General features: G+C 37.7%; 1 protein-coding gene and 1 long non-coding RNA gene across 2 annotated transcripts; both read right to left on the minus strand.

The window, feature by feature from the left end:
- Positions 1 to 13757: 13757 nt before the first annotated feature.
- On the minus strand, positions 13758 to 14827 carry LOC121755437. Its single transcript, XR_006040741.1, has 3 exons — positions 14560 to 14827; positions 14029 to 14060; positions 13758 to 13951 (listed from the first exon to the last, which is right to left on the minus strand). It is a non-coding gene; the product is annotated as an uncharacterized LOC121755437 (long non-coding RNA).
- A 7706-nt stretch (positions 14828 to 22533) lies between these two features.
- On the minus strand, positions 22534 to 25117 carry LOC121755431. Its single transcript, XM_042150734.1, has 3 exons — positions 24909 to 25117; positions 23452 to 23540; positions 22534 to 22937 (listed from the first exon to the last, which is right to left on the minus strand). The coding sequence occupies exons 1-3, from the start codon at positions 24930 to 24932 to the stop codon at positions 22790 to 22792; spliced, it is 261 nt and encodes an 86-aa protein (XP_042006668.1). The 5' UTR covers positions 24933 to 25117; the 3' UTR covers positions 22534 to 22789.
- Between the last annotated feature and the right edge of the window lie 46972 nt (positions 25118 to 72089).

Raw genomic sequence — 72089 nt, forward strand, 5'->3', positions numbered from 1 at the left:
AATCAAATCCTACAATTCAAGATAACGTTGATCTGGGATTATCATTATTTAAATCGTACTAGGATATTACTAGATAGAAAAAATTCCATCATAATCCATAAGATAAAATTAAAATCCTATCAACAAAGATTTATACAAATCTTAATTCTATTTAGAATAGACATCGAGAATATATCAAACATTACTTAGGATATCTTAGATAAATAAATTTATCTAAATCCAATTAAATAAGAATTTTCTTATATATCATTAACATCATAATCTATCTAGGATATAAATCCAAAAGATAAGGATAACTTGGATTAATGCTTATTTTAATCCATCTAAGATTTGTCTTAATAGAATTAAATATATTCAAATCCATAGGATAAAATAAAATAATATAAATATTTTTCCTAATTCATCTAGGATTTATCTTGGAGTAAAACCATATAAATCGATAGAACAAGATAATATTATATTATAATTATTCAAATCTATCCTTGACTTATCTAGGAACAAATCCATATAAATCTATAAGATAAGAATAAAATATAATATTATTATTATCCAAAAATCTATCTAGAACTCATATATGAATAAATCCATATAAATTCATAAGATAAGAATAAAATAATATTATTATTATCTAAATCCAACTAGGATTTGTCTAGAAATAAATCCATAGGATATAAATAAAAATTACATTGTCACTTTCCAAATATAACTAGTATTCGTCTAGGAATTAAATCCATATAAATCCATAAATAAGGAAAAAATCTAATTAATCCACGATTTAATTCATAATTAAATCTCATACAATATATAAAATCCACAAAAGATATATTCAAATCTTATTTCCAAGTTAAATTTGAAAACTTTCCAAAATTGAATCCAAGGATTTGGAAACCCTAATCAAAATTTGGAGAGCGAAGTCACGGAACGAGACAATGCGAAGTGCTCTCCTCCGTCGACCGTCTTTCGAGACCAGGAACTGCCCACGAATGGCTCCCACTCGCACCGCAGCGTCGATGTCGCTTCGCCGGCGTTATGCTGCGGTTGCTGCGACGTCGCCTTCTCAGCAGGTGCAACAACAGCTTACTCCGAGCCCGAGATTGCTGCTTTTTGTTTCCAAAACTCCAACGCTGCCGCGGAGTAAACTCCACAACGCCGTTGCGATCATAATAAATTGCAATTACTTAGCCAATTGATTATTCCACTATGTGAAGCAAATCACGATTGGAGCAAATCACCACAAACAAGTATATATATTGCACTATGTGTAGCAAATCACGATTGGAGCAAATCACCACAAACAAGTATATATATTGCAACTAATGTCAACAAAATTACTCAATACGTCATGTAGGGATCACTAATTTGGATGAAGAGAATTAAATCGTCGAATTCAGCTATAATTCGTTCTTTATGCACAAACTTTGTCTCCATATGAAAAATCATATAAACATCGAACATAAAACGAAAAACAAAATGCAATCATGCATTCAAGCAATTTACATAACATGAAATTAATCCACATAATCAGAGCCAAAAATTGACTCTGCTACTAATTGCTGGTGTTTGGAGCCCCTTGCACAGCGGAAGACTTGTACAAAACAAATATATCAGACATAGGATCTATTTGACAGATTATGGGATCAATCAATTCACATGTTAACACAGAATTGCATGCTAGAACGCAAATAATTCATGCTCAAAGAATATAAATCCTAAAACATGAATTCTACGGTTTAGAGTTACTGATACGGTTTAGAGTTACCGATTTCAATAAAGACACGTCTTGCTGTTAGATCCTAGTAGATAGCATAAAGACACGTCTTGCTGTTAGATCCATTCAGTGCTATACCACACCAACGTCATCTTATTTCAATAAGGCTTAGAAATAATCGGACTGACATTGCAACCTTTCACGATAGGTAGTCTAAGCCTATCTGGGTTGTGAAATTATTCTTTTTCTTTTGCAAAGTATTACATAGAACCGACTGTGTTACCTTAAAGTAGACGACGTCCACAACCAGTCTACTAAGCAAAAGACTTAGACTTTGTTTGCTTCTTATACATTTAAATATTTATAAAACATCTTATAAATGCACAAACAAACACAATGTAATAATATACTGATTCTATTCGTGCGAAACTACTCGAATATTACTGAATCGGGTTAAAAGTGGATTGTAGAGTTTTTCGTATACAAGCAAGATTCTATTCGCGCGAACTTGCTCGAAACATGCTTTTCAGTATACCAAACCTAAGAGAATAAGAGATGGAATGTCATTGATATAATAAGCTAAGGCACTTACACCATACTAACATGCACCCATGGCTAAGCCTTCAAGGAGACCACAATCCTCAGCATACATCTATTTGATCCATGCTTGAACTAACAATTGATGTAAATTTCATACTTGAACTAGCAATTGATAGGAAAAGCAACCTAGAAACTAGGAATTGGATAGGAAACCCTCTTCAAGAGGAACAAATCTCTCAAGCATCTAATTTCATCAAAAACTAAGGAGGAAAATGATAAAAGGTGCTATTTATAGTAAGGCCCAAAATTCAAGGAAATGGCCCACAAAATCTAGCCTCTGCGTGAGCCACCCGCCCGGGTGGATTATGGTGACCAAGAGTCACCCGTCCGGGTGGAATTTGCTGCTTCAAAGTTGCCTTCGGGTGGCCACCCGCCCGGATGGAGTTTTGTGACCGGAAGCCACCCGCCCGGGTGGAATTTGCTGTCACAATGGTGCATTCGGGCAGCCACCGGCCCGGGTGGATTTTGTCTGCCGTAAGCCACCCGCCAGGGTGGCACTTTTTCTGCAACGCAGCTTCCGTAAAATGGCCATATCTCCCTCACCCGGATTCCTATTGGGGCGTGCATGGTACCCACGCGAAGCTCTTTCAACGACAAAGACAATGGTGGCAGTTTCAGAGTTTTCGGACATCATCTCTATAGGACGATTACCAGTCGAGTCCAGCTGTAGTTGAAATCCTTGACGCATGGCTTCCATGATCGTATAATCTAACTGGTCAAGGTGACTCCATAAAATCTATCTACGTGTCGTTGGGCGTGCAAACTGAAGCGGATTTCAAAGCCTTAACCCACAGTACTATTAACTAGTAAAGGGAAGTAAGGGTCGAATCCACAAGGATGAAGGGGTTAACATGTTGGGGTTTGGTGCCCCATGCACAACGGAAGACTTGTACAAAACAAATAAATCAGATAAGGATCTAATTGATCGATTATGCGATTAATAAATTCACATGTTAAACCGATAATTGCATGCTAGAACACAAAGAATTCATGCTTAAAGAAATTAAATCCTAAAACATGAATTCTAAAGTTTAGAGTTACCGATTTTATTCTCTAATGAATCATCGATTGCTTGCGCCTTCTCCACGTAACGATCTTCAATACTAAACCACAGATCTTTTAATTGGTTACCGAACTGTATTCTGATATCAGTGTGAGCTGATCTTATCAAAATACTATGACTCGAATAAAGAAGACAGAGATTCCTCATGGAGGAGGAGAGCTGGAAATTTTCATTTCCTACTGTAGAGAGAGGAGGGGACGAAAATTTCATGAAATAAAAAGTGTCCATTCTGTCTCCTATATTCTCCTATTTATATTAAGTTACACATTGGGCCCAGTCAGGGATATATGGAAGATTTTGGGTATGACCTCCCCCAATTAGCTTTTTACTAATTAAACTGAACTCACAGTTTAATACAAGCTTATATTGGAATATTGATAGGGCTCGTTTCAAGCATGGTTTAATAGTGGTTGTTATACTAATCGGGGTATTAATGTTGGATTAAGTGGACATTTAAGTGTGCAGAAGCTGAAAAGCAATAAAGCGGCCAAGTTTTGGGGCGACTTGATCAATTGGGGATAGAAGCGGAAAAATTGCCAGAATTAGAGCAAACTGAGCATGCGAAAGTAGCCGTAGCAACTGAACCTGGCAGCTGTGCGAGTTGATCAAGAGGAGCCAACAACATGAAGATATGAGAGGATGAGCCAGATGAGAGAGAAAGAAGGAACACCCTTTTTAGCAAGGGCATTAATGCCAAATCAGGAGGATCTCGCCCTAGGGATTGGTGCCCAAGCTGTCTTATAAATAGGGGAGGAAATGAAGAAGAAATGATCATCGATCAACACTCATTCTACATTCTCTCATACTTACACCGCAAGCTAGCATAGAGCAAGGAGGATAGCAGCAACTGGAATCAAAGTTCTACCACCACATCCCTCTCTTCTTCCTTGTCTAGGAAGAAGGGAGCTGAATCTTAGAAGAAACTTTTGTTCGTTTGTGTTTTCTTAAATCCTGAATGGTTGATACATTGTTTACTTTGTTTCAGTTTTAGTATCCGGATAATTTCTGAATCTACCGATGTGTAACACCCGTACTTTTTAAGTACTATATTAATATATGTCATGAAATAATTAATAAATTTTGAGTCCAAATGTTTATATAAAAAGGGCTTTGGGCCATGGAAAATAGAAGAACTCTATGGTAAATAAATAAAGTTTGGGCTTGATTTATTTACAACAAAATAAATCATTTTGGGCCTATAAATTTCAACAAATAAATAAAGTGTGGGAGCAAGCCCAAAATCTTTTCTTATCTTTCAACTTCTCCACTCTCCATCTTCCACAATAAATTCTACAAATCAAAGGTCACCCAATTAATAGAATGATCCTTGTTAAATTATTTCTTCTCCTTCCCTATTCATATCTGCAAATTCCAAGTAAAATGAGAGAGAGAGCCGAGAGAGAAAAGGGAGTAGAAGAGCTGTTGGTTCCCATTCTTTTTTCTGTCACTGCAAGTTACGAAATAGAGGGATTCCAGGGGCTGCCTAATCCTCAATTCAACTCTAAAGTAGGTAATTCATTTCAAGATTCATGTTTCAATCTCCACAATCCTTTCCAATGTTACAACATACACGAATGTCTCTTGACAGAAACAATCTGCCAAACCAAGGAGTTCATTCCTTTCGACCTTACAAACTCCACAACCAAGTTTACATCGCGGGGTATAATTTCTACCCAAATCAACATCATGAACATTTAGCATTTTAGCATCATACACCAATCTCCCACACAAGTATTTCAATCAACAACAATCAACAATGAATCGAACATCACAAATTGAAACCCCTTGCCGCGAATTGAAAATTGAAAATGAAAGAACATAAATTGTATAAGGAACTTATCTTTCGGGGCTGTTCGGGGTTGTTTTGAGGATGTTCGGGTTGGTTCCAGGGCCGTTCGGGGTGAATAGGGTCTCTGCCGAACAACCGTTGACGGAGATTGGAGAGGATCGATGGACTACTCCTCGAACTGGTCAGCGGCGATGGCGGAATGGCAGCAGCGGCGACGACGAGACGTTGCTGCAGGGTAGCGACGGCGAGGCGCCAGTCGCGGCGCTGCTGTTCAGCCACGGTGATTCCACGGCGTACGATGGCGTGGGCTGCTCGGAACAGTGACAGCAGCGGCGCTGTGCAGTCGACTGGTGGTGGTGCGACGGCTTTCCCGAACGGAAGGTGGTGAGAGGGAGAACGGCGGTGGTGTGGGTGAGATTCGGAGAAGACGATGGGTGAAGGGATTTCTCAATTTGGGGATTTCTCAATTTGGAAAAAAAGTGAGGAGGGGGAGTAAGGTGTTTGACCGATTGTGGAGGATGGGAGTATAGTTGGGCTACTCTTTTGGGCCTCAGTATTTTTTTGAATGAAGAAATAAAGAGGGCTAAGTAAAATAATATGTGTTGGGCCACTAATTAATATAAATCGTTGGGCCGATAAATAAATTAATTGTGGAGGAAATACAAAGAGCCAACAGAGGAACTTTAAGCGTGGGGGGGGGGGCGATCGGCGTCACACGCGACGCCTTGGGCGGCCGACGAATAATCGAAAATGTACGAAACCCGAGAAAACGAAATAAAAGACGGTAATTAGAGTGCATGCATTCTAAATGTTGTCGTTATTGAGATTGTTGTGTACTTCATTTATTTTTTTCGAAAAGGTGGTTCGCACGCTCGTTAAAGTCGGATCGAGAAGTTATAAAAGGAAATTTCTAAGCTATTGAGGTGGGCTTTATTACTTAAACTCTTTTATTTGCAATGATGTGTATATGGTGAGATAAGGGTGGTTTAAATGTTATGTCATGCCGTATTTTATGTTTTGAAATTGCCTATCTGATTGTCTACTAGGATAATGTCCTACTAGACTTTGATGGTTAACGAATTCGGGTCTGACTAGGGAGTGAGTCCCTACTCAGACTAGTGCACTGATGGGGATCGTGAGCCGTCCTTTGTGGTCGGCCGGTCCAGTGATCGAGTTTGTGGCCACATTCTCATTTCACATGATGGTTCAGATATGGTACATGATGGAGGATGATGATGATGTTTGTCTGCGCAGACACCTTTTTATTTATGGAAATGATTATAGTGTTTCTCGGCATCTATAAATATATAAAAGGGGAGTTTTCTAGATATTTACATGAATGCCATTAGAAATTATTTTTATTTATATGATAATTATAGTAATTTTTAAATTACATATGGCAGTTTAATAATATAACGGTAAGATGCATGACTTTTCATTTTGTGTCATTTGATGTATTAAATTGAGAAATTTATGATTATCAAATGGAGTAAATGCTATTGATATATCATAGTAAATATTTTGTCAATTTTATTGAGCCCTTTCTTCTTCTACACAATCTTGCAACTTTTTCACTCTATAAAAGATACGCACACGCAGACACAAACAAACACATGATTCATACATATATGCTTTGATCATGTAATGTTGCTTTTAAGCTGATCAGTGTAAATTTTCTTTTAGGGAGTCATGTTTCTAATTAGGGGTTTGAATGTAGTCAATCTCTTTGACATATTGTCTCATAAAGCCGTCGGTAGGCAGAAATAAAGAAAAATGAGCAGGCAGCCTTCTTCCATCCCTTCAAGAGCATCATTTTCAGTGGATCCACCGATGGAGAATTGCTCATTTTGGACACATTGCAGTGTATGACCATTTCATCGTCAAGGGGTCGCACTTCACAGTACAAATCATGGTATTAATTATTCGACTTACTGCTGTTGAGGAAGATGGAGAGATTAGTTCTTATTGGAGAAGTTCTGGGGGAAAGTGAAGCAAATGCAGATCCCAAACTGGACGATTTTTTGCGTTTATCTACGTACATTATATACGAATATATAGGTTCATACTGTAGCTACCACAAATATTTTGAGTAATTGTAAACAAATCCTTTGCTATTTATGCGACTGCTGATAAGAAAATGACAACATAATAAGTTTATTAAAGGAAGAATCAATTTCTGCAGAAGAAACCGTAGAAGATGACTCTTAAATTTAAAATATTGATTTTAAATTGAAAAATCTATTAAATGTGCTATTAAATTGAAAAATCTATTAAAGTTTACTACTTTTATCAAGTGTGCTATTGTATATGTTTATAACAAATTTACAATTTTAGACCCATATAATAATATTGTTACGGACATACTAAAATGGTAAACCATTTCACTCAATGATGGCTTGACATAACTTTATTGATGAAATGTATTTTGGGCATGAGTTCACTGAGTGCATCAAGTACTCAGCCACTGTATATGTTTTCCCTATGTGCAGGTTGAGCGTGGACGGGAGACGGAGGATGTTGAGCATTTGACCGAGACCATATTCAATAAACGTTCCGGTTGCTATTGTGTCTTCATACATAGTAGTAGCTAACTCTCTAATGCTTCCGCTACGTCAAGTTTTAGAACTCTGATGTTATCTTTATTCTGTTGGACTATTTTTCCTACGAACTTTGTTGCTTCGTGATCTCAGATTATAATTTGATAATAAAGTTTCATCTTTTGATCTACATATCGTACCCCTTGATTGTTTTCCTCTTTCTTCCCCGCTTCTTTATTCCCCCATTAGTCGCGACTCACCGTACTTTCTATCCTTAGGAAGTGCGGTCGTGACAGTTTTTAAGTTTTTCTCTTAGTTAACTCTTGTCGCAAGTTGATTTTGTTGTTCGATCTTTGAATCTGAAGTTGGATCATTGGAATTGAGCTAGAGTGGTTGAAGTTTCTTTATGAAATGAAGCTTTCGACGGAAGTTGGTTTGGATCTGATGTTTTCTGAATTGGAGTTTGTTTTGTTTGAGTTTGGATATGTTTGATTTTCGCCGATTGCTTAGATTTTAGAAGATAGCGTTCCGATTTGTGTTTGAAGTTTAGATCTGTCTGATTTTAGTTGGTTTTATGTTGGATCTGAGTTTGGGATGTCAGTTTTCATGGTGCATGAGCAGTTTCAGTTGATCTGTTTTCCTTTCGCTTGAATTGCATGGATCTGGTTCTGATTTGTTTTATTCATTGTTTTATGCTAGATGCTCTATTCAGATCTGTCGTAATTGCTTAGCCAATTTGCTTTTGGTTGATTGAAGAAGAAGAAGAAGGTCGTACTTCGTTAGCAAAACCGTCTCTGTCACATTTTTCATAGTTTCAGTTTTACTGTAGTGCATCGTTATTTTCAGTGGTCCCACCTACTTTTTGCAGAAGTGCTTTTAGTGTGTCAGTCCAGTTGATCAGGTTAATATGCCTTTGTTTTACGCATGTCTAGTTTAGTTGATTCGTTAGAGTTCGTGACTTGATCAGTTCAGATCAGTATAGTAAATTTAACCCACTGTTAAAGCGTGGTAGCAGCCAAAGTTTTCCAAATGTCCCAAACACAACTCAACACGCCTCCGTCTATGTGGGATTCGACCCTTACTTCCATTTACTAATTCATAGTATTGTGGGTAAAGGTATTAAAGGCCCGAGTCTCTCAGTTTGCACACCCAACGACGAGTTAGTAGTTAGTAGCTTACTTGATCTGTTGACCTCTATATCTTAATCCAGCTGCGTGAACCCTATCTGTTATAATTTGCCCATCCAAATATTAGCAGCCACTACATAAATAATATTGCGCTGCCCATCCAAATCCGAAATTACAAGTAATCCTGGTTTCCGTTTTGTTTAAATGAATATTTTCCACACTTAAGATATAAATGTTCATTAATTAATTGTCTGCTATGGACGTAATTATTTAAAACCATATTAATTCCAAGAATGGACTTAGCAAGAAACTCTTGTTTATTATTCATGGAATAGTTAAATTCCAACTGGCCAGTTTCCAAATAATAAAACCTTGTCTCGAGCTCCTCTTGAGGACATTATCAAACCAGACTCACCAGGCGCGCATTCAAGATAATAGCAATCCTAGCACCGCTAGAAATTAATTACCACTACCCAATATATCAGGATTATTGGATTGCGAAAACCCGAACCATTTGATAAGCCAAAGTAATGCATAATCAATAACGTATGCTCAATGATAACGTATGTTGATTAAGAAATAATTGTTTATCAAGATCTAGTCTTAAAGTAGATAGCATGAAGACATTGTTAGGTTTAATATACTGAAAAGCATGTTTCGAGCACTAATAGAATCTTGCTTGTATACGAAAAACTTTACAATCCACTTTTAACTCGATTCAGTATTATTCGAGCAGTTTCGCACTAGTAGAATCACTAATATTATTATAGTGGGTTTGCTTGTGCATTAATAAGATGTTTTACAAACATTTAAATGTATAAGAAACAAACAAAGTCTAAGTCTTTGTTTTAGTAGACCAGTTGTGGGCGTCGTCCACTTTAAGGTAACACGGTCAGTTCTGAACAAACAAAAATAAGAATTTCACAACCTAGATAGGCTTTGGGTACCTATCTTGAAAGGTTGCAATGTCAGTTCGATATTTCTAAGTCTTACTGAAATAAGATGACATTAGTGTGATATAGCACTGAACGGATCTAACAGCAAGACATGTCTTCATGCTATCTACTGGAAGACTAGGTCTTGATAAACAACTATTTCTTAATCAACATAAGTTAGCATTGAGCATACGTTATTGATTATGCATTACTTTGACTTATCAAATGGTTCGAGTTTTTCGCAACCCAATAATCCTAATATATTGGGTAGTAGAAATTAATATCTAGCGGTGCTGGGATTGCTATTATGTTAAATCGCGCGCTTGGTGAGTCTGGTTGATAATGTCCTCAAGAGGAGCTTGAACAATGTTTTATTATTCGGAAACTGGCAAGTTGGAATTTAATTATTCCATGAATAATGAATAAGTGTTTCTTGCTAAGTCCACTCTTGGAATTAAAAGATGTTAATTAATTAAGTCTATAATAGACACTAATTAATTAATTGACATTTCTATCTTAAGCGCGGGAAATGAACGATAAACAAAAGGGAAGCCCAGATTACTTATAATTTCGGATTTGGATGGGCAGTGCAATATTACTTTTGTAGTGGTTGATCGTAATATTCCAATATAAGCTTGTATTAAATTGTGGGTTCAATTTAATTAGTAAAAAACTAATTGGGGAGGCCATATCCAAAACCTTCCATAGATCCCTAACTGGGCTCAATATATAACTTAATATAAATAGGAGAATAAAGGAGACAGAATTATTCATTAATTCTCTACATTATTTTCGTCCCCCTCTCTATCAGAAGAGGATGATTTTTTAGCTCCTCCTCCGTGAGGAATTTTTCTGTCTTCTTTAATCGAGTCCTAGTATTTTGATAAGATCAGCCCGCCCTGATATCGGAATACAGTCCGGGAACCAGTCAGAAGATCCGTGGTTTAGTATTGAAGATCATCACGTAGTGAAGGCGCAAGCAATCGATGATTCTTTGGAGAATCAAATCGGTAACTTTAAAACCGTAGAATTCATGTTTAGGATTTACTTTCTTTAAGCATGAATTATTTGCGTTCTAGCATGCAGTTATATGTTTAATATGTGAATTGATTAATCGCATAATCGGTCAAATAGATCCTTATCTGATTTATATATTTTGTTCAAGTCTTCAGATGTGCAAGGGGCACCAAACCCCAGCAGACATGTCATGCTGTTAGATCCATTCAGTGTTACACCACACCAATGTCATCTTATTTCAGTAAGACTTAGAAATATACGGACTGACACTGCAACCTTTCACGATAGTATAAGCCTATCTGGATTGTGAAGTTCTTCTTTTTCTTTGTTCAGTACTGACCGTGTACCGTGTAACCTTAAAGTGGACGTCACCCACAACCGGTCTACTAAAACAAAGACTTAGACTTTGTTGGCTTCTTATGCATTTAATTGTTTATAAAACATCTTATAAATGCACAAGCAAACACAATGTAATAATAATAGTGATTCTATTCGTGCGAAACTGCTCGAATAATACTGAATCGGGTTAAAAGTGGACTGTAGAGTTTTCCGTATACAAGCAAGATTTTATTCGGGCTCGAAACATGCTTTTCATTATACCAAACCTAACATAACACATGCGTCGTGGACATTTTGGGATGGTTGCTGCAACGATAGGTTAAGTTCTATGTACTTGACTGAACGGATTACAAAAGAAAATTAGCAACTGCAAATCTGTTCTCCTAACTAACTCCATACTTCTTCTTAGGGACAAAAGGTGATTCGCTCACCCCAGGCGCCCCCATAACCCGGCCCGACACCGGTATGGAGGGGTTCAAACACGGTACCTCAGCGGCCCATTAGGTGGGAGGAACTTACACTGGTAACCAGCACACAAGGAGCCACCACCCAGGAACCACCCAGGAACCAACTGAGTTAAGCCCGTGCGGGCAACTCCTTACTTCTTCTTCCTCAAGTAAACAAGTAAGCATCAACAACTTAACACATGAACAACTGAAAATAGAGCATGACGAAAAATGAGAAATTAATCAAGTACCGATTAGATCTACGCGAACAACAAATCAAGACAGTAACTCGCCATAATCATGCAAATCATAACATGGAAACTTCAGATCTCATGAAAACCAAACACTGACTAGCTAGATCTAAGGATACTAACAACAATCAAGCGTGAATTTCAACCAACAAAACATAATCCAACTCGCCATCACTAAATCCAATAAGAATTCCAACAAAAACATCATTGCAACAACTGGTTCACAAATCCCAAATTCAGAAAACAATGATCAAACTTGAAATAACAATATTTAGCTGGAAGAACAACTTTGCAACAAGTTTAAACTAAGAAATGCTTGAAAAGTAAGAACACTTGAGAACTTTTAGCTAAACCGAAATGAAAACAGCGACAGGACAATTGCATCTGCTCCTAAGAGCTTGAGAACATCAGATTAACAGTGGAAGTCAGCTCTCCCTCTGAACTAGGAGGCAGAGAACATTCATCAGGTGGAACTTCTCTTTCTTTTCTTGGGAGTGTATTTCTTTGTGTTTCCCCGGTCTCTTTCTTCAAGTTTCCTCCCCTTTTATAGGACGGCTTCTTTAACCAAAATATGCATCATTTTAATTTGATATATCAAATTGTTATTTGTATAATTAATTGGGTCTAATAGAGATTAATAAACTGAAATTCATTCATAATAAATTATCTATAATCTATACTCTTGAATATTTTTAGTAAATAGATAATTAAGTGTGTGCATGTGTGTATGTAATATTTATTTAAGTATATGCACACAATTATATATAGAATATTTATATATATGCATACATGAATATTAAATTAGGGATAAGAACTTATTTCAGAGATACAGGTGTAGATATATAAATATAAATGGAATACACAAGTTAAACGGTGGAAATAATATATGAAGTACACGTCTTTATATAAATGGGAGTCGGTTTATTGATCCTATAAAAAAGAATTATAAAATATAATGATAGGAAGGACGGAGGTTTAGGATGGAAGGAGTCAGATGGTTAGACGAGATGAACTCTTGAAATAAAAATGAGAGGGTCGAGCTTTTGGAGAGGAAAATTCATGCTTATTTTCACTGTCAGTTTTGAGAGCGGTTAGAACAGAGACAAAATCGTAGTTTCAATTGGATTATCTGTTTAATTATCAGCCCGTGTCACTTTTAATTTTATATGTGCTATATGGTTGATTGCTATAAATTAAATTGGACTGAATTTTTAGATTATATGATGTGAATATGATATAGTGATGTCTTATTTAATATTTATTGTGAAATGTGATATGAATATGTAATTGACGTGATTGACATGTTTTACACATGTCATTGCGATTATTTGAATCACTGGACTAAAGAGGATTTGTTACGGTCTTGCCCTGGATCTGAAATCACAGTGGACATATTGGAACCTACGGGTCAATTCACAGTGGGACCTACGGGTCAAATCATAGCGGGACCTTCTGGTCAAATCATATTGGCATATTGGAAATCCCGGGCAGATACCAGGCTTGATCCGTCACAGAATAATACATTGAACAAAGAGACATATGCATATGGATCTGAAATTGTATATGATATTTGATGCTTATTGTAACGCCCCACTTTTTGAACCCTAATTTTCGAACCCTAAAATATTTGCTTTTAATTCTTTTATTGTCATGAAGTCCGTGAATTAAATGTAGAGTGAAATTGTTGTTTGATATTTTTTTGTGACCTAGTTTTGAGTTGGAGTTATGAATGTGTGTTGACTGAGTTTACTTCGTTGAATACGTGGACGTGACTGTTTTGAATAATTGATGTGGGGTGAATTTAATTGTTTTCGAATAATTGATAATTTGTTAGGTGAGCTCGAAATTTGTGATGGTAAAGTCACAATGTGAATTTAAATAATTACTTTCCGTGAGAAATATTTATTGGACCCAATTCCGTGTTGAATCCGATAAATTAAATAAATAATACAAAATCCAATCTTGCGGAAAAATAAATTATGGGCTATACAATTTAAATAAAATACAAGAAATTGAACCACAATCAAGACTTTCCTTGCTTACATATTTTTAAATATATATATATATACATATATATTCTGCATGCAGAGATCTCCCTCTTCGTCCCTTATGTGTTTCTTTTTCTTTCTCCCCTTAGATCTGCAATTAAAATCCCAAAGGGAATAAGATTAGTTCATCACCATTAAATTGGGATATCAATTTCCAAAATGACTCACCCTTCCATGATCTCACGCTCTCATACCCTAATCTGCAAATAACACCCAAATTTAGATTTCCATTAGCTATTAAGATGATTGATTTGAAGAAATCAAATTCCATATTTTACTCCCTCAAATCACACGCTATTTTTTTTTTCAAATCTCCCTACCTTGATCTGCTCTATTTCTACCACCAATTCCCCATAGTATTTCATTCACAAATCAAGTTCCACTCCTGCAAGAATTTACAAGAACAAGGCTGTCTTTCTTCCTATCCCCATCGAAACAGATTCAAGGTAATTTCATATGCAGAATTACCATTCTACGTTGTTTTAGAAATCAACTCTTTCATTCTTCCTGTCAGAAGTTTGTTCGTTCGGTTGCAAATCTGCCAATCTAAGGTATACACCTACACCAACATCCAATTCTATTTCATTTCATTCATATATCCTACACCACCATATACTGCAAATCTGGAATCAATCTACTAACTGAAGAAATCAAAGCAACCCGAATTAAAAATCGAAAATAATCAAGTCAAAATCTTACCTTTAATGGGGAAAACGGGGCTGCTTCGGATGAGGTCGAGGCCGCCGGAGCAGCTTCTGCGGCGCCGAGCGACGGCGGCAGGTGCGGGCGTTGAAATGGAGTCAGCAGCAGCGTCGACTCTGGTGCAGCGGCGATTTGGAGAAAGCGGCGGATTCGGAAGCAGCGATATGGCGGACTCCGACGGAGACGATTTGGGGAGTGTGTTTTTCGTCCGGCGGGTCTAAAAGTTTTGGGGATCCTGCTTCTTTCGTTAAAATTGAAAATAAAATGCAAATAGTTAGGTTGATTAGTTGTTTTTTTTTCTTTTACTTAGCCTATTAGCCTATATATAAGGCTCCTTGTTGTAATTTGTTTTGTAACTTTCTAAAATGTAGTCCATAATGAAAGGCTCTCTGTTTTTCGTTCTCTCTTTTCCTCAAGCATTTTATTTACATTTTCTCTCTTCTCCTTCAATGGAAATTCATCCTTTATCTCCTTCTCCATTTTTCACATTGCATCATAGCAAAAATCTTCCACTGCGTGCTTAATCTTCGCCGCATCCAACCGACGGAGTTCTTCAAAAAAATTTTGGATCAGCAATTTCTCGTCGGATTTCATCTTTTCGCCGGTGCTTCTCATCGTTTTTTGTTTTCTCACCGATTGAATTCGGTTCTTATCTTCTCAAATCACCGATTGATTCGGTTTTGTTTTTCTCTACCACCGATTGAATTCGGTTGTTTTTTCTCTATCGCCGATTGAATTCGGCTTTCTCATATTTTTCTCTTTTGGCTGTGAATCTCTGTATTCAATTTCTGATCTGTGAATTAGTTTGTATTCTCTCCAATTAAAATCGGTTGAGTGTTTAGATTTGAGAATATGTTTTCTCAAATTTGTTGTTGAATCTTAATATGTTTTCATATTTATCTCTGGTTTTCCGATTGTATGTCGGATGTTTGTTTTGTTGATTCACCGATTGTTCGGTTGGATCTCCGATTTGTTGTTGATAAAATCTCTGAATATATTTTCAGATCTATCTTTGTTTTCTGATTGTATCGGACAATTTCCGATGTTTGAGTCTTTTTTAGATGTTTGTGGCTGTTGATGGTCTTGCATTGGGTGGGGGATTGGAAGTTGCAATTTGCTGGTGGTGTGAGCCTCTTGTGTTGGAAAGGGAAACACTATTGTGTATCTCAAATTTGTGGTTGAGATGTTGAAGATGGCTTGATCAAGGGCTTGATCAAGCAGGCCGATGATGGATTGAGGGGGCGTGTTGAAGATGGCTTGATCAAGCCGGCCGATGATTGCTTGATCAAGGGCTTGATCAAGCAGGCCCATGATGGATTGAGGGGGCGTGTTGAAGATGGCTTGATCAAGCCGACCGATGATGGCTTGATCAACAACCTAGATACTTCCTTCTTAGTAAGAATAAATCATTTGTTTGTAGTTTCCTTCTTAGTTTGATGCTTCTTTCCAAGATGGTAGCATTTTCTTGTGCTTCCATCTTGAGGGGAGTGTTAAAATTGAAAATAAAATGTAATTAGTTAGGTTGATTAGTTGTTTTTTTTTTTCTTTTAGTTAAGGCTCCTTATTTTATTTTGCTTCACAACTTTCCAAATTGTAGTCCATAATAAAAGGCTGTCTGTTTTTCGTTCTCTCTTTTCCTCAAGCGTTTTATTTACATTTTATGTCTTCTCCTTCAATGGAGATTCATCCTTCATCTCCTTCTCCATTTTTCACATGGTATCAGAGCAAAAATCTTCCGCTGCGTGCTTCATCTCCGCTGCATCCAACTTCGACGGAGTTCTTCAAATTTTTTTTGGATCCGCAATTTCTCGTCGGATTTCATCTTTTCACCGGTGCTTCTCACCGTTTTTTGTTTTCTCACCGATTGAATTCGGTCCTTATCTTCTCAAATCACCGATTGATTCGGTTTTGTTTTTCTCTACCACCGATTGAATTCGGTTGTTTTTTCTCTATCGCCGATTGAATTCGGCTTTCTCATATTTTCTCTTTTGTTTGTGAATCTCTGTATTCAGTTTCTGATCTTTGAATCAGTTTGTATTCTCTCCGATTAAAATCGGTTGAGTGTTTAGATTTGAGAATATGTTTTCTCAAATTTATTGTTGAATCTGAATATGTTTTCAGATTTATCTCTGGTTTTCCGATTGTATGTCGGATGTTTGTTTTGTTGATTCACCGATTGTTCGGTTGGATCTCCGATTTGTTGTTGATAGAATCTCTGAATATATTTTCAGATCTATCTTTGTTTTCTGATTGTATCGGACAATTTCCGATGTTTGAGTCTTTTTTATATGTTTGTGGCTATTGATGGTCTTGCATTGGGAGGGGGATTGGAAGTTGCAATTTAATGGTGGTGTGAGCCTCTTGTGTTGGAAAGGGAAACACTATTGCGTATCTCAAATTTGTGGTTGAGATGTTGAAGATGGCTTGATCAAGGGCTTGATCAAGCAGGCCGATGATGGATTGAGGGGGCGTGTTGAAGATTGCTTGATCAAGCCGGTCGATGATTGCTTGATCAAGGGCTTGATCAAGCAGGCCGATTATGGATTGAGGGGGCGTGTTGAAGATGGCTTGATCAAGCCGACCGATGATGGCTTGATCAACAACCTAGATACTTCCTTCTTAGTTAGAATAAATCATTTGTTTGTAGTTTCCTTCTTAGTTTGATGCTTCTTTCCAAGATGGTAGCATTTTCTTGTGCTTCCATCTTGAGGGGGAGTGTTAAAATTGAAAATAAAATGTAATTAGTTAGGTTGATTAGTTGGTTTTTTTTTCTTTTAGTTAGCCTATATATAAGGCTCCTTATTGTAATTTGCTTCACAACTTTCCAAAATGTAGTCCATAATGAAAGGCTCTCTGTTTTTCGTTCTCTCTTTTCCGCAAGCATTTTATTTACATTTTCTCTCTTCTCCTTCAATGGAGATTCATCCTTCATCTTCTTCTCCATTTTTCACATGGTATCAGAGCAAAAATCTTCCGCTGCGTGCTTCATCTCGGCTGCATCCAACTTCGACGGAGTTCTTCAAAAAAAATTTTGGATCCGCAATTTCTCGTCGGATTTCATCTTTTCACCGGTGCTTCTCACCGTTTTTTGTTTTCTCACCGATTGAATCCGTGCTTATCTTCTCAAATCACCGATTGATTCGGTTTTGTTTTTCTCTACCACCGATTGAATTCGGTTGTTTTTTCTCTATCACCGATTGAATTCGGCTTTCTCATATTTTTCTCTTTTGGCTGTGAATCTCTGTATTCAGTTTCTGATCTGTGAATCAGTTTGTATTCTCTCCCATTAAAATCGGTTGAGTGTATAGATTTGAGAATATGTTTTCTCAAATTTGTTGTTGAATCTTAATATGTTTTCATAATAATCTCTGGTTTTCCGATTGTATGTCGGATGTTTGTTTTGTTGATTCACCGATTGTTCGGTTGGATCTCCGATTTGTAGTTGATAGAATCTATGAATATATTTTCAGATCTATCTTTGTTTTATGATTGTATCGGACAATTTTGAGTCTTTTTGAGATCCTTGTGGAGTGGATTTGGTGGATGGATAGTGATACTTTGTTCACAAACATGGTTGCAACTGCAAGACGTTTGTGGAGTGGATTTGGTGGATGGATAGTGATGCTTTGTCCACAAACATGGTTGCAACTGCAAGACGTTTGTGGCTGTTGATGGTCTTGCGTTGGGTGGGGGATTGGAAGTTGCAATTTGCTGGTGGTGTGAGCCTCCTGTGTTGGAAAGGGCAGCACACTATTGCGTATCTTAAATTTGTGGTTGAGATGTTGAAGATGGCTTGATCAATGGCTTGATCAAGCAGGCCGATGATGGATTGAGGGGGCGTGTTGAAGATGGCTTGATCAAGCCGGCCGATGATGGCTTGATCAAGGGCTTGATCAAGCAGGCCGATGATGGATTGAGGGGGCGTGTTGAAGTTGGCTTGATCAAGCCGACCGATGATGGCTTGATCAACAACCAAGATGCTTCCTTCTTAGTTAGAATAATTCATTTGTTTGTAGTTTCCTTTTTAGTTTGATGCTTATTTCCAAGATGGTAGTATTTGTTTGTGCTTCCATCTTGAGGGGGAGTGTTAAAATTGAAAATAAAATCTAATTAGTTAGGTTGATTTGTTGTTTTTTTTCTTTTACTTAGCCTATATATAAGGCTCCTTGTTGTAATTTGCTTCACAACTTTCCAAAATGTAGTCCATATTGAAAGGCTCTCTGTTTTTTGTTCTCTCTTTTCCTCAAGCATTTTATATGCATTTTCTCTCTTCTCCTTCAATGGAGATTCATCCTTCATCTCCTTCTCCATTTTTCACATTTTCTTTTGCAAGAGAAATCGAGAGAATGAGAGAAACAAAATTTGGTGTGTGTCTCTGCAAGGTTCAATTGAGTGTTTTAAACTTTGAGTTTGGGCATGATCTGTTTCTAGAAGAAAGAGAGAGTTGAGGGAAAAAGGGGGACGACGGGATTTGGAATGGGAGGTGTGCTCTCCTGTTTTTTTTTAAAAAAAATTCCAAGGAACAACACTTGTTTCTTCAGTGGCATGTAATTTTATATAATTTTATTTTATGTGTTAAGTGAAGAGAATAAAGTAAGAGAGAATAAAGTTGAGATAAGAGTGTTTCCAATTTTTTATAATGAGTCATTTTAATTGAGATAAATTAAAAATAAAAATGAATAATATTTAATAAGATGGAGTACTTTTTAATATTATTTTAGTTTAGCGTATGGTTTTTAAAATGGAACCAGTGGTTATATACGTGTATGTATAATATTTAATGGGAGTACTTTTCAAGTTTTTTTTAAAAAAAGAGGTATTTGTGTTGAAAAAAAATGGAAGAGGAGTATACGTGTAGTACGCGGAAAAAAGGGAAAAGGAGGGCATTTTTGTTTAATTATTTAATCCTTTGTGGTTTGACTTTGAAAGTGGACGTGTTTTAAAATGGGAGCATGCGGCCGGAATGAATCAAAATACTCAAGCATATAATTGTGAAGAATTTAAAACCTTGATCGAGAAAATAATTGGAGATATCGGATGTATGCATCTTATATATTTATTTATTTGAAAAGTTGTGTTGATATATGTGCTATTTAAATGCTAAAGGTGATTCCTTGCAAACGAGACGTGATATCAATGGAAAGGAAATAATTAAGGATTAAGCACTCGAGGTGTGCTTTCTTTTAAATAAGGACAATGTCCTAAATATTTTATCGATGGTAATGAACCTATGTTTATCATGTCGTGTTATGATTTAACGTGTCTATCTGATGTGGCTTTTGCCATCTATGGTTAAATCGAATTCGGATCCATGTAGGTCACAAACCCTACTTGGATTAGTGTACACCTATGGTAAACCGTGTGCCAGTGTACGGGTTGGCCGGTCTAGTGACTTGGTTTGTGGCCATATTCCATGTCATGTATGAGCAGATATGGTTAACGTTTATGGGAAAATCACTGATCAGTTGACTTTTACAATGGGGATGATTTTAGTGCCTCGGGCCTTTCTAAAGCCAAAACCCCGATGGTTACTTATTGATGGCATGATAAATATTCTTTTGATAACTTGTTTTCGGCATAAGTCCACTGAGTATTTTTATAAGTACTCAAACTGCATATGTTTTCCTTATGTGCAGGTTGAGCGACGACGAGCATTAGGTGGTATTGAGCAAATAAAATTGGAGTCTAGTTTGGTTGTCCTTGAACTTTGGGTGTCGTTGTGTCTTCATACATGACACCACTCTTTCTCTTTAATGCTTCCGCTGAGATATTGTTTTTACTTGTTATTTGTTTGGTTTTGAACCTACTTATTTTTGAAGAATTTAAAACTTGATGTGTTTTGGATAATGTTAAACCCTGGGCCGTTTTTGAATAATAATTGTTGGTCAAACTCTTTAATAAAACCCTAGTTTTTCTTCGTCTGTTTTAAAATTCTTTAAATCGCGATCACCCGTATTTATTAGCCATAAAGGGAGGTCGTGAAAATTTGGTATCACGACCGCCCTTTTGGGTTAATAAATACGGGTTGTCGCGACTTAAAAAACTTTAAAACAGACAAAGAAAAACTAGGGTTTCATTAAAGAGTTTGACCAATAATTAACAACCAAGGGTTTAACATTATCCAAAGACATCAAGTTTTAAATTCTTCAAAAATAAATAGGTTCAAAGCTAAAGAAATAACATCTACAAAAAATATCTCAGCGGAAGCGTTCAAGAGAAAGAGTGGCGTCATGTATAAAGACACAACACACCCAAAGTTCAAGGACAACCAAACAAGACTTCAATTTTATTTGTTCAACACCACTAAATGCTCATTGTCGCTCAACCTGCACATAAGGAAAACACATGCATGACTGAGTACTAAAAAATACTCAGTGGACTTAGGCCGAAAGCAAGTTATCAAAAGAATATTTATCATGCCATCAATAAGTAACCATCAAGGTTTTATCTTTAGAAAGGTCCGAGGCACTAAAACTATGCCCATTGTAAATGTCAACTGATCAGTCATTTTTCCATAGACGTTAACCATATCCACTCATACATGACATGGAATGTGGCCACCAACCAAGTCACTAGACCGGCCAACCCATACGCTGGCACACGGTCTACTATTGGTGTACACTAATCCTACATGGATCCAAATTTGATATAACCATAGATAGCAAAAGCCACATCAGCTAGGCACGTTAAAATCAAAACACGGCATGATAAACATAGTTTCATTCTCATCGATAAAATATTTAGGACATTGTCCTTATTTAAAAGAAAGTACACCTTGAGTGCTTAATCTGAAATTATATTCTTTCTTTTGCAATCATGATTCACTTGCAAGATATCACATTTGGAAATTAAAATAATATATAGATCAACACAAGTAATCAAATAAATAAATAAGATGCATGCATCCTAAGGCTTTGATTATTTTTATTGATCGGATTACGAATTTTATCAACCAGAAACTCAGTTATTTCGATTAATTTTGGCCACCTAAGGCGTCGCGGTGATGCTTATGGTTATGTGTTGCTTAGAGAATTTGTTTGATAATTGTAAAGTGAAATTAAAGGTGAAATTTATACACTGAGTTGTGGCTCTAAACCACAAGTATTTTTCAGGAGCAAGATATCAATGATATAGGTTTTTTTTAATGTATCTGATATTAATGTTTTATTTGACATATGGGTTAAAAGTTTTAAACTATTGGATTTATTTACTATAAGAAATGATGTATTTTGTAATTATAGTATTTTGATGATGAAACGATTAATATGTGATTTCTTTACTTTAATATGTTTTTGTTTATAGAAAATAAATATGTTAGAGGGGTTGGGTTTGACATCCAATCCCTAGGGTATGCTCTTAATGATTTGGCAGTTATACCCTTGCAGCAAAAGACAACTCTGGATTCTCTCTCCTCTGTACTTTCTTCGCGGCGCCATCGTTAGTGGATCTGATTGATCAATTAGCACGGCTCCTGGCATCGTTTCTTATGTAGATCCACTTGCTCAGTTTGTCTGCTTTTTTTGGCCATTTTTCTCCACCTGCGTCCACTTGATCACTGCGCTCGAACTCTGCTTGATCAAGCGATACTTTGCACACTAAAAGCTCAGATTTTCCCACATTATCTCCCCAAAACGGCATATTAACCACCATCAAAATAATGCATGAAACAAGCCTTATCAAGAGTTTGGTTGGAAGATGGAAGGAAGTTGCCATCTATATAAAGGGAGTGTATTTATTGATGGTAGTTGGAAAGATGGGAGTTTGGTTTGAAGATGGAAGTTTCCTTCGTTAATTTCTCATACGTCATTATTGTTGTACAAAGTAAAACTTTATTCTCGTATTAAGTATTTGAACTTATTACGAAATCACATACTGAGTACCCATGTAAATTTGAAAGTCTGCAAAAAGGTACATGGCAGAAAGTCAACAAATTTAAGGATTGCCTAAAATGCCCTTCAGGGGCTAGGGGTATTTTAGACCTAAAAAATCTCATTCGTAATTAGATTGAATGCTAGGGGTGTATGACGTTTTTTTAACCATGGATCTATAGTGTTACAACCCCAAAAGCCAGATACTACTAAATAGGTAGTTCACTCTTAAATTAAAAAACAATTACACTATGAAACAGAAAACGAAATTCGCACACATATAAACTATCTAGACAAAATTCAGATAAATCAAATTCCACTCTCTTTTCATGGCTGTGCAAACTAAAATTGTTGGCCGCTCACTCTTTCCCGGTGAAAAAGCGGTTGATGGCGGGCATGACTTCCGGGGGCCGTGTGCGCAGGAACTTACGGAAGCCGTGCTCTGCGTAATTTTCTCCTTCCTCTTGGTTATCAAGAACACCTTTCTTACGATGATCCTTGTTTATTCTGCACATAAATATTTTCAGACAAACTTTTTTATGAATTAATCAATAGAATATGTCAAACCAAAACAATTTTATCTTGAAGTATGACAGAGTACATAGTCAAGCTAAACAACCAATATGTAAAACACAAATGAACTTGGACATCCCCAAGGTTCTCTACAAAGCCCAAGTATGGTGTGTTTGATTGTTTAGTTAAAATTTTAAGCTGATTCTCAATTGTATGTGTACATAAATTAAGGGTGAGAAAGATGTAGGATAACTTAGTAATTTTATTTCAATATCTCGATTCACTTTCTAAAGGAGTTAGTGTAATCCACTAAAATTCTAGATTGATTTCTTATGTTGAAACATAAGCTTCAAGATGGGCTTCCATATGCTATAAAAAGTACACGAGCTATTCACTAAGGCTACTATGAATATCAAACTCACGATTAAAGCTAGATAAGAACTTGTAACTTGCTCTAATATAACTACTAAACAAATCTTAAATATATATCTTGGGAGAATAGGTTTACCTGACATCAGGATTGAGGACGACATTCCTTGTCAGCTGAAAAATGCACATTCCGGTGACAAAACTCATAGCCGCCATAAGAGGATACACCTATAGTTTTATACAGAAATTTAACAATTACCACCTATGTTAACTTTATACGAATTCAAGACTCAGACAGTTAAAATATGAAACATTACAAAAATATCTAGATCAATGCCCATTTTAATTTTCTCTCACCTATATTAAATTGTTTTACAAAACTGACATCACACGTACACACAACAACTAACATCATTATTCGTCCAGAGCATTTGTCCTAGCGACAATGAGCTTAGACATTATTGTATGAGGTGCCGAGTTCGAACCCTCCTCTTGACATCAATCGTAATATCCTCCTTTCTATGGGAGTTTTAAAAAAAACAACTAACATCATAATTCATTCATACAAAAAGCTGAAACCCCAATCTTAAGGGCTCCTAACATCCCGATCTGATAGTTGTAAGGGGAAACATCATAATTCATACTATGCCAAATGAAAAGGAAAATAAAAATAACAATATCCACAACTATCATCCACGTACGCACAACATAAGGATTGCATACTGTTGTCAAATAAAAAGAAAAATTAAATATAATAATATCCAAACTGAAACCGCTATATAAATATTACGGGTCACTTTTCTTATCATCAATAGATTTTATTTTGGACTAGAATTAAGTGACTCAACATTATACTCCATCCGTTTCCACGGTAGTGGAGGCGTTTCTTTTCGCCACGCAATTTAAGTAAAAATGTGTTAAGTGAGTTAAGTAAAGAAAGAATAAAGTAGAAAATGGAAAATGTAGAGAAATGAAGAGAGAATAAAATAAGAGACAGTAAAGTAAGTGAAAAGAAATGTGTTGACTTTTACTAAAAAATAATGATTCCATTACTGTGGGACATACCAAAATAGCAAAATAACTATACTACTATTGAACGGATGGAGTATTAGACTACTATATTAAAAAAGGAAATTTGGACCAATTTGGTCCAACACAAACAGAAAAAAGAACATCTTCAAAGTTTACACTGAAGGATGTGAGGGATGATTATGACATATAAAAAATATAACAATATCTCATACTCCTTGCTTCCGCCGTTAGGAGTCTTATTTCTTGGCGGCACGAGTTTTAAGAAATGTTAAGAAAAGTGGGTGGAAAAGAGCTAGTGGAATAAAGGTCAAACTTGTATATATTAGTTTTAAATGAAATGTGAGTAAAATAAGTTAGTGGAAGGTGAGACCCTATTATCATTTACGGTAAAAGTGAACCGGGACTCCTATTTGTGAATGAACTAAAATGGAAAAACGGGACTCCTATTCGCGGACGGAAGGAGTATTACTTAAAAAAATCTAAAACAAATATACAAATCTCATGGATCAATCATTCTACCACTAAATAATTTTAGGATTTTAGCACAACATAAGAATAGCATACCTCTGGTTTGATCCAACGTCCCATTTTCCAATACTAGCGGACTCCCCCTAACACTTAGGTTGTTAGAATGCTCTTCAAGATATAGAGAGTGTTTATGAAAAATGTTATGGGAATGTTAATGATGATTAATAGTGTTTGAGCACCTTCCCATATATAGTGGTAAAAATTGACTTGAACAAATGGCACGTTAATTATACACTATATGAATACGAGTTTTATTTGACAATTGCAATGGTGGAGAATGGAAATTTCTCAGGAAAGATAGCTCATGAGAGGCTTTCTTTCAGTGTGCTGAGACTAAATATTTTGACCTCAACAAAAAACCAGGTGCTTCAGCCTATTGTTTTCTGTTTTTCTCTCTCTCAAGGATTGATTTTAAATTATATGTTATTTCTCTTTTTTCTTGTTAGAAATTTAAATTAATGTGGCCTTTCCTTTTTTTTTCTTGTTAGAAATTTTAATTAATGTCTCCTTTCTTATATTTTTTGTTAGAAAAATATGTTCTTTTATCTCGACTCCGTGGCATGAAACTTGCGTTGGGTTAGAAAATTCTTTGGAAATTTCTTTTACAGCTCAATTTGGGTATTTGTCAAGACACAGGCACTATTATGATGGATCATGGATGGTAATATGACTTTAACTATGAATTAATAAATGAAAAAATACATATAGAGGTTTTTAACTAATAAAATTTTTTTCATTAAACTTTTTTACAAATTTTTATTTTATTATATTTTTACACTAATATATTTAATTTTATTAAATTCTTACGTTAATATATTTTAATATAAGATTTTTTTATACTTTTAAAATTTGATTAGATTTTTATTTAACACACTTCGTAATTTAATTAATTTTTCTTTTATTAATTAAATTTATTTATTTTTTCTCTTACATATTTTGAAATTAATTCAGTTACAATGTCTGTCGACTCCAGAATCATTGAATAATTGATTTTTTTTTTTTGGAATTGTCTTCTATCAACTTATATATTTTCCTTTTTTCAATGATTTTTGAGTTGATATTGTAACTAGATTAATTTTAAAATATACAAAAAAATATTTAATTTATATAAGAAAAGTCAATTAATTTATAGAGTCTAAAAATGCATTAGTTTAAAAACCTAAAAAACAAAAAATTATAAAAGAATTTGATGAAACAAAATACCTTAGTACAAAAATATAATTTAACAACAAATTGTAAAAAGACCTAATAAAATAAAATGTACTCCCTCCGCCCTGAAGAGTATGTACTATTTCCTTTTTCGTCCGTTCCCGAAGAGTATGAACATTTCAATTTCTGAAACTCTCTTCTCTCTAATGAGGTGAGACCCATTCTCCACTAATAATACATAAAATCTTTCTCTATCTCCCTCTCTCTTACTTTAACAATAATACATTAAGATTCATACTGAACCCAAAGTTCATACTATTTGGAATGGAGGGAGTATTAATATATGGACTTCTACAAGTGTTTTGCCTTGCTTAAAGTAGTTAGCTGGGCCTATTAGGCTATCCACAATGATACTTCTCGTCTTACCTTTATTCTACCATATCGTAATTGTGGACAAGTCACCACATTGTTTAAACTAAATTTATTTTAAAAATATTCTAAATAGACCCAGTTCGATTTAGTTTTTCTAAGAATGATAAGAATTTAATTTATTAAAAAAATCATTAAGCATTACACAATAGACCCGGCGATACCTACTAGCAAATGCATTTTTGCTTAATTTTCAAGTTCATTTTGGAGAGAATTGTTGATACTACTCACAATTTTATACTCCATTGTCTAATAAAATTTGAAATAACACGAGTTTTAATTTGAAAATGACACATGTTTATAGACCCGGGTTCGATTCCCGGAAAACGCATTTTTACTTAATTTTCAATTAATTTTGGAGAGAATTGTAGTCTAATAAAATTTTAAAAAAATACGAGTTTTTAATTTGAAAATGGCGCGGGTTTATACACCCAGGTTCAATTCCCAGCAAACGCATTTTTACTTAATTTTCAAGTTCCAAGCAATAGACCTGAGTTCGATACCGGACAAATGATTTTTAATTAATTTTAAGTTCATTTTGGAGAGAATTGTTGATATCATTTACAATTTTATACTCCATCATCTAATAAAGTTGTAATTAGCGTGAGTTTTAATCTGAAAATAACACGAGTTTATATTCATTAATCAACAACGTATTTATACTTGGTCTATTTCTTTATTGGGCTAATCTATTTTGTTTTAATATTGGGCTGGAGTTGTAGGATGATTGATGACGCGCAACTTCAAGAATTCCATTTTTGAGCTAGGACTTAGGAGGGACATGTTTTCCTTTATCAACAAAGAAATTAGCGTTCAAAAATTTACTACCTTAAACACGACTTGATTTTTTTAATTTACGTTACTCTTTTTCAAGAGTAGGAAGGAATATTTATTTAGCATATCTTATAGTATTATTTAAAAAAAATAGCACAACTAGTTATTTTATTGAGTTATTGATCTTCAAAATCGCATAATGTAATAACTCCCTGCAATGTCTCCTAATTAAGAAATAGCTTGGCATGTGAACACACATAAAAAAAATCCTAATTAATAAATTCTCAAAAAATAGAAACACTGTACAGAATTATTCAATAAATCAGAATAAGTATGGGGTCAATTTATAATTTTTAACATCAAACTGCAATTTAGAATATTGAAAAATGTCATCCTCTTCGTACATTACTCCCACTAACTCACCACCACCATCTCCATCTTCCAAACCCTGCGAGGGTTGAACTTGAAGAGCTTGCTCCTTGTGTGGTTATAGGATTGAAAAAAAGTGAAGATTAAAACTAAGAAGATTATAAAAAAATAGATTTTTGTTGAGTAAAAATTATTTTAGTTCATTTTCTTTGTGATTTAGTCGACGCCGAAAAGTTTTCAGTGTCACATTGACTAGAAATTTTCTCTCCTTGTTCGAATTTCAAGTCATTTCGATATAAAAAATATTTTTGCCACATAACGGTTTCTTTGTTAGAATGACTTAAAATTTGCACGGAGTTTACGGTACGTTGTATTTTATTTAAATTAAATTGATGAATGACAATTGTAGATGATGCAATAATGTGCACTACAAGTTGTAAATCCATTCACATTATTTATCAAGAAAATTAACTTCTTTTTTTAATAATGTTTGCTTCAACACATTTTCAAAGCTAATTCAGATTATAGTATAGGAGTATATTCCGAAACAGCAATGAAATTAGTATTCTGAAGCAACAATGAAATTTTGATATGACGTGAGGGAATTAAATTAGATGTGTCGCACTCACACGTAACAGCTAATATTCTCGAGAGTGATTGATTTTAATTAACAGACATTTAACTAAGTCATTAACAATATCAATCATCTTTGGAATGAAATGTGTTTGTTATGTTCCTCCAACAAGTGATAGAGATTATCTTTATACATGGACATGATAATTGAGAATAGACAAATCTTCGTAGGAATCAATACCACTTTTAGTGAATGTTGGGACAAATTGGGACTATCATTTCTCATTTCTTGGATGATTTTTTGAAACTATTTAGCAATAATATAACTAAATAACACTCCTCCATATTCTATTAAGAAAATGGAATAAAAAATAGTACTCCTGTTTGTGTAAAATTTCAAAACAAATGCACATGGACACACATTAATTAGAAGGCGTGTAATTACAGAGCTTAACATTTAATGACAATTTAGAAGGTTTTGTAAGAAATGTCAATTTCATACTAAAAGTAATTTTTCTTGTTGAAGAAATTGCAAATACAAGCAAGCAAGAATTCATCAAAATGGAACAAATCTTGGTAGGAATAAACGAGATTTATTGATTTACGTTTTTAATTGCGTGAATACATTTATTTCCAATCGACCTTTTTTTATATAAATATGGAGTACTATTTTTTATTTAAATTTTAATAGCAAACACCAATACAACATAATATACTCTGCATGTCATTGTATACTATTACTATAATGAAAGCACTGCTCTTTATTCTTGTCGTCGTTTCAATCGTTGATGGCCGGTTCACAATTCCCGCCCATAAATCCGAGTTAGAAAGCTGATTTGAATCCCTGAACCCTAAACCATAGTGGACGATGCCTCAAGCTCTCCAAGGTGACCAATGTCTGGGACTCCAGGCGGACGGTAGCGGCAATTTCAAGACAGTAACCAATGCCATAAACAGCATCCTCTCGGTAATGCCATTAGATTTCGGTTGGAAAGTTAAAATGAACTGTCCGACGACCATCTATGTCGACCAATCGGGTAGAGGTAACTTCAAAAGCATTCAAGCAGCATCCGTCCTCCAAACAATTCGAAATGGATTTGCATACATGTTAAACAAGGGGTATACAAGTATATGTATACATAATTATTCAACGTGAAACATGTCGTTTATGCAAAGAAAGAGTGTTTATCTCGAGAGTTAGGCCATTCATATACATGATCGGAGGGAGGCTGAAAAAAACCCACGTTATATCTAACAACAGTGATCCGATTTGATACAATTGCTACTTCGATTACTCATGCAGCAAGCAAACATTATTATTGCGGGCATAAGCTTCATTGTAAAAAACTACTACTTAAATTATAACTTATACTCCCTCCGTCCCACAAGAATGTCACGACCGCATTTTGCTAAGGATAGCAAAAGCGGGTAAACCGCGACTAATAAGAAGGATTTAAGAAGTGGGGAAAGAAAAGGGGTAGAACTTGAGAAACTTGCCATAGGCCAAATTACATAAAAGCATAGAATAAGAGTCAAGTACTTAAGTACACAGCCTGGAAACAGAAATGACATCTCGTCAACATAAATCAGAGTTCAATGGTAAGATTCTACAATTCTCACTTCACAAAAGCACAACGGAATAAGTCCTTGCAAAACGATTTTGTGTATGAAGACACGAAACGTTGGAAGGTCCACGTGATTATTTAATAACATCGACTCCGATCAGTACTCCTCCGTCTTGACGTTCAACCTGCACATTTATAATTAGTACTTGAACTATTTTTCTTGATAAAAGAATGCATACATCCTATTGTTAGGGTTAATATACTGAAAAGCATGTTTCGAGCGACTTCGCACGAATAGAATCTTGCTTGTGTACGGAAAAACTCTACAATCCACTTTTGCCCCGATTCAGTATCATTTGAGCAGTTTGCACGAATAGAATCAATATATTATTACATTGTGTTTGCTTGTGCGTTTATAAGATGTTTTATAAACATTTAAATGCATAAGAAGTAAACAAAGCCTAAGTCTTTTGCTTAGTAGACTGGTTGTGGGCATCGTCCACTTTAAGATAACTACAGTCGGTTCTATGCAATGCTTTGTAAAAGAAAAAGAAGAATTTCACAACCTAGATAGGCTTTGGCTACCTATCGTGAAAGGTTGCAATGTCAGTCCGATTATTTCTAAGCCTTATTGAAATAAGATGACATTGGTGTGGTATAGCACTGAATGGATCTAACAGCAATACGTGTCTTTATGCTATCTACTGAAAGACTAGGGCTCGAGCGACTTCGCACGAATAGAATCTTGCTTGTGTACGGAAAAACTTTACAATCCACTTTTGACCCGATTCAGTATCATTTAAGCAGTTTGCACGAATAGAATCAATATATTATTACATTGTGTTTGCTTGTGCGTTTATAAGATGTTTTATAAACATTTAAATGCATAAGAAGTAAACAAAGCCTAAGTCTTTTGCTTAGTAGACTGGTTATGGGCATCATCCGCTTTAAGGTAACTACAGTCGGTTCTATGTAATGCTTTGTAAAAGAAAAAGAAGAATTTCACAACCTAGATAGGCTTTGGCTACCTATCGTGAAAGGTTGCAATGTCAGTCCGATTATTTCTAAGCGTTATTGAAATAAGATGACATTGGTGTGGTATAGCACTGAATGAATCTAACAGCAAGACGTGTCTTTATGCTATCTACTGAAAGACTAGGGCTTGATAAATATCTATTTCTTAATCTACATACGTTAGCATTGAGCATACGGTATTGAGTATCTACTACTTTGACTTACCAAAGGTGCGGGTTTTTCGTCACCCAACGATCCAGGTATATTGGGTAGTGGTGATCATTATCTAGCGGTGCTAGGATTGCTATTATGTTGAATCGTGCGCGAGGAGAGTCTCGTTTGATAATGTCCTCAAGAGGAGCTTGAACAAGGTTTTATTATTCGGAAACTGGCCAGTTGGAATTTAATTATTCCATGAATAATAAATAAGTGTTTCTTGCTAAGTCTACTCTTGGAATTAATAAGATGTTAATCAATTAAGTCCATAGCAGACTTTAATTAATTAATGGGCATTTATATCTTAAGCGCGGGAAATAAATAATAAACAAAATGGAAACCTAGAATACTTTTAATTTCGGATTTGGATGGGGAGTTCAATATTACTTTTGTAGTGGCTGCTCGTAATATTCCAATATAAGCTTGTATTAAATTGTGGGTTCACTTTAATTAGTAAAAAGCTAATTGGGGGAGCCCATATCCAAAACCTTCCATAGATCCCTGACTGGGCCCAATATGTAACTATTATAAATAGGAGAATAAAGGAGACAGAAAAAAAAGAATTTACAAATTTTTAGTGTAGAAAATTTTCGCCCACTCTAATTATTAAGAGAGGGACGATTTTTTCAGTGAATTTCTCCTCCGTGAGATCTTCAGCTCCTCCTCTGTGAGAAAGTTCTGTCTTCTTTATTCGAGTCCTAGTATTTCGATAAGATCAGCCCACCCTGATATCGGAATACAGTTCGGGACACCAGTCAGAAGATCCGTGGTTTAGTATTGAAGATCATCGTGGAGAAGGCGCGAGCAATCGACGATTCTTTGAAGAATCAACGAGGTAAATTGGCTAACTCCGTAGCAAGCTCTGTGGGGACAATAATCCTAAGAAATAGCGAGTTCATGAGGGAGGACTTCTCAAAAATAAATAGTATGAACTAGAATGTGGTTTCCAATATTATCGCCACCTGCTTTGTTGGGACAATAATCCTAAGAAACTGCGAGATTCAGAAGTTCATACAGAATTTATGGGATAGCTTGATCTTGTTAGCAACACATGAGCATTGTTATGGGAGTGTGTTGTATAAATGAGACTCTGTAATGCTAAATTCGGTGGTCTTGCTTAGGCAACATTAGGCGGCCATGCCACTTTGTGGTCTCTGGACTATTCGTCGGTGTTGTGACCAGTAAAATTGTAAGATTTTAATGCGTATTGACTTCCTCTGGAGGGTACAAAATTTTAATTTTACAGTTGCAAGATACATAATTGCTTTGTGGTTATTTGCGATTATGTATTAAGCATAATTATGTGATAATAAGTTTATATGCCGAATCTGAAGGGGCTGGCAGCGGAAGCGTGCGGACAAAACGAATCACATGAATTTGATCTATTTAGCAGATTATTTAGACAAAATCTATTCGCGTAATTATCACATGTATCATGCTCATAACTTGAATTAAAACATGCTTTAGCACATAAAATTCCTAAAACATGCTTACTACGGAATTAGCCAATTTACCTCGTTGATTCAATCAAGAATCGATGATGGCTTGCTCCGTCTCCACGTGAAGATCTTCAATACAAGACCTCGGATCTTCTGACTGGTGTCCCGGACTATACGCTGATATTTTTGTGTGGGCAAATCTCACCAACGTACTAGGACTCGAATAATGGAAGACAGAACTCAGCTCACGGAGGAGAGCACAATTTTCGAAAATCACTCTTTAGGGGGGGGATGAAAATTTGACAAGTAATTGTTGTGTTTTCTGTCTCCTTTATTCTCCTATTTATATAAGTCACATATTGGGCCCAGTCAGGGATCTAAGAAAGAATCTGGAACAGGCCTCACCCAATTAGTTTTTTACTAATTAAATTGAACCCACAATTTAATATAAGCTTATATTGGAATATTACGAGCAGCCACTACAGAAGTAATATTGCACTGCCTTCCAAATCCGAAATTACAAGTATTCCGGGTTTCCTTTAATTGTATTTGATTTATTTCCCGCGCTTAAGATGGAAACATCCATTAATTAATTAATGTCTGCTATAGACTTAATTAATTAACATATTTCGAATTCCAAGAGTGGACTTAGCAAGAAACTCTTATTTATTATTCATAGAGTAATCAAACTCCAACTAGCTAGGTTCCGAATAATAAAACCTCGTTTCGAGCTCCTCTTGTGGATGTTATCAAACGAGACTCTCCTCGCGCACGTTTCAACATAATAGCAATCCTAGCACCTCTAGATAATGATCACCACTACCCAATATACCTGGATCGTTAGGTTACGAAAAACCCGCACCTTTGGTAAGTCAAAGTAGTGGATACTCAATATCGTATGCTCAATGCTAACGTACATTGATTAAGAAATTAATTCTCAAGACCTCGTCTTTCAGTAGATAGCATAAAGACTCGTCTTGCTGTTAGATCCATTCAGTGCTATACCACACCAACGTCATCTTATTTCAATAAGGTTTAGAAATAATCGGACTGACATTGCAACCTTTCGCGATAGGTAGTCTAGGCCTATCTAGGTTGTGAAATTCTTATTTTTCTTTGTTTAGAACTGACCGTGTTACCTTAAATTGGACGACGCCCACAACCGGTCTACTAAAACAAAGAGTTAGACTTTGTTACGTTTGCTCATACATTTAAATATGCAATAAACAACCATTAAATGTAAAACATAACAACATTATGACAAAAATAATCTGTTGCATTTATTGGAAAATAACCATTAGAGTTTTACAGTATCGAATCACTCGAAAGGTGATTTCTAGTATACAAAACCCTAACAATCTCCCACTTATACTCAAAACAACTTTCGAGTATACAAAATAGTAGTGCACACGTCACGTCTAAATTTCTCCCCCTTATACTGAAAGCGAGTTGAGGTCTTGAATGAGTCGAACTCCCATCCCTTCAACGTGGCACTTGAACGGTTTTACCGCCAAAGCCTTTGTAAAAGGATCTGCCAGGTTGTTCTCTGACGCAATCTTGACCACTTTTATATCTCCTCTCTGCACTATATCTCTAATGATATGATACTTTCGCTCTATGTGCTTGCTCGCTTTGTGAGCTCTTGGTTCTTTCGAGTTTGCCACAGCACCAGAATTGTCACAATAAATAGTGATGCTCTTGGGCAGATTCGAAACCACACCTAAATCCATAAGGAAGTTCTTGAACCATACAGCCTCTTTTGCAGCCTCTGATGCGGCCACATACTCGGCTTCCATGGTCGAGTCCGCGATGCATTTCTGCTTCACACTCTTCCAAATTACGGCTCCACCTCCTAAGGTGAACACATATCCTGAAGTAGATTTTCTCGAGTCCTGATCAGCTTGAAAGTATGAGTCAGTATATCCCAAAGGACAGAGCTCGGCTGCATTGTAAACTAGAGCATAGTCCTTAGTCCGTTTAAGGTACTTGAGTATGTTCTTTACGGCAGTCCAATGTCCTTGGCCCGGATTCGACTGATATCTTGTCACCATGCCAACAGCAAAGCAAATATCTGGTCTAGTACAAAGCATAGCATACATGAGACTTCCAACTGCCGAAGCATATGGAATCTTTCTCATTGATTGTATCTCAGACGGCGTTTTAGGGCACATCTCTTGAGATAAATGGATGCCATGTCTAAAAGGTAAGAAACCTTTCTTGGCGTCCTGCATGCTAAAACGACTAAGTACTGTTTGGATGTAAGATTCTTGAGATAAGCACAACATCTTCTTCTCTCGATTCCGAAGAACCTTGATCCCGAGGATGTGTCCCGCGTCTCCCATATCCTTCATCTCAAACTGGTTTGATAACCATGTTCGAACTGATGACAACATCTTTTTATTGTTTCCAATTAGAAGAATGTCATCTACATATAAAACTAAGAACACCACATTCTCCTTATCAACTTTCTTATACACGCAGCTTTCACTTGGGCACTTTTCGAATCCGAACTTGCAAACAGTTTGATCGAAACATTGGTTCCACGATCTGGATGCTTTCTTGAGGCCATAAATGGCCTTCTTAAGCTTCCAAACCATGTGTTCTTTGCCCTTTATGGCATATCCTTCGGGTTGTTCCATGTAGATGGTCTCCTCAAGACCACCGTTTAGAAATGCAGTCTTAACGTCCATCTGCCATACATCCCAATCCATATAAGCTGCAATAGACAACAGTATCCGGATCGATTTGAGCATGGCCACTGGGGAGAAGGTCTCATCATAATCGATGCCTTCTTTTTGGGTATACCCCTTGGCCACTAGTCTTGCTTTAATGACTTTAACTCGTCCATCGGGTCCACGTTTACGTTTATATATCCACTTGCTCCCAATGGCAGTACAACCTTCGGGTAGGACGGACAAATCGTAGACGTCTTTGTCTATCATAGATTGTAGTTCTGAATCCATTGCTTTTAACCATTCGCAATGATCGACATCTGCCTGCGCCTCTGCAAAGTTCCAGGGATCTAATACATTGCTGTCCGAGGAGTGATCCATAGATTCTCCCAAACCAATGTATCTGTCGGGCTCATGTGAGACCCTCCCACTGCGGCGCGGCACTACAATATTTTGAGTAGAAGTTGAAGTTTCGGGAATTGTTTGTACACTTGGTACTTGTTCTTGGTTAATGGAACTTGTGACTGAAGTTAGCTCATCAAGAGCCACTTCACTGCTGGGTTTATGATTCATTACATAGTCTTCCTCTAAGAATGTCGCGTGAGTGCTCACAATGACTTTCTTATCTCGGAGACTAAAGAATTCATAACCTTTCGTTCCTTTGGGGTATCCTATAAACAAACATACCTCCGTCCTAGATCCTAGCTTAGTTGGATCCTTTTCCAATACATGAGCCGGGCAACCCCAAACCTTGAGATGTGCTAGATTGGGCTTACGCCCAATCCACAACTCATATGGAGTTTCAGGTACGGATTTTGATGGTAAATTGTCTAAAATGTGACTTGCGGAAAGCAAGGCATGTCCCCAAAATGAAATAGGCAGACGTGCATAACTCATCATCGATCGAACCATGTTTAATAAGGTCCTGTTCCTTCTTTCAGCCACACCGTTCTGCTGGGGCGTGCCCGGCGCAGTCAGTTGGGATTGAATTCCCACTTCCGATAAGTAGTCCAAAAATTCGGCACTGAGGTATTCGCCTCCACGATCAGATCGTAGGCATTTGATATTCTTCCCATGATACTTCTCCACAAGAGTCTTAAAGTCTTTAAACTTGTCAAAAGACTCTGACTTGTGACGCATCAAGTAGACATATCCAATTTTCGAGAAGTCATCAATAAATGTGATGAAGTATCGAAAACCACCTCTTGCCTCAGTTGACATTGGTCCACATACATCGGAATGAACGAGCTCAAGTACTTCCTTGGACCTATTGCCCTTAGCCTTAAAAGGCCTCTTGGTCATCTTGCCTTCTAAGCATGACTCACACTTATGAAAAGGTTCCTCCTCTAGACCTTTGATAAGATCTTGTTAAACAAGAGAATGGATCCTCCTTTCATTGGCATGACCAAGTCTAAGGTGCCACAAGTACATTTCGTTCATTGAATTTGAAGGTTCTTTTCATTTCTTTGAAATTTTCGATGTTGTATTGAGTTCTGATTTGCGATTATTAAACTGTGTAGAAGTGATTGTGTACAGATTGTTTTCCATGATACCACGACAGATATAAGAACCATCTTTCTTAATAACGCAGTTGTCATTAAAAGAAATCGAATATCCATCAAAAACCAATTTAGAAACTGAAATTAAATTTCTTCTAAAAGAATGTATCAACAAAACATTCTTCAAAATCAAAAATCTATCACTACTAAAACGCAAATAAATGTCTCCCACTGCAACGGCCGCCACTTTGGTAGCGTCGCCCAGCTGGACTTTGATCTCACGATCATGTAGCCGCCTTGTCACCTGCAATAAGTCAGGATCAAAACAAATATGATTAGTGGCTCCTGTGTCAATAACCCAAGTGCAAATTGATGTCGAAGTCAAACAAGACTCGACAACTAGAGCCTGGTGCATACCTGTAGCCTTGCCCCGTTTAGGACAGTCTGGCTTCCAATGCCCATTTTCTTCACACTTGAAACACTTCCCCGTGGGCTTCTTGTTAGCCCTCTTCTTCTTCTTTCCCTTAGCTATCATGGCCGGTCCTGAGTTCGGTGCCTGCCTTTTTCCTTTGCTAGGCTTTAAGCCAGAGGAACGAGGTGCCGAAGTCATCAAGACCGCCTTAGCCTGGACCATAAGGTCCTCTACCGACTGAAGTTCAGTCAACAACTCTGCCAAGGTGTAATTCCTTTTGTTCATCTCGAAGTTGAGCTTGAACTGTTGGAAGCTAGGGGGAAGACTTTGAAGGATGATTGTCTGTCACGCCCGCGCTTCCTAAGGATAGGAAGCACGGGGAATCGTGACTAGTGGGGGAATTAAGAAGCGGGGAAGAAAGGGAAACAATCAAAGAAGTACGACATATCGATCGAAATACGAAATTTCATTTATCAACAGGGTTCCAAATCCCGAAGGTACATAACGTGAATGACATAGTCTGACAATTCAAAGGAAATCAAAAAAATTCCTAAACTTGGCATAGCGGAAGCATTTGAGAGTTAGCTACTACTATGTATGAAGACACAATAGCAACCGGATCATTTATTGAATACTGTCTCTGTCCAATGCTCAACATCCTCCGTCCCCCGTCCACGCTCAACCTGCACATAGGGAAAACATATGCAGGGGCTGAGTACTTGATGCACTCAGTGAACTCATGCCCGGAATACATTCATCGTTAAGATATGTCAGCCATCATTGAGTGAAACTCGGGTTTTACTTTAAAAGGCCGAGAAACACTAAATCATTCCTTAAAAGGTGTCTGCAGACACATATCATTATCATCCTCCATCATATACCATATCTGAACCATCATGTGAAACGAGAATGTGGCCACAAACTCGATCACTGGACCGGCCGACCACAAAGGACGGCTCACGATCCCCATCAGTGCACTAGTCCGAGTAGGGACTCACTCCCTAGTCAGACCCGAATTCGTTAACCATCAAAGTCTAGTAGGACATTATCCTAGTAGACAATCAGATAGGCAATTCAAAACATAAAATACGGCATGACATACTATTTTAAACCGCCCTTATTTCACCATAACATATCATTTCAAATAAAAGAGTTTAAGTAATAAAGCCCACCTCAAAAGCTTAGGATTTCCGTAAAAAGTTCCTCGTTCTGACTTTTAGCGTGCGTGCAAACCACCTTCTCGGAAAATACATAAAATTCATATCAATCTCGGTAACAAGAAAAAAAACCATTTTAGAATGCATGCACTCTAATTAAATCTTTTAATTCGTTTTCTCAGTTTTCGTGCATTTTCGATTATTCGGCGGCCGCCCAAGGCGTCGCGTGCGACGCCGGTCGGCCGCTTACGCTCGTTCTTTCCTCCGTTGGCTCCTCGTATTTTCCATGTCGTCGAAATAATTTCTAAAAAATTATTCAAGCGCATGCTTAACTTTTTGTAATTATTTACCGTTGAAAAAGTATCATTTCATACTTAGGTAAATTATTCATTCTTCAAAAAGTCTTCCGGAAATTAATTAAATAATTTCCCCGATTAAACTCTCCATTACTGGCCCGGAATTAAATTTCTTAGCCACTTTATTCCTCCAAGAATTTAGTTAGGAAGCTCCAACAAATTAAAAGTGAGCCCAACAATTAATTAGGCTTCCATTTAATTATTAAAAGGCCCATCAAACAAATTAATTAATCAAGGCCCAATCTTTTAAAAAAAACACATGGCCCAAAAGATTAATTCCCTCTCTCTCTCTTCCCTCTCTCTCCTCCCTTCTTTCTTCTTTCTCTCTCCCCGCTTCTTTCTCCTTCTCGGCCACCACACAGCAGCCGCCGCCGTCGCCCTCTCTCCGGCTCGACGACGTCGCTGCTGGAACCGTCGGGAGGTCGTGAAGCCATCGTTGCCTTGCCGCCTCCACTCGTCGCCGTCGCAGGGTCGCCGGGAAGCTGCTGCCACGGAGGGACTTCGCACGGCGTCGCTGCCAGCTGGAGTCGCCGGCCGCTGCTGCCTCCCGTCGCGTTGCTGCTGCCGCCGTCGCCACCGGGAGCCGTCATCCGCACCGGGGACGTCGAGCGCGGCTGTCCGCCGCTGCCCGTCGCCGGCGGTGACTTCTCCTCCTCCGAAACCACTCCGAACCCGCCCGAAAACACCCCGCAAAGACTCGCAACACGTGTTATTAACATAAAGCTAAGTTCTTTCTAAGTTTCGGTTACGCGCGGCGATCGTTCGGAAGGTTCTACGTTAAATTCTACTTAGTTTGATTATGGTAGAAAAACTATGGCACAAGGGTGTATATCATGTATGCAAAGCTAGTAATCGACTCATGCTTTGAGGATGGAAGGAATAGTATACCTCAAGAGCTTAAATTTGATGGTGGTTGAACAAAAAAATGGTGGAACCAACTTCTTCTTCTTCCTCCTTCCTCTCGGCTTCGCCGCTTCTCCTTCTTCTCTCTTCTCTCTTTTTTTGTCAAGTGAAAGTGATGAGTGGGTTAGAGGAGGGTGTAGGTATTGAGGAGGGAAATGGAGGGGTGGAAAATAACCGATCGGTCATCGTGGGGGAAGAAGGAACCGCCGACGTGGGGGGAGGAAGAAAGAAGAGAAAAGGAAAAGAAATTGGGCTTAGCTAAAATAATTTCTTACTTGGGCTTCAAAGATTTAATTTCAATTGGGCTAGAAAGGAATCAACAATTAATTACAAGCCCAAGTTAAAACTATCACTTGATGGATTTAAAGAGTGATTATATTTAATTTATCTTATTTATAATTGAACTTCAAATTTATTTTTGGAAAGTCCAAAATAAATCCATACATTTATATATTTTTTTGTATTTTCCTTCATCAATTAAAAATTCACGGGAACTTTATTAAATTTCGTTATCTTGTCTTCACAACGATTAAAAACGCCCAACACAAAAAATATACTATTTGGTGTTGTTCCAAATATAATTCCTTCGACCGTTCCTCGATTTACGTGCGTCATCTTCCATAAAAAGTACGGGCGTTACATTCTACCCACCTTAACACAAATTTCGTCCCGAAATTTGCTCATCTCATACTATCATCAATCATACTCCATTCATCATCACGTCCAACATCATTTGCATAAACATTTCTCATTTAAAACATTTTACCTTCTCTCTTGTTGAGCGCGGCGAGACGTCACGCCCGCATTTTCACCATATTTTGGTTGCTCAAGATCCAATATCTAGAGGTATAGCATAATGTTCGATCCCTTAGCAACTCGCTATTAGCGGTATGTAAAAGCTGAAAAAAAAAAATTTAACACCTCGTGTTCGTGGTTATATCGATGCCTCTAGTTGGTGTATCACTTTTACGCATTTCTGATTATGGAAATTTATTCCCCCGTGTGCATTCGAAAAGCTCAACCTCACTCTTTCCTCCAATTCTAGTATCAAGAACTCGAAAATTGATCAAACAGTCTTACTTGGATATAAACTGATTTCAAACTTGTAGCAACACTGCTGAAAGTGTCTTAATCAACAAAGAGTTGCAGAATTGATCAAGAAAACAAGAACAACATTTCTAGCTCGACTCTTCTTAATCTCATCACCAACTTGAGAAAATTGGTTTGTAAACAAAGCAAGGACTAAAGCCATTGAACTTAACACATCCATTCTGAGATTTAAATGGTTTAAACGGTATCAAATAAAATCCATAGAGCTTGGGAATTTACTTCTGATGAGAGCTCGAAAGAATATGAGATAGGTCATGAAAACATGATGAAACTGAATTAAGTCTCAAATTCCATAGTAGGCTGCCAAATAAGATATTTTAATTGTCAAATCAAATTTACAAAATTTCGGCATCAATGAATGATGGCTCAAACATGTCATGACATGAGATGATCAATCGTGGGAGGGTTTAAAAGCATAGACATATGTCATGAAGTAGCACTGATCATGGTTCGTCGACATCATGCTATTGAATAAGGAAATCACATCAATGGATTCATAGGTTTGCAACCAACGTGAAGTGAACTTTTTAGGAAAATCCGCTAGATCAAACACGTTAAGGAAAAAGAGAACACGATAGCCTTAACTTGGTGTTGCAGAAAAGAAAAAAAAATCATTGAGAATGAAACAATATATGAAGTGAAATTGAGCTAAAAAGAATTTCACTTCTGCAAGAAAGAACTAGCCACATGCATAGTTATGAAATAAAAAGGTGTACAAAAGTCCCAAGAAGAATATTCCATCATTTGAAGAAACATGTATGGGAGATGTGATCATACTGAAGGTCATAACTGCAAACAACTTTAGGAATGAAGTTCAATGACGGAAGCTCATAAGGTCAAAATATTGTCCTTACGAAAGACGAATCAAGATGTCCAAAGATACAAAGGTAAGCACCAATTTTCAAGAAATGAAAGTGAGTCATGACTCGATATAGGAAAAGAAATAATGGGCACTACTTGCAAAGCATGAGTCCACCAAGGTGTTTAAATATACAAGGGCTCACAGTTATTCAATACGTATCGAAAAGAACTTAGAATCCAAGTAAGTACTGTTGATTTAAAATCGTTCATTCTAGCTACGAGGGTCGTACTCGTTCGCTCGTCTTTCTGAGGCCGAACATGGTAACATCGTTCTAAGAAACCGTGGATTCCAAGTTGATATTCATCACGTCATTATAACAAAATAATTGTAGTCAGTCAAAGGCCATATCTTCTTAATATTCTTGCATATTATAACAACCATTCTCTTAAAACATTTTCATCATCTGTGTGCTTCTCTGCCTCCAATAAAGGTCGTCTCCATCGTGTTGCTACTTTTAGCAAAATTATGCGAGATAATGTTATATATTAATTTGCATCGCGAGTATGATCTCTTGTCGTTGCATAGCTACATCACTTAGCATCAGTTCTTCTTGTCTCGCACCTTTTTCGTGTTTGAAGCTTCATTTCATCTTCTCTATCCTCATCTTCTTAAAATCTTCCTCGCATTTTTTCCTTATCGTTCACGAAAAATGATAGAAAATAGTAAAATGGTTCACACACTAAGCTTGCTCTAACGTTTCGCGTCATTCCAAAGAAATAACAAAAGTTCCATGGTCCACCGACCTCCATTCGCATTCTCGCTCTCCTTGCCTCGTCGTGCCTTGACACATTAGGGATTCACCCCACACTTTCAGATTCTCGTTGGTTTTCATCGCTCGGGAAAGCGATGGATAAATTGTCAACTTACAACTATGGTTCGCGCACGTTCCATCTAGCTTAGTCTTAGGCACTCTAAGTTCACAACACATTTCACCACCTCATAGATCAACAAATATCACATTTAAAGTCATTCATACCTCAAATAACAAGTATAATACACAACATTTCGTTTCCCAAAACACCACGCTTTCACATTTCTCATCTACTTTCAAAACGAACATTTTATTCAAAACTCACACTTTTCTCAAAAATATTCAACATCTAACTTTCAACTTTGAAGTACAAGTTTTAACTCAAAACTCAAAACATACTTGAACATCAACTTTCAACTTTCATCTTTCATGTAAAAACAAACAATCCATCGTCCCTCATCAAAACTCGTTCTTTTCTCAAACATCAGCAAATACTCTTCTCAACTAGAAATCAATCCATCACAGAAAGATTCTACTTCCTCATTCATATAAAATTTTCTCTTCATTCATTCTCAAAATTCTCTCATTATCCTTTCTCCAAAACTTCCTCATAAAAACATTCTAAAAAAAAAACATGTTACCTTTTTCTCGGTTGAGTGTGACGAGTCGGGATGTTGAGCCTTCAATGCACAATTATTACTTTAATTTATTATCATTTTAGTCTAGCGAAACAAGTCTAGACTAAGACTGAATAAGACTCTCGGGTCCAGAGCGGAAAGAAAAAATTGCTCTGATACCACTCTGTCACGCCCGCGCTTCCTAAGGATAGGAAGCACGGGGAATCGTGACTAGTGGGGAATTAAGAAGCGGGGAAGAAAGGGAAACAATCAAAGAAGTACGACATATCGATCGAAATACGAAATTTCATTTATCAACAGGGTTCCAAATCCCGAAGGTACATAACGTGAATGACATAGTCTGACAATTCAAAGGAAATCAAAGAAATTCCTAAACTTGGCATAGCGGAAGCATTTGAGAGTTAGCTACTACTATGTATGAAGACACAATAGCAACCAGATCATTTATTGAATACTGTCTCTGTCCAATGCTCAACATCCTCCGTCCCCCGTCCACGCTCAACCTGCACATAGGGAAAACATATGCAGGGGCTGAGTACTTGATGCACTCAGTGAACTCATGCCCGGAATACATTCATCGTTAAGATATGTCAAGCCATCATTGAGTGAAACTCGGGTTTTACTTTAAAAGGCCGAGAAACACTAAATCATTCCTTAAAAGGTGTCTGCAGACACATATCATTATCATCCTCCATCATATACCATATCTGAACCATCATGTGAAACGAGAATGTGGCCACAAACTCGATCACTCGACCGGCCAACCACAAAGGACGGCTCACGATCCCCATCAGTGCACTAGTCCGAGTAGGGACTCACTCCCTAGTCAGACCCGAATTCGTTAACCATCAAAGTCTAGTAGGACATTATCCTAGTAGACAATCAGATAGGCAATTCAAAACATAAAATACGGCATGACATACTATTTTAAACCGCCCTTATTTCACCATAACATATCATTTCAAATAAAAGAGTTTAAGTAACAAAGCCCACCTCAAAAGCTTAGGATTTCCGTAAAAAGTTCCTCGTTCTGACTTTTAGCGTGCGTGCAAACCACCTTCTCGGAAAATACATAAAATTCATATCAATCTCGGTAATAAGAAAAAAAAACCATTTTAGAATGCATGCACTCTAATTAAATCTTTTAATTCGTTTTCTCGGTTTTCGTGCATTTTCGATTATTCGGCGGCCGCCCAAGGCGTCGCGTGCGACGCCGGTCGGCCGCTTACGCTCGTTCTTTCCTCCGTTGGCTCCTCGTATTTTCCATGTCGTCGGAATAATTTCTAAAAAATTATTCAAGCGCATGCTTAACTTTTCGTAATTATTTACCGTTGAAAAAGTATCATTTCATACTTAGGTAAATTATTTATTCTTCAAAAAGTCTTCCGGAAATTAATTAAATAATTTCCCCGATTAAACTCTCCATTACCGGCCCGGAATTAAATTTCTTAGCCACTTTATTCCTCCAAGAATTTAGTTAGGAAGCTCCAACAAATTAAAAGTGAGCCCAACAATTAATTAGGCTTCCATTTAATTATTAAAAGGCCCATCAAACAAATTAATTAATCAAGGCCCAATCTTTTAAAAAAAACACATGGCCCAAAAGATTAATTCCCTCTCTCTCTCTTCCCTCTCTCTCCTCCCTTCTTTCTTCTTTCTCTCTCCCCGCTTCTTTCTCCTTCACGGCCACCACACAGCAGCTGCCGCTGTCGCCCTCTCTCCGGCTCGACGACGTCGCTGCTGGAACCGTCGGGAGGTCGTGAAGCCATCGTTGCCTTGCCGCCTCCACTCGTCGCCGTCGCAGGGTCGTCGGGAAGCTGCTGCCGTGGAGGGACTTCGCACGGCGTCGCTGCCAGCTGGAGTCGCCGGCCGCTGCTGCCTCCCGTCGCGTTGCTGCTGCCGCCGTCGCCACCGGGAACCGTCATCCGCACCGGGGACGTCGAGCGCGGCTGTCCGCCGCTGCCCGTCGCCGGCGGCGACTTCTCCTCCTCCGAAACCACTCCGAACCCGCCCGAAAACACCCCGCAAAGACTCACAACACGTGTTATTAACATAAAGCTAAGTTCTTTCTAAGTTTCGGTTACGCGCGGCGATCGTTCGGAAGGTTCTACGTTAAATTCTACTTAGTTTGATTATGGAAGAAAAACTATGGCACAAGGGTGTATATCATGTATGCAAAGCTAGTAATCGACTCATGCTTTGAGGATGGAAGGAATGGTATACCTCAAGAGCTTAAATTTGATGGTGGTTGAACAAAAAAATGGTGGAACCAACTTCTTCTTCTTCCTCCTTCCTCTCGGCTTCGCCGCTTCTCCTTCTTCTCTCTTCTCTCTTTTTTTGTCAAGTGAAAGTGATGAGTGGGTTAGAGGAGGGTGTAGGTATTGAGGAGGGAAATGGAGGGGTGGAAAATAACCGATCGGTCATCGTGGGGGAAGAAGGAACCGCCGACGTGGGGGGAGGAAGAAAGAAGAGAAAAGGAAAAGAAATTGGGCTTAGCTAAAATAATTTCATACTTGGGCTTCAAAGATTTAATTTCAATTGGGCTAGAAAGGAATCAACAATTAATTACAAGCCCAAGTTAAAACTATCACTTGATGGATTTAAAGAGTGATTATATTTAATTTATCTTATTTATAATTGAACTTCAAATTTATTTTTGGAAAGTCCAAAATAAATCCATACATTTATATATTTTTTTTGTATTTTCCTTCATCAATTAAAAATTCACGGGAACTTTATTAAATTTCGTTATCTTGTCTTCACAACGATTAAAAACGCCCAACGCAAAAATTATACTATTTGGTGTTGTTCCAAATATAATTCCTTCGACCGTTCCTCGATTTACGTGCGTCATCTTCCATAAAAAGTACGGGCGTTACATTCTACCCACCTTAACAGAAATTTCGTCCCGAAATTTGCTCATCTTATACTATCATCAATCATACTCCATTCATCATCACGTCCAACATCATTTGCATAAACATTTCTCATTTAAAACATTTTACCTTCTCTCTTGTTGAGCGCGGCGAGACGTCACGCCCGCATTTTCACCACATTTTGGTTGCTCAAGATCCAATATCTAGAGGTATAGCATAATGTTCGATCCCTTAGCAACTCGCTATTAGCGGTATGTAAAAGCTGAAAAAAAAAAAATTTAACACCTCGTGTTCGTGGTTATATCGATGCCTCTAGTTGGTGTATCACTTTTACGCATTTCTGATTATGGAAATTTATTCCCCCGTGTGCATTCGAAAAGCTCAACCTCACTCTTTCCTCCAATTCTAGTATCAAGAACTCGAAAATTGATCAACCAGTCTTACTTGGATATAAACTGATTTCAAACTTGTAGCAACACTGCTGAAAGAGTCTTAATCAACAAAGAGTTGCAGAATTGATCAAGAAAACAAGAACAACATTTCTAGCTCGACTCTTCTTAATCTCATCACCAACTTGAGAAAATTGGTTTGTAAACAAAGCAAGGACTAAAGCCATTGAACTTAACACATCCATTCTGAGATTTAAATGGTATCAAATAAAATCCATAGAGCTTGGGAATTTACTTCTGATGAGAGCTCGAAAGAATATGAGATAGGTCATGAAAACATGATGAAACTGAATTAAGTCTCAAATTCCATAGTAGGCTGCCAAATAAGATATTTTAATTGTCAAATCAAATTTACAAAATTTCGGCATCAATGAATGATGGCTCAAACATGTCATGACTGAGATGATCAATCGTGGGAGGGTTTAAAAGCATAGACATATGTCATGAAGTAGCACTGATCATGGTTCGTCGACATCATGCTATTGAATAAGGAAATCACATCAATGGATTCACAGGTTTGCAACCAACGTGAAGTGAACTTTTTAGGAAAATCCGCTAGATCAAACACGTTAAGGAAAAAGAGAACACGATAGCCTTAACTTGGTGTTGCAGAAAAGAAAAAAAAATCATTGAGAATGAAACAATATATGAAGTGAAATTGATTTCTAGGACATGGTCCCTCACAGACGAGCCTTCCTTCATTGTCTTCGACATGATGCTCCGAAAGGCTTGAGACTTCGCCGTTCGATTCTGAGTACCAAAAAGATTTTTGAGATTCTGCATGATCTCGGCGGCTGTTTCCATGGCTGAATGCTGATGCTTGAGTACTGAAGACATAGAAGCCAACATGTAGCACTTAGCCATCTCATTCGCCTTATGCCACCGTCTATGTGCATCTCTGACTCCTGCCGCAGCGGTAGCCGGCGGCACTGGAGGTCGCGGGGTGGTGAGCACAAAGATGTACTCATCTGCTGTGAGAACGATGTCCAAATTTTATTTCCATTCTATGTAATTTTGGCCCTCGAGTTTATTTTCTTTGAGAATTGCGGAAAGAGGATTGAATGACATATTGACGATTTGATTTGCGCTGCAAAACAGAGTATTTTACTATTGTCATAAACTTATGTAAGAAGTTTGATTAGATTAACCATAAAACTTTTCAAAATCTTACAACTGTAAAATTAAAATTTTGTACCCTCCAGAGGAAGTCAATGCGCATTAAAATCTTACAATTTTACTGGTCACAAAACCGACGAATAGTCCAGAGACCATGGAGTGGCATGGCCGCCTAATGTTGCCTAAGCAAGACCACCGAATTTAGCATTACAGAGTCTCATTTCTACAACACACTCATAACAATGCTTGTGTGCTGCTAACAAGATCAAGCTATCTCATAAATCATGTGTGAACTTCTGAATCTCGCAGTTTCTTAGGATTATTGTCCCCACAGAGTATGTGGCGATAATATTGAAAACTACATTCTAGTTCATACTATTTACATTTGAGAAGTCCGCCCTCATGAACTTGCTATTTTCTTAGGATTATTGTCCCCACAGAGCAGGTGGCGATAATATTAGAAAAAGGTTTCATAAATTGCAGACCAATTGATGGAGACCATATACAAACGTTGAGTTCGTAATTATAGCTTAGATATTTTGGGTTATGGTTTTACTTTAATTATCCTTAGCCTTGAGGCAGTTTAAGGCTTAATTAAATTCTGTTGGTATTTAATGTACTGGATAATTAAATCTTTTATTAATTGGTATCTTCCTTTAGGGAATAATTATTCTAGAATATAATTCTTATTCATGTCTACTATAAGATTTTACTAAAATAAATAAATTATTTAATTCTTAATAAGACATGAAAAATTAAATTCAAATTAATTCCATGTTCAAGATAAGGAAGAGATATTTCATTATTTAATGTATTCAAACATATCTATCCTTTTTAGGATCTTAGATATATAAATATCAGGAAACTATTAAATTATTCTTATCCATATCATCTAGAAATCAAAATATTATTATTTATTTCCAGAGATATAGAAAATAATAAAAATATTCCTTAAATCTAGATAAATATTAGGAAACTATTAAATTATTCTCATCTATATCATCTAGGAATAAAATAATATTATTTATTTCCATAGATATAGTTAATAATAATAATATTCCTAAAATCTAGGTAAATCTTCCAAAAAGATTTTATTTCCATTAAATCATAATATTTTAATGATATCTTTTAATAAAATAATTAAATAATCATTAAAATAATCATTCATCATTATCTCATCGTACGAGGTTCGCACGAACGATGAACGACGAAGATCCGACGAGTTCGTTGTCGAACCACGACGCACGCAGCGTCTCAGACACCGGCGCGCAGGTGGCGCGCCAGCGTCTCGGCCGCCTGGCTCGTCGGGTGTCGCAGCTTCTCGGCCAGGCGCACACGGCGGCACGCGCCTCTCGGCCAGCTGCTCGACGCCTGTCTCGGCGTCTCGGCTCGTCGGGTGCCGACGCTTCTCGGCCAGACGAGCGCACGGCGGCGCGCGCCTCTCGGCCAGCGTCTCGGCGCCCTGCTCGACGGGTGCCGACGCTTCTCGGCCAGGCGCGCGCACGGTGGCGCGCGCCTCTCGGCCATCGTCTCGGGGCCCGGCTCGACCCTCCGAGCCGTCGGGTGTCGCGAGCTCTCGGCCAGCGGCGCGCACGGTGGCGCGCCCGCTCTCGGCTAGCTCGGACCTTCCGCCTAGGGTTCGGACCGGTGTCTCGCGGTGTCTCGGTGGCTCTCGGATGAGCCACCACTCCGCACCAGTCACCGCCGTGTCGACCTTGACCCGGGTTCCGTCTGGTGCGTGTGGTCTCGGCCGGCGGCGCGCACAAGTCCCCACTCGTTTGCGCGTCACCCCGTGATCACGGCTCCCGGCTCCCACTGTCTCGACATCCCTATCTCGATCGCACGTGGTGCGTTCGAGCAATTCAAGTTCTTTGATTCGATAGTTCTTGAGTTCATCATGCATAAAATTAATCAAAGAAACACCAAGAACATGCTTCGCAATCAAATAACACATGCATACATGAATTTCGCGAAATTTAAATCCGAATAATCAGAGCCAAAGACTGGTTCTGATACCAACTGAAGGGGCTGGCAGCGGAAGCGTGCGGACAAAACGAATCACATGAATTTGATCTATTTAGCAGATTATTTAGACAAAACCTATTCGCGTAATTATCACATGTATCATGCTCATAACTTGAATTAAAACATGCTTTAGCACATAAAATTCCTAAAACATGCTTACTAGGGAATTAGCCAATTTACCTCGTTGATTCAATCAAGAATCGATGATGGCTTGCTCCGTCTCCACGTTACAAGACCTCAGATCTTCTGACTGGTGTCCCGGACTATAGCTGATATTTTTGTGTGGGCAAATCTCACCAACGTACTAGGACTCGAATAATGGAAGACAGAACTCAGCTCACGGAGGAGAGCATAATTTTCGAAAATCACTCTTTAGGGGGGGACGAAAATTTGACAAGTAATTGTTGTGTTTTCTGTCTCCTTTATTCTCCTATTTATATAAGTCACATATTGGGCCCAGTCAGGGATCTAAGGAAGAATCTGGAACAGGCCTCACCCAATTAGCTTTTTACTAATTAAATTGCACCCACAATTTAATATAAGCTTATATTGGAATATTACGAGCAGCCACTACAGAAGTAATATTGCACTGCCTTCCAAATCCGAAATTACAAGTATTCCGGGTTTCCTTTAATTGTATTTGATTTATTTCCCGCGCTTAAGATGGAAACATCCATTAATTAATTAATGTCTGCTATAGACTTAATTAATTAACATATTTCGAATTCCAAGAGTGGACTTAGCAAGAAACTCTTATTTATTATTCATAGAGTAATCAAACTCCAACTAGCTAGGTTCCGAATAATAAAACCTCGTTTCGAGCTCCTCTTGTGGATGTTATCAAACGAGACTCTCCTCGCGCACGTTTCAACATAATAGCAATCCTAGCACCTCTAGATAATGATCACCACTACCCAATATACCTGGATCGTTGGATTACGAAAAACCCGCACCTTTGGTAAGTCAAAGTAGTGGATACTCAATATCGTATGCTCAATGCTAACGTACATTGATTAAGAAATTAATTCTCAAGACCTCGTATTTCAGTAGATAGCATAAAGACTCGTCTTGCTGTTAGATCCATTCAGTGCTATACCACACCAACGTCATCTTATTTCAATAAGGTTTAGAAATAATCGGACTGACATTGCAACCTTTCGCGATAGGTAGTCTAGGCCTATCTAGGTTGTGAAATTCTTATTTTTCTTTGTTTAGAACTGACCGTGTTACCTTAAATTGGACGACGCCCACAACCGGTCTACTAAAACAAAGAGTTAGTCGCTATATTACTGTTAGAGGAAAGTAACATGACAGAATTCGTATAGGCTACATTTTTCCTAAGTCCTGGTTCATTTGAACAAAAGACTAGATATAGAAATGAGAGAGCCTGAATTGTCATCAAAATTTGTTTAAAGCGAGTGAAGTTGCTTTGTAAGTTGGATTGACCTCTTTTAAAGAAGGACAATGGCTTACATGACAATGCAACTTCTAAGTAAGAGATCTTGGTCCAGTTAGGCTTTTGTTGCAGTGGGAGCTGTTAATGCTCAGTTATTGTTTTATGGTTGATGTTTAAGGCATCATAGTATTGAAACAATATAGATGCAACAAGATTGAGTATTAAACAACACATCAACTTGTTAAACATGAATGATAAAGTATTTATGGCTCTTAGTCTTAAGGCCAAGAAAATACTTAGTTATTGTTCAAACTGATCTAGACTATCAAGATTTTAACAATTTGTTAAAGAGCTTGAATGTCGAAAATGTCTATTCGATGCACTATGAGTTAGAATCATTTGATTCAGAATACTTATAGAAGTGCAACGTAGAAAGACTAGCAAGTCTCAATGGTTTACACCAATAAGGAGACGAGCAAAGCGTTATGATCAGTAGTGGGAGTCTAATCTCCATTAACGAATCCAAACATTCTTTCAAAGAATGAGATAGTTATGTAAGAAGAAATCGAAGTCTTTCTAAGACAAGTTTGATCAAGTGATGAGTTGTACTCAAGAAAATCTTATCATTGATGGGATAAGCGTTAGATATAACGAGATACACCTTAAAGAAACTACAATCATCAGTACCTTCTACAAAACACGAGTTGTGGACTAGAGCGACTCTAGTCTAGCACATCTCAAGGTGTAATGTTGTTCCAACGCATGTTGGAAAGGTATCCAAGTAATTGGAGTTGAGTACTGAGGTATATTTTAATGTTGTCCCAAATGATGTAAGATTATAAGTTCTGTAATCTTCAAAGATATAATTCTTGTATGAAGATCAAGAAAGGAACTAAAAGCCTAACAGCGTGATAACTCTCAGGACAAAGAGAGATATCGAATTTTCCACGTTACCAAGGACTCATACCATTAGAAACTTTTGCACTAATAAAATCAACTTCAACACCTAAGATTGTGAGAACCATGTCGTAGTGGGAGCGTTCCTAGGAACATGACAAGTTCATGGGTCTAAGAGTGTCGCAAGACTCGGTCTTAGATTAACTTGATCATCATCCCTTTAACTACAATGTAGAATTGGTTTATTTGGATATTCATCCTTGAAAAGGTGATAGATTCCAAACTACTATCTTAGATAGACAACGTGTTTTGCAAGACTTGCAATACTACTTACAGGCTGTGTCAGTCAGTGGGAGCTAGTATAATTGCAAGTGTAAATGTGGATCTCAAATGGCTAGACAATGACAATGGGCTATGCTCATTAAGAAATATCATTTTCTCTCTGTCGTTGTGCCAAGATTGTTCGATGCTTCTGTCTATCAGCACTTACATAATTAGAATGTATGTATCATGATTGTCAAGACAGATTTCTATTAATAGAAGTCTTGAAGAAATCATCTACATGGAACATCCTAATAGGTATGTAATTGGAAGCTTATGAAGACCTTTGTGGTCATAGGCATGCATCTAAATCAGAGTATGTGTTTTAGCTATATTTTTGAATGTTTGGAATTTGACATGTGCCCGTAAGTGTGTTGTAAGCGCAAGGAAGTTGAAAGTGCATTAAATATGGTATTATTGGTACTCTACGATGATGAAATCTATAAAAGTTGCAAACAACTAAGATTGACATCTAGCGTAGGAAACTAGTTGTCTACCCAGTTTAAGATAAAGGATTTAAGAGAAACTAATTATATTCTAAGCATCTAATTCTTTACGATTGCTAGAAAGAATATTGAGATTCTCTTAGGAATCCTATATCTATACATAGCTTGGAATATTTTAGCATTGGAAATTCCATGAAAAGGTTGTTACCGTTCAAGATGGATTGTCTTGTCTCTAGTCAAGTGTCGTTTGACACTTAGAGAGAACAAGAAGAATGAGACTAGTTCTACAGATAGATGTCTCATGTATGCTATGATATGTACTAAGTTTGATATTAGTTGTGCTTTTGCATAGCAAGCATATATCATTTTAACCATGGCAAAGGACTTTGATTGAGGTAATGGATATGCCATAGTACTTGAGAAAGACTAATCGCTATATTCTAGTTTACCAGTCATTCATGTAATGTCCTTGAAGTTACACTAACTAAGTCTCATGACTAATCAGTGATCGAGTAAGTCATCTTCATTATATGTGTTTACATTAGGAGTATACTCCTAGTAGCTTTGATCGTAAGTTTGAGTATGCCTATGAGTATTTTTACTCTAGCAAAGGCTAACTCAAGGGAACACGAGATCATAAGCTAAGCAATCACATAGAGAGATGAAATTAATTAAAGATCAAGTACGCAACAAAGACATAGTGGTAGAAAAGATATTATCAGAGAACAACCAAGCAGATTTTTCACATAAATTGCCTTTGTGGCAACATGTTTGAAACATGATGTGAAATGAATGGTAGTTCGATATATCTAGCTCCAAGACCTGCTTTGTGTATAAGTGGGAGAGTTTTTGGTAGTGGGTATACTCGAAAGCATGTTTTGAGTATAAGTGGGAGATTGTTAGGGTTAGTATACTGAAAAGCATGTTTCGAGTGACTTCGCACGAATAGAATCTTGCTTGTGTACGGAAAAACTCTACAATCCACTTTTGACCCGATTCAGTATCATTTGAGCAGTTTGCACGAATAGAATCAATATATTATTACATTGTGTTTGCTTGTGCGTTTATAAGATGTTTTATAAACATTTAAATGCATAAGAAGTAAACAAAGCCTAAGTCTTTTGCTTAGTAGACTGGTTGTGGGCGTCATCCGCTTTAAGGTAACTACAATCGGTTCTATGCAATGCTTTGTAAAAGAAAAAGAAGAATTTCACAACCTAGATAGGCTTTGGCTACCTATCGTGAAAGGTTGCAATGTCAGTCCGATTATTTCTAAGCCTTATTGAAATAAGATAACATTGGTGTGGTATAGCACTAAATGAATCTAACAGCAAGACGTGTCTTTATGCTATCTACTGAAAGACTAGGACTTGATAAATATCTATTTCTTAATCTACATACGTTAGCATTGAGCATACGGTATTGAGTATCTACTACTTTGACTTACCAAATGTGCGGGTTTTTCATCACCCAACGATCCATGTATATTGGGTAGTGGTGATCATTATCTAGCGGTGCTAGGATTGCTATTATGTTGAATCGTGCGCGAGGAGAGTCTCGTTTGATAATGTCCTCAAGAGGAGCTAGAACAAGGTTTTATTATTCGGAAACTGGCCAGTTGGAATTTAATTATTCCATGAATAATAAATAAGTGTTTCTTGCTAAGTCTACTCTTGGAATGAATAAGATGTTAATCAATTAAGTCCATAGCAGACTTTAATTAATTAATGGGAATTTATATCTTAAGCGCGGGAAATAAATAATATACAAAATGGAAACCCGAAATACTTATAATTTCGGATTTGGATGGGGAGTTCAATATTACTTCTGTAGTGGCTGCTCGTAATATTCCAATATAAGCTTGTATTAAATTGTGGGTTCAATTTAATTAGTAAAAAGCTAATTGGGGGAGCCCATATCCAAAACCTTCCACAGATCCCTGACTGTGCCCAATATGTAACTATTATAAATAGGAGAATAAATGAGACTGAAAAAAGGAGTTTACAAATTTTTAGGGTAGAAAATTTTCGCCCACTCTAATTATTAAGAGAGAGATGATTTTTTCAGTGAATTTCTCCTCCGTGAGATCTTCAGCTCATCCGTGAGAAAGTTCTATCTTCTTTATTCGAGTCCTAGTATTTCGATAAGATCAGCCCACCCTGATGTCGGAATACAGTTCGGGACAACAGTCAGAAGATCCGTGGTCTAGTATTGAAGATCATCGTGGAGAAGGCGCGAGCAATCGACGATTCTTTGGAGAATCAACGAGGTAAATTGGCTAACTCCGTAGCAAGCATGTTTTAGGGATTATTTGTGCTAAAGCATGTTTGAAATTACAGTTATGAGCATGATACATGTGATAATTACGCGAATAGATTTTGTCTGAATAATCTGCTAAATAGATCCGTATTATGTGATCCGTTAGAACGCACGCTTCCGCTACCAACCCCTTCACCTATTGGATAGCACCTATAGCTTAGTCTCGGCTTATAAGATTTTTCTTAATCCTACCTCGACTTCACTACTCTGCAAAATTTAATTAATTACTTTAATTAAATCCGGAGAAATTCTATTTCCTTGAAAATAATTACTTGGACATTTATTTAATAAAATAAGGATTCTTGGAAAATCCCTTCCAATTCTTTTCCTTGAATTTTCTTAAGGCCGCCCATGGGGTCGCGGGGCGACGCCGGTCGGCCCTTCGCGTTTCCAACTTTAATACTCTCCTTCCTCGGAATCTAAATAAATTATTCAGGAATTAATTCATCAATCTTCGAGCTCCAAGCTTCTCTCCGTAATTAATTCTAGTCCAAAAAAAAATAATTTACTCGGCCCAACTAATATAAGTTAGTAGACCCAAACTTAGTCCACTAATTAATTCGATCCAACTTAAAATAATTCTCGGTCCAAACTATTAATTTGTAGGCCATTTTAATTGATTCATCTCTGAGCCCAACTAATTAAAATCTCACTTATTCCCTTCATCAACCTCATCGGCCCAATTCAATTTATTAGACCAAGCAGCCCATTTAGCCTAATAGGTGGCCCAAATAAAAAAAAGAATGGGAAAGCCCCCAAATCATACTCCCCGATCGGTACTCCCTTCCCAACTCATTTCTTCTCATCAAGATCAAATCCCTAATTCAAAAAAAGAGGAGCAGCGGCGGATACTCCCTCCTTTCCGACGATTCGCCGACTGTCGCTCCTCACTCCCTCCGGCGAGTCCTTCAAAATCAACTTCTCATTTTCGAGCTTTCTTCCTAGGCCTACCTCCACTGTTTCTTCTTCTCAATTTTCCCAGATTTGAAATTCCTAGATCGGAGAATCGGGAGGCAGAGCCTCCGTCCGTCCTCGTCTCCGGCTGCTCGACGAGCAGACCCACTGCCGCCTGTCTCTCTTCACCGCTGCCTCCGTCGCGAGGCAGACACGACACTCACCGGCGACTTACGCCTGCTTCTCTCAGTCGCAGCCTGCAGCTGCCCCGCGCCTCCCCGGTCGTCGCTGCTGTCGGGCGTGATCCGAGGCGCGCCACCGCCGCCTCGCACTATTGCTCCAGCGGCGTCGTCGCCTCCTCGTGATTAAACTAAGTCACCTTTCCCCAAATCCCCTTTCAGAGTTCTCGATTGATCATTGTTTTCGAAACTTGGTTGTTCAAAGTTTGGGGATCGTACTGCTAAATTCTATAGCCTATATTGCCAGAAATGAGGGCTTGATCCTTGATCACTGAGTCATTCTTATTGTTGCTACGAGATGAGATTCCTATGGAAAATCTAAGTTCTTGTGTTATCTATTGGTTCTATATGATGCAAAGAGTGCTTGTGGTGTTGAGGGAATTACCTCAGTTTGTGTGGCTCTTTAGTTTATGCGGCTGCCCCCTTCGCGCGGCCACTGCCTCACCTCGCTTTCTCCTCTAATCCTTGCTGAAATCCTTATGTTTTGCGAAGTTTATGGGGTCGAAGTGGTCGGGAGAGAGGACGGAGTGAGGGCAGCTTATATAGCTCTCACTCTTGGCTTCTTGTGCCTGATTTTTTAGGGAAGAAAGCCTCCTATTTTGGGACTGCATCTTAGCTTCCTTTCAAGCTTTGTCATTACATTGCACATACTAAATTTGTTCAAGTTTTTGGGGCTGCTCCTTTGACTATTGTGGGAAAGCAATGCAGTTTCTATATTTGCTTGTGATGAGGTGATGGGATCTAGTCTAGAATGGCTCTATCCCATTTTTGTATGGCATGGCAGCCGAGATAGGTTGTATGGGGCAGCCTTGGGCTGTCCCTCTTCAAGACTCTTTCCCTTTTTATCTTACACCATTTCCCTATACTCTTAGAGCATCCACAATGGCGGATGTCGCATCGGACGTCGGACCGGCGTGCCGGACGTCCGCTATTAGGCAGCATGCATACGGATACGGACGTCCGCTGCGGACACTAGTGTTCCGCTGCTTTCCGGGACGTTCGTTAGGCCGTCCGCCATTGCATTGACACGACGGATGTCCCGATTTTTTATTGTTTTTTGTGGATGTCCGTCGGGATGTCCTTGGGGATGTCCGCCATTGTGTAGTGGGATGTCCTTATGACGTGGCAGTGCAGTGGAATGTCCTTATGACGTGGCAGAAGGTGTTTTTGGGAAGTTCGTCGTGATGTCAGCCGGGACATCCGTCCCATTGTGGATGCTCATTAATGGTCTTGTACTTATCCTACTTTTGTGGTGCTTTGGCAGGTGGATGTAAAGGCTTCTGGCACTTTGTGGTTCCTCCAAAACAGAGGAAGATGGGAGAGAGGAAGGAAGATTTGCTCACAATACCATTTTGTCTTATTTTCCTCTTTTTGCCTAAGAGCATCCACAATAAGAATAGCCCAGCCATAGCCTAGCTATAAACTCCTCCTGCCCCATCATCATCGCTAAAAATCCTCATGCCACATCATCAAAACAAGCAAATAGCCCACCAATAGCCTAGCCACATCACTCAAAATTATATAAAACAAATAATTAACAATCACACAAAATACGGAATTAAATTTACGACACATATACGGGAAAATACAATTATATTATTAAAATTTAAAAAGTACATTAATTAAAAATTTTATATTAATTTTAAAAAAATTACATTAATTAAAAAAAAAACTCCGCCCCCGTCTCACTCCTCCTCGTTGCCGCCGCCTCCGTCGCTGTCGCCCCCCAATCGTGCCGTGGCGGCATTCAAATCGGCTCGCATGCTCACGAGCATTGCGTGAAGAAAACTCTTCTCCTCGGGGTCAGTTGCCGTCTTCCAATCGGCTAAGGTCTTGGCCATCTGAGCCTGCGTTTGTTGACGCGCGAAGAAGGCGAGATCAGCTGTCGACTGGCCAACAGGGGAGATGCCGACTGGACCTCCTTGGACCCCCCGGCGACCCCTCTTGATTCCCGTTGCGCTCGCCTTTGACCAGCCGGGCGAGTTAGGCGAGCGAACGATGGAGGGGACGGGAGCTCCTGAGCACCCTCGGGGAGGTCGTGGGAACCGCCACTGCTGCCGTTGTAATCACCGGTATAGTTCAGTCGCTGCTTCTTCGGCCAGCCAGCGTCTACACCTGCCCGAAACTTCTCGTAGTCTGTCAGCACCTCATAGCAGTTCCAGTAGGTGAACTCCTTATAGAGCCCGGGCACGGGGAAGGCTTTCTCCACTATCCTCCTGCAGTCCTCGTCATTTTGGCCACTGCTCTGCATGCGGAGGGCATTGGCGTACAAGCCCGAAAATCGGGAGACCCAGCCCTGATTCGGTCCCACGCCTTCCGGCACTCCTCCCCGTTGTGTGGCCTCCCCTACGGGTTGTAGGCTGCTGCTGTTTTGGCCCACAAGTTGACGATCCTCTGATTGTTCGAAGTGATGGGATCATCGCAAACACTCACCCACGCCTTGGACAGCACGACGTTCTCCGCATCCGTCCACTTCCTCCGTACCTGGCTGTCGTCATCAACCGGCTGCGACGACTCGCCGACCCCTTTGCCCTTCTTCTTTGGGCCGGCCCGACCCCGCCCTACTCTCCCCGTTTGAACGGGAGTTACCGGAACTCCGAGAAGATCAAACCCCAACTCCTCTAAGGAGAAAGCCTCAAATTGCGTGAACTGCGTATCCGATGGGTCGATGTGTGCGAAGAAGCAGCTGAAAAATCAAAACTGGGGCGATAGACGTTGTCCACCCCGGCGTCCCCTGCGGCACAGGCTGCATCGCCGGTACTCCCCCCGACATCATCTGCATCCCGGGTGCCATCCCGGGCATACTACCCCTGGCTGCCATCCAGGCATACTAACCCCGACTGCCATCCCGGGCATCATCTGCTGCCACGGGTACATGTTGTAGTACCCGGGCATCGGACCCCATCCACCTCCCACGGGTACCGAGGGAGTTTGAGACCCGCTTGTCACTGGAGTACCTTAGTTGTTGTTATCCATTTCGCGTTGTTGCTCTTGTACATAAATTAAGATAGAGAGAATACTCGTTAAAACAAGCGGTGCAAATGAAAATGACGTGCAAATCGCGTATTTATAGTGTTTTGAAAAAAAAAATCTGCTTGCCGATCCGGAGCCTGTAATGGCGGCCAGCGGATCGGCGAGCGCATCGGCCGGCGCTCAAAAATCGACGTGCGCTCGCCGATTTTTTTGCCGAAATTCGGCTAGCCGGTTACAATGGTTCGGCTAGCGGACCGGCTAGCGTCGGAGATCGGCTAGCCGGTCCGCTCGCCGCCATTGTGGATGCTCTAACTCCTCATTCTAGATTAGAGATAGATAAAAGTTGTATTTCCAATTTGTGGTACTTCATGAGGTAAGCACGTCTAGTGTAGTCTCTTTCAAGTGTAATACTTTCTTCACAATATATTGTATTAATTTATTCACCTTTTTTTTCCTAGCATGAATAAATTTCTTATTCCTTATTCTCCACAATCAAGCACTTAAAATTTATAAAAGTCGGGATTCCATTCAAGGTTCCATGATTACATGGCTTCTAACGGAAAATTAATTATGCTACTAAATCCCGATTTAATTTGACAAAAAGGGGCGAAATTCGGGGCGTCACAAAAAATATGCACTATTTCTTTTTTAGTATGTCCCACAAAAATATGCACTTTTCAATTTTGGAAACTTCGTTCATTCTAATAAGTTGGGATCCATTCTCCACTAACAATACTTTAATTACTTTTTCTCCCTACCTCTCTTTTACTTTTTCAATTTTGCATTAAAACCCGTGCCGAACCTCAAAGTGCATATTTTTTGGGAAATGATGGAGTATACAATATAGCCATGACAATGCTGTATATTGGTGTATTAGAAATTGGAGTAGGAGATGTATTAGGTTATATGCTTAGCAATTTTTGTGACAATCTTAATTTTAATTACTATTATTTCTGTGACAAAATAGTTAATTAAAACATCCTATATTCCTTTTTTTTTTCTTTTTTTTATACTAATATATTTTACAATTTGACGTGTTTTAGAATTTTTAAATCAGCGAACTAGTCAGTAATCAACAACAACTGTTTTTAACTCTTTTTATTTTGAATAATTATTTTTAATTCTTGGATGTCCATTTGTGTTTCTATACCTCAAAACACTAGCATAAAGGCTCGGTCTATTCATTTTGGAGAGAGTTGTTGATACGATTCACAATTTTATACTCTTTCCACGTCCAATGAAATTAGAAAATACGAAAATAGCACAAATTTTAATTTGAAAATAGCACAAATTTTAATTTGAAAATAGCACAGATTTTAATTTGAAAATTGCACGAATTTATAGTCATTAATCACAAAATCTTACCTTAATTTTCAAGTCAATTTTACACTAAAAGTACTTGCTTGAACAAATTTCGTAGTTTTTATTTTGTAAACCCGTCTAATTCCTTTGGAGAAAATTGTTGATACCATTCATAATTTTATTCACTCTTCGTCCAATAAAATTAGAAAATATTAAAATAGCACGGGTTTTAATTTGAAAATGACATGTGTTTATAATCATTAATTAACAACATATTTATATTCATTAATCATCAACATATTTTCCCCCATCTAAATCGTGCGAATTTCAAGTCATTCCAAAATAGAACGTTTTCGCAGCGTAACGGTTTCTTGTCAGAATGACTTGAAATTTGCTTGGTGTCAAATTGATGAATGGAAATTATAGTAGATGCAATAATGTTCACTAAATAGTTGTAAATCCAGTCACATTATTTATTAAGAAACTCGAATATAGTTTGCGTGAACACATTTCCTTTAGCAAACTAATACTCATTCCATGTTATTAAAAATAAAACGTTTTCCTTTTTGAATTGTCCCATAAATAATTGTAAATCCATTCACATTATTTATTAAGAAACTCGAATATAGTTTGCGTGAACACATTTTCTTTAGCAAACTAATACTCCTTCCATGTCATTAAAAATGAAACGTTTTCCCTTTTGAATTGTCCCATTAAAAATGAAACGTTTCCTAAAATGGAATCATCTCTGTCTTTATTTTTCCATCTCTCTTACTTTACTCTCTCTTTGAGGTTACCTTTGATCTCCAGATTGATCAATGCCTTGTTCCGTCCTAATACGCGGGCTTGGCTTAGTGTCCAATTTCATGCAGTGATAGTGAGAGTAGCTATATCGTGACTAAATAAGGTCATATGAAATAAAAAAGGTAAGCATAGATAAAGGCCAAGGTCAAACATTAGTTTCGAAAAGCGAAAGTGATACATGGCAAAACAATAATCAGAGTACGTTAACTAGGTTTAAAAGCTCATAGTACAAAATTCCTAATACAGTGGACGAGACCAAGACAAAGTAGTATGTGTGAGGACACACTACTTTGGGCTACCTATTGCCACTGATTAATACCATTTCCCAACACCTTCACCTCCTCGTTCACGTTCAACCTGCACATTAGAAAAGAAACATGCAGGGCTGAGTATTTAATATACTCAGTATTTAATATAGTGCCAAAAAACATAAGTTTCATTTAAGTTTTGTCAGCCACAGTTGAGTGAACACGAGGTTTTATTTAAGAAGGCCCGAGTCACTAAATTTCTTTTAATTTCATAAAATTAATTGCGCAATTACATAACATAGATACCATATCTGAAACGTATGTAAACCGGGAATGTGGCCAAATTCCACAACGGTCACTATACCGGCCAACTCGAAAGTTAGCTCACGATTCCCATATGTGTACAGTAGTCCGAGTAGGGTTTGCGGCCCTACTGGGACCCGAATTCGATTTAACACAATTGGCATAGCCAAGCAGATAGGTACTCGTAAAAGCAAAACATGGCATGACAACAAGCATGTATAGAAAATTTCACATATTCATGCTAAAAGTCACATTTTGAAAAGAATACCCACCTCAAAGCTATTTCCCTTAGTCGAAAAGTCCATCGATTTGGTCTTAAACGGCGTGCGAAGACGCCCCTTTAGAAAATAAGAACAGTACTTAATTAGACTCAAGAAGTTAAGAAACTTAGCATGAATGCATTCCTAGGTGCGTGGTCATTTTATTACTCTTCTTATTTCCTCGAAAAGTCTTTGAGCATTAATTTAATCGTGTGATTTAATTTTATAAGGAGGCCCACCAATTATTCATTTAACAAAGAGAGCGTTATACTCCAAGCAACTTATTCTAGCCCTATATTAAAATAAAAAATGAGGTCTATTCATCATTGTGGAATTAATTAGCGTACCGTTTCCTAGCATCAATTATTCGAGCACTAAATCAAAGTCCTGGAATTAAATTTATCATCGCCAATTTTGGCTCCGCCTCTCGGCGATTCAACCGCCATCTCTCTGCGTCGTCGGCTCCAACTCCGTCATTCTAGGTTGGGTGCTCAAACTCCGTCGTCGCTCGACTCGCGCCGGACAGCCCCCTCGTATTTCAAGCTAATACCTCTATCTAATTGCCACTTAATCATGTTTATGTTCGAAGTTTGGCAGTAGCTAGGTTTAAAAAAAACAGGTTGAAATCTTGTATTTCACAGTTTGTTGGAGTGATGTGGAGTTCTTGATTCAACTTAAGTTTTTACTGATCTTGTTCAGAGGCTGCTTAGTTATTCGAGTTCCAAGTTATGTGCTACAATAGTGTCACGACCGCCCTTACTAAGGATAGTAAAGACGGGGAACTCACGACTAGGGGAGAAACTAAGAAGCGGGGAAGAAATGAGGGAAGCAATAAAGGACAACATTTAATATGAAAACTCAATTAACTTCCAAAAGAAATATTTTAGTCTATCGAATAGTTAAGCAGCGGATTAATGTCTCAACATAGTATGGAAAAAAAACGGAAGACTTTTAGAAAGAAAGCAATTTCAAACAAGGCAGCGGAAATCAAGTATATAGAGAGAGTCATAGGATGACGCCCATGTATGAAGACACGACGCATCCGGGAAATCTTAAGGCTCGACTCAACATCCGCCGCAACATCATCGCTCAACCTGCACATAGGGAAAACATATGCATGGCTGAGTACTTAATATACTCAGTGGGCTCATGCTGAAAACATTTTATAAAAGTTATGTCATTCATACCATAGTGAACTCGAGTTTTACATTTAGAAAGGATATATCATCGAGTATCACAAAAACAGTTTCATAACCTGGCCAGACAAACAATCTCCCCACTTTCTCAACAATCAAACATTCACATCCTCATACCATAGTGCGACGAAAGTGTGGCCACACTATTCGCCCACGAGGCCGGCTGACTAGCAAGGACGGCTCACGATCCCACCAGTGTACACAGCCTGATAGGGTTAGCGGCCCTACTCAGACCCGAATTCGTTTAACACAGCCCTATAGCCTAACGGAGCAAGCTCAAACGAACTAAGCATCAGGTAACAATCTCAAGATCAAAACAATCATGGCATGACATAACACTTTAAACCACCCTTATAATACCGTATCATACTTTTGAAAGCGTAAAAGAGTTTAGTAAAAGAAAGCCCACCTCGCATGCTTATACAACACAATTCACAACTTTAATGCAACCCTTGCTCTTTGTACCCACGTACGCACAACAACCCTTGTCAACACCATAACACAATCAGTTTTTCCATGAACACATTTATCATGCATGCCCTATCGTTCATTTCATCGTTTTCTTATATTGCCCATCTCAAACGTTCGCCAACATAAACGAAACGAACACTCTAGTATACATTAACGTGCAACACATAGCCACATCATAGGATACGTTCCTCATTCACACATGTATCATGTAATGCATTCAAAGCTTGTCAACAAAGCTTATTTCAACAAAACCAGAATCTGGCAGAACAACACAGTCTTTTGTTAAAATCATTAAAATTCCATCTGATCTCATATGAAGCTAAAATTTGGTCACCACACAGTATACACATAAAGGTTTATCCAGTTAAAACTTCACACCAAAATCATATCTTTTGATCGGTCAAACAAAAAACGAAACTCATTGGACGAGACACAAATTTTGGCAGGACTGCGCAGTTCACTAGAAAAATTCGTTAAAAATTCATCCCTCATCAAATGAAGCTGAAATTTTGACACAACACAGAAGACATCTAAAAATTCATCCAGTTAAAAAATTCACGTTAAAATAAGATCGTTTGACTGGTCAAAAACTCGTCGGAACCTACTGTCTGAACACAACAGCTTTCATACTCAACATTCACAAACCCTAGTTTGTCTATCATACATTCACACATACATATTCATGCTTCCAACACATATTCATGCTTCAAAAACGAGATTACAACCATGCTTTCCTTTTCACACATAACATTCACAAATGATTCATCCACACACTTACACACACTCGTACATACGCGTACACACACACACACATATATTCTTGTGCAACCATCCTTCCCAACCAATTAATTCTTAGATCTACGATTCTCCACCCACTATATGCATGAGGGGTTCAAGAATCATGGATTCAATGATAAGAATGGGAAAGGTGGATAAAAAATTATACATTTCTCTTGAAAACAATCGGTAGGAATGACAATTGATTAATTTCTTCGATGAATCCTTGAGTTTCCAACTCCAAAGCGAAGCAAGAATGAAGAATTCGTGAAGGAGTGGTGGAGAGGGAGAAAAGTGGCGTGTGGGAGGAGAGGGAGAAGGGAGGCGTGTGGTATGAAAGTAGGGTTAGGGTTTTTTTTTCAATTTATACTCTAGGTTTAATCCCACAATTAAATAAAACAATTAAAATTGTGGAAGAATAAAATAGAGGTCAATGAATAATTCCCACAATTAAACAAAATAGGCGTGTATTGAAGGGGGAGGGATTTTCGAATTTTATGCTATTTAATTAGCAAGGATATTTATTTGGTATTTACTTGGAGAGAAATATACTCAAAAAAATAGGTAAAAAGATAGTGAGTATCCCATAAATAAGGTAACAAACAATTAAAAAATCTCTAAGTAGGGAAAGAAGGGAGGGGCGTGTGATATGGGAGAGAATTAAAGGAAAAATATTCAAATCCCCCATGAATTAATCATAGGAATTAATTTGATATTTATTGGAATAGAAGGGATCCCACAAAATTAGGAACAAAATACTAATTCCCTTAAAGAAGGAGGAAGGGGTCGAAAATTTGGGGGAGATTATTTCCACATGAAATAATTTAAATCCTAATTTAAATAGGCTAAGGAAAAGTATGGTAAGATTTGATTGGATTTAAATTCAAGGAAGGAAATAAAACAAAGTACCAATTAAATCTACAAAATAATTCCTTCTCCTAATCAATAGGAGATTTTCGAAATTTTCATGGAAGGAGGCAAGGGTCGAAAATCATGTAGAATAACGTAAGGACAAGTTGATTTGGATTTAATTTGGATAAATATCCCAATATAATTAATTAAATCCCAGAAAGAAATTATTATTTCAAATAATTAGGAGGGCCGAAAATTCCAATAAAATGGCTAGAATAAATATGCATGACCCCATTTAATTTAATTCGCACATTGGGAAAAATAATTCACCTTATTTCTCATAACTCACAACAACTAAATTCACAAAGTTAACTTAATCACATAGAGAATCAAATTCCATAAAAGAAATTCCCATTCAACATCCACATTAACAAAACAAAAGTCAAAAATTTTCGGGGTGCTACAAACAGTTTCCTAAACTTTAATTTATTGGGCTTTAAACAAGAAGGTTTTGTGCTTGCTACTGTTGTAGTTGAGATATTGTTAAGTTTCATTCTAAAAGTAAGAGAGCATGCTTGAGCAGATTGTGATTCAAGTTTTTTTTAAGCTTCTACGTGATGCTATGAGAAAAGATTGGGAGAAGGAATGGAGGTGAAATACCTCTTGAAGTAGTTACTGCCATGAATTCTGCTCCTAGAACACCAAGCACCCTAATTCTCTCTAAATTTGCTAAATTTCTCAATTTAACTCTCTCTCCTGTCCGTCTCTCTCTTCAATCTATCCTCCATTCGACCAATTTTCCTATCTTCACGTTTCTTCATCATTCATTCTCTCTCCTGACTTTCTTCTATTCGTATCAAATTCTCTCTTCTTGTTCCTTCTTTCAACTAATTTGCTGTAGCATCAGAAATTGAGAGTGCCTCTTCTCTAATTCTTTTTTTTTTCCTTTTCCATTTTTCTCACTTTCATCAGAAACATATGACTGATTTACGATTTTGGTTAAAAATATTCACTTTTTGAAAATCGAATCCAAAACATACGAAAACATTATCGTTTACATCTTTTTTTACGGTTCCGTCAATTCTTGACGGTCAACCGTCAAGTAGCCCAATTTTGAATTTTTTCAAATTTTCGGATATTAAATGTAAATGTTAAATGAAATACTGAAAATGAGTAATATTAATCAAATTTTCTCTTTCAACACTTCATTTCATCTTTATTTCTTCCCCTCTTTCTCTCCCCAAGAACCCTAATTTTTTTTCTCCATCTCTACAACAACCAAACACCTTCGAACATGGGGCGTTCGACGTGCAGCCGGGACTCCGTCGACAGCGAAGGCGGTCGTGACTTCGGAGACCTCCGATTTAGCTACGCTTTCTGCCATTGTAAGAAGACGGCAGCGCTCCGTATTGTCACTAGCCAAGGCAAACAGTAGAGGGGGTCGAGGGGGAAGCTTTACTTTGTGAGATGAAGGAATGCAGTTTCTTAAAGTGGTACGAACCAAACCATGAAGTCGAAGCACGTGCCTGTTCTTCGTCAACCTCCTTCGGTGGTGCCGATTTTGAGGGTTTAGCATTGAATTTATCAGAAATTAAGGATAAAATTCAGAAATTAGTGAATGTTTTTGAGCTTTGGTCTTCGTTTTGTTGTTGTTGTAACACTTTTTTGTATGTTCAAGTAATTTGATGGAGTGTTTGAAAACCCTAATTTTTTGTTCCTATTTGAATTTTGAATCTGAAAAAAGTTACCAAATTAATCAAGTGAATGCTTCTTCTTCTTCTTCTTCTTCTTAGACAATACGATAGAAATTAAATTGATTCAATAATTGGACAACCTAACATTTAACCACAACCCTAACAAAGTAGTCCTTCATATAAATTATCAGCTTCCAATTGGTCGTGAACATTTAACCACATTCATTTGCAGACATACAACCTAAAAAATTTGGAGTTTTTTGGATGCGTGGGGCACTCTACTACTACAATAACGAAAATGTACACACTTTGTTATTTCTTCCATCTATGGGAAAAACGCCATCCTCATCGGCGTCTTATTAAGTAAAAACGCCTACTTGGTTGGCATTTTACGGTTTCTTTTTCATTTTATGAAATTACAACATTTATTGTAACACACCCACTGTTTAATTAAAAAAATGCCTATTCCGTTGGCGTTTTTAAGCAAATATCAGATAAAATAAATCCATATTTATAAATTGCACACGCCGATCAAGTTGGCGTGTTTAAAAGATTTAATTTTTAAAAATAAAACTAAAATCAGAAACGCCAATATCATTGGCGTTTTTTGACAGAATGAGTTATGTCGGATTCTCCTCCCCCAAATCGCGAAACCCACACACAACACACACAACGGCAGCTTCTCGGTGATTTCGCCCTCCCTCCATCAATTGCATCAACAAATTCTTGCGTATATTTGATATATTTTTCGGTTAGTATGCTTATTTTTACAATATTGGAGAATTGTTTGGTAGTTATTTAGGGTTTGTAATGAGTTGTAAATTGAGTTAAAATTTTGTGTTGCATTATTATTAAGCGTAGTGGCTTGTTTGAATGACATTATTGTTGATTAATATATGAGATATTTGTGTTTAGTTAGAGTATAAATTTGATTAAAAATCAAAATAGGTAGTGTTGTTCTAGATTAAAAATTGGGCAACTTGATTGGGTTTAAGTGAGTTTTAAATTGGTGTTGCATTATTTGGGTTTAGGTGTTATATTATTTGATGTTGGGTTTAGGTGTTAAATTTGGGTTTAAAAAATTGGTGACAACCAGGAAGCGAATGTCGATTCTTGAGGCTCCAAATGTTCTAATTCAATTTTGTGTAGGTGATTGTGTTACAATTTTGTGTACTGTTGTGTAGGTGAATTTGTGTAATGTTTTGTAGGTGATTGTATTACAATTTTGTGTACGTGAATTGTGAATGTTGTGTAGGCGGAAAATTATAATCTTGGTTTAAATTTGAGGTGATTAGATGGTTATATAGGCTGCTTTGACAACTGATTGCTAATTAGTTTCTTTAGTTGCTAATTTATATACCTTTTTGGTACATTATGTTTATGTGGGAATCATGCAAATTGGCAGGCACGAGCTATTGTGCATTATTTGATATTGGTATTCCATTTTGTGATATTGGGTTGAATAGTATCCAATTATTGAAATTGTTTAGGTTTGTGTATTGATTAATTTGAATTGTGAATGTTGTGTAGGTGAATTATGGAAACATCATCAACTTCTCGTCGACGACTCTTATGTGGTCCTGAGGCCCATCTGTATTGTACCTTCAGAGACAACACGTCTCTCAAAATATATGGGCAGGAGTTGAATCAGAAGAGGTAAGATGTAGAAGATATGAAGGAATTATGTGGGATATTCCCATACATTCCCGTGTTTTGGATATAATAGACAAGATGGGCTTTGGCGATATATTGAGGTGCGGCCAGCCAAAGGACATTGACCACCATCTGATCACCGCGTTAATTGAATGTTGGAGGCCAGAGACTCACACGTTTCACTTTCTAGTTGGTGAAGCGACAGTTACATTGGAATACGTGAAGGTCTTATGGGGCCTCAAAGTTGACGGTGAAGCTTTGACTGGTTACATCCCCACTAAGGATGCCAAGTATTGGATGCAGCTTTCTTTGGAGTATCTTGGATTTATACCAGATACAATTGAGTTGAAAGAACAGGTTTGAAAGCAGAAAACCTTATCAATTAAGGATTGAGTTGAGTAATGACCACGACCAGTATATTTATGTTCAACGGGCTCGTGTTTATTGTCGGCTTTTACTTGGTGGTCTAATGATCCTAAATTCCTCTGGGAATAAAATTTCATTCTTCAACTTGCAATTCTTCATGGATTTAGAACGATGTTCTAACTACAGCTGGGGTGGTGCGACTCTTGCTGTCTTATATCACAATTTATGTGAAGCTACACTTTGTAAGAGGACTGACGTCGGGGGGTCTTGTACATTGTTACAATTGTGGGCTTGGGAGAGAATCCCAAATATTAGACCGAAGATGATTGCTCTCGTGTATGTAGACTATACTCCATGTGCAGTTGCGTAAGTTGTTAACTCTTTAATTTTTAAGAATTATTTTCATAAATTTTCATGTTATTCACTAATAATTGAATTTTTTAGATGGAGTGGTCCATCGTCATAAGTAAAAGTACCCGGACATTGCATTGAACAGTTCAGAGATCAGTTCTCCAGAATGCACGCCAACTAGGTAATTTATGTAACTTAAATTGATTTTTGTTTTGACTAAATTTTTTTTGACTTAATTTTTTCATATGTAGTTTATTTGGAGGCCTTATGTCATGTTAAACTTGCCTGATATTTGTGTTGAGGGTCGTCTTATATGGATATCGATAATATTCCTTATTTGCTGGCATTTGGTTGAGCCACATATGCTACAACGAGTGTTGCGACAATTTGGGATCGTCCAACCCTATATCCCGATCCTCAACCGGTTCAACCCGGAGAAGTTTGCGAAACAAGATCGTTGTGGTAAATCTGGACGAAATTGGGTTACGTACCACCACAATTATATACAAGAGTGGGAGAATAAGCACAACTTGGTATGGACTGATATCGAGTTCTCAAATGAGCCAGTTGCATCAGATGAATATATGAATTGGTTTCGTAGAATAACTGTGGTGTACTTAACTCAACCTGGCAAGCATGCTCAAGAGGGCTTCCATGAAAAAACATCTTCTCATAGCTTCGCGGCAAAATGAAACAAATATTAATTATTTAAATTCATACGATGAAATGTAATTAACTTTGAAAATTTTAGGTGGAAACGCTTCAACAAATACGTCACTTTTTAAGTGGGCGAGATATGACATCAAGCGGATTTGGTTACAATTTCGAAGATGGTTGAAGATGGTCTGCAGGTATGTGGGGAGGCTGAGATGATGGACTATCGTCTTTCCCAACGATTTGTACTGGATATTGTCATGCCCGTGAGGCAAAAAGAGAAACGACGTGGAAAGAAGAAAACTGCTTGTGGAGAGTCGTCATCTTCAAGGATGGATGCTCATTTGGTAGATGATTTTGATGAACACTTTGTGCCTCAACCTCCACCTGATATAAATATATGAAGTTAATTTTTTTTAAAAAAAAAAAAAACCTCCACCTAGATCTGCAGTTCGAGGTCGTCATTCTATCAATCACACTGGTGGTACATGTGAAGATATTGATCTCAGTGATGACTACCATTCCATTCTCCACCTCGGTCTTCTGTGCGAGATGACTTTTTTGGGGTGGATTCAGAGAATGATGTTGTGCAAGATACTCCTCCCTCTAGACTCCCTACTTCAAGAATCGGTAAGGGGATCCGGAGCCTGTTTATACGGAGAAGGAGAGACGATTGAACTAAACTAGATATATTTTTATTTGATTATTGAGTTGATCTTTGTGTTTGTGAACCATGTAATCTTTTTATTTAGGGGTAAGTCTTTATATTTGATAATTTTATAACTCCTCTTTTTTATTGTTATTTATATTTTGAATTGTGTAAGAAGTGAGTTCACATTCAGTCCCTAAGCATGAAGAGATAAAAGTTGAAGAGGAAAGGAAGAAGCAAGAAAGGAACTAGCCGTTGGAGTTAGTTAGTTTGTTAGGAAAGATCCATCGGAAGCTCATGTTTCTTGATTCTTGATTCCGTTCTGTTAGTGGCAGTTACCACAACTGTATAAGCTTTAAGTAGCTCGGTTTTCACTTGTATTCTAATGTTAGGAATCAATCAATAAAAGAGAATCCCTTTTCTCCAAGAAATCATCTATCTCTCTTCTTCTTCTTCAATTAGTGTGTGTTCTATGTGTATATGAGTGTTCATAATGAGTGTGTGTGATTTACTCGAAGAGTGTGTAAGTCTTGTGTGTTGTGTTAACAAGTGGCGCCGTCTGTGGGAAGTTGAGGCTGATTTGCAGAAGTTCAGATAGTCTCAGAGATGGCAGCAAGGCTAGATGCAGAGAAATTCACAAGCAAAAATGATTATGGCCTGTGGAAAATGAAGATGAAGGCAGTCTTGATCCAACAAGGCTTGGCAGCAGTTCTTGCACCTGCAACAGAGAAGGGAAAGGCTCCTGCTCTTGATGAAAAATCTCAGGCCAAGTTTGATGAGATGCAGCTCAAAGCCCATTCTGCAGTCATCTTGTGCCTAGGTGATAAAGTGTTGAGGGATGTGAAAGAAGCCAAGACTGCAGTGGAGATCTTGGAGAAATTAGATGAAGTCTATTTGGCTAAATCTTTAGCAAATAGGCTTTACATGAAGAAAAGGCTATTGAGCTTGCTGATGATGCTTCAAATCGAGGTGGAGGAAGTATTGAGACTACAACTACATATACCAGAGAATATCAGATTGCCAGAGATAGAGGAAGAAGAAATGCTAAACCTCCTGAGAAATTCTCTGATGTGGTCTACTATGCTCTTTGTGCTGCTGAGAACATTGAACTTGCTGATCCTCTCACTTATAAGGAAGCCATGAGAAGTAAAGACAGAGAAAAATGGATAGAAGCCATGAATGAAGAGATTGAGTCTTTACTCAAGAATAAAACCTGGATTTTGGTGAATACATATCACCTCAAATCTGATGGGAAGGAAAGGAGATTAGTAAGCTGCAACTGGGTGTTTAAAAGGAAGATTGAATCTACTGATAAAGATAGAATTAAGTTCAAAGCTCGTTTAGTGGCTAGAGGTTTTAATGAGGTGTTTGCTCCTGTTATGAAGCACACTTCTATTAGAATTTTACTGGCTGTGGTGAATCAATTGGATTGAGAATTGTAGCAGCTTGATAACAAGACTTCTTTTCTCAATGGAAATCTTGAGGAAACTATTTTCATGGATCAGCCTGAGGGTTATGTGAAAGTTGGAGAAGAAGACAAGGTTCGCTTGCTGAAAAAGAGCCTTTATGGACTAAAGCAAAGTACTAGGCAATGGAATAGGAAATTTGATGAGCAGATGAGGAAAATTGGTTTCATAAGGTCAAAATTTGATGACTGCATTTACATAAAGAAGAAAGGCAGTACACCAGTTTCCTATCTATTGCTTTATGTAGATGATATGGTCCTTGCTGGACCATCTATGGCTGAGATACAGAAAGACAAGTAAGATTTGAAGTCTAGCTTTGAAATGAAGGATCT

Source organism: Salvia splendens, chromosome 11 (assembly GCF_004379255.2).
Source record: "Salvia splendens isolate huo1 chromosome 11, SspV2, whole genome shotgun sequence".
Lineage (NCBI taxonomy): Eukaryota > Viridiplantae > Streptophyta > Magnoliopsida > Lamiales > Lamiaceae > Salvia > Salvia splendens.

What these genes read in the sequence shown, in the direction of transcription:
- LOC121755431 (XM_042150734.1), bottom strand. Translation starts at nt 24,932, where the DNA reads ATGGGACGTTGGATCAAACCAGAG. An exon ending in GACGTTGGATCAAACCAGAG is followed by an intron (nt 23,541 to 24,908) that starts GTATGCTATTCT and finishes ATAAAACTATAG; the next exon opens with GTGTATCCTCTTATGGCGGC. An exon ending in GTCCTCAATCCTGATGTCAG is followed by an intron (nt 22,938 to 23,451) that starts GTAAACCTATTC and finishes ATTTATGTGCAG; the next exon opens with AATAAACAAGGATCATCGTA.